General features: G+C 47.7%; 4 protein-coding genes across 25 annotated transcripts; all 4 read left to right on the top strand.

The window, feature by feature from the left end:
• The first annotated feature begins 21,681 nt into the window (after positions 1-21,681).
• Positions 21,682-32,053, top strand: PORCN (porcupine O-acyltransferase). Of its 19 annotated transcripts, none has more exons than XM_044763827.2 (16): positions 21,717-21,853; positions 22,166-22,278; positions 22,622-22,685; positions 23,909-24,101; positions 24,415-24,458; positions 24,854-25,035; positions 25,116-25,246; positions 25,362-25,379; positions 26,651-26,665; positions 26,766-26,891; positions 27,047-27,147; positions 28,157-28,242; positions 28,331-28,394; positions 28,501-28,586; positions 29,620-29,730; positions 31,617-32,053. In XM_044763827.2, the coding sequence occupies exons 4-16, from the start codon at positions 23,986-23,988 to the stop codon at positions 31,716-31,718; spliced, it is 1,182 nt and encodes a 393-aa protein (XP_044619762.1). In that variant the 5' UTR covers positions 21,717-21,853; positions 22,166-22,278; positions 22,622-22,685; positions 23,909-23,985; the 3' UTR covers positions 31,719-32,053. The 19 variants fall into 19 exon arrangements, with proteins under 19 accessions (XP_070358342.1, XP_044619758.1, XP_070358332.1 ...); XM_070502229.1 differs by having other exon boundaries at positions 22,513-22,685; XM_044763823.2 differs by lacking the exon at positions 22,166-22,278 and having other exon boundaries at positions 21,688-21,853.
• Positions 32,054-32,332: 279 nt separating this feature from the next.
• EBP (EBP cholestenol delta-isomerase) lies at positions 32,333-38,117 on the top strand. Of its 4 annotated transcripts, none has more exons than XM_014835285.3 (5): positions 32,333-32,762; positions 33,976-34,294; positions 36,733-36,769; positions 36,899-37,029; positions 37,638-38,117. In XM_014835285.3, exons 2-5 carry the CDS (start codon positions 33,994-33,996, stop codon positions 37,859-37,861), a joined length of 693 nt encoding a protein of 230 aa, XP_014690771.1. In that variant the 5' UTR covers positions 32,333-32,762; positions 33,976-33,993; the 3' UTR covers positions 37,862-38,117. The 4 variants fall into 4 exon arrangements, with proteins under 4 accessions (XP_014690771.1, XP_070358343.1, XP_044619763.1 ...); XM_070502242.1 differs by having other exon boundaries at positions 32,364-32,762; positions 33,935-34,294; XM_044763828.2 differs by lacking the exon at positions 32,333-32,762 and adding an exon at positions 32,925-33,065.
• Positions 38,118-40,915: 2,798 nt separating this feature from the next.
• Positions 40,916-53,524, top strand: TBC1D25 (TBC1 domain family member 25). The gene is made up of 6 exons (XM_014835291.3): positions 40,916-41,255; positions 42,821-42,930; positions 43,884-44,038; positions 51,183-51,310; positions 51,451-51,639; positions 51,912-53,524. The coding sequence occupies exons 1-6, from the start codon at positions 41,130-41,132 to the stop codon at positions 53,268-53,270; spliced, it is 2,067 nt and encodes a 688-aa protein (XP_014690777.1). The 5' UTR covers positions 40,916-41,129; the 3' UTR covers positions 53,271-53,524.
• Positions 53,525-62,013: 8,489 nt separating this feature from the next.
• On the top strand, positions 62,014-65,794 carry RBM3 (RNA binding motif protein 3). Its single transcript, XM_014835277.3, has 7 exons — positions 62,014-62,286; positions 62,889-63,008; positions 63,270-63,376; positions 64,020-64,125; positions 64,227-64,320; positions 64,778-64,864; positions 65,204-65,794. Exons 2-6 carry the CDS (start codon positions 62,906-62,908, stop codon positions 64,836-64,838), a joined length of 471 nt encoding a protein of 156 aa, XP_014690763.1. The 5' UTR covers positions 62,014-62,286; positions 62,889-62,905; the 3' UTR covers positions 64,839-64,864; positions 65,204-65,794.
• The last annotated feature ends 3,795 nt before the right edge of the window (positions 65,795-69,589 follow it).

The following is a 69,589-nucleotide window of genomic DNA, read 5'->3' as shown; positions in this document are numbered from 1 at the left end:
CCTGCAGGCTTTGTGTTTCTTCATAGCAGGGGAAACAAGGCACACACAGCTGGAATTTTGAAGAGACCTAAATGAAGGAACAATTCACAGAGGTGTGGGGAGGGTTCAATAAACCAGTAGGGTCACTGAGCTACCCAGGGACTGGCATCGGAGGGGCGCTGTGACTATTCCCAGGCCTGAAAGGGCAGGGAAGGAAACTGTTCTGAAACCCAGGGGAAACTGGAGCCCAGCCCCGGCCAGTGAACACCTGGCTTTCTCTGTCCTTGCAGTGTGCGGTCACCTACAAGGGTCTCTCATTGGCCAACCCAGCTGGAAGCCAGATGGGGCAGAGTCTAGCTAATGAAGTCCACACGGTCAACCTCCTGGGACACAGAGCAGGAGAGGGAAGGAGAGAGAACGGACTGGGGGACAAATAGAATATTCAACAGGTTAATTTAGTGTTTTCCCTTGTCTATAGAATAATATCGAGCGTGGGAGGTCCACGAAGACAGGGATTTGTGTCTGTTGTGTTCCCTTCTGTGTTTTTAGTACCTAGAGCAGTGCCTGGCATACAGCAGGTTCTTAATAAATATTCGTTGAAAGAATAAATGAACAAAAAAATAGATATAAAAGTATAATGCAAAAGTGAAAGGATAAGCCACAGACTGCGAAAAAATATTTTCAAAATGCATTATCTGGCAAAGGACCAGTATCCAGAATATAGAAAGAATTCCCACAACTCAATAACAAGAAAACCAACAACCTAATTTTTAAAATGGCAAAATATTTGAACAGACACTGCATCAAAGAGGAACTACGGATGGCAGATAAACATGTGAAAAGATACTCCACGTCATCAGTCATTTGGGAACTGCAAATGAAAACCACAGGGGGATATGTACCATCATACGCTCATGAGAGCAGTGAAGCTCGCCCAGGCTGACCGGACGAAGTGCTGGCAACGATGAAACTCTCCTACAGTGCTGGTGGGAACGCGAAACGGTACGGTCGCTTTGCAAAACAATTTGGCAGTTTCTCATAAAGTGAAACATACACTGACCATGCAACCCAGAAATCCCACTCCTAGGTATTTATCCAAGAGAATTGGAACTGATGTTTACACAGAAACCTGTATGCAAATATATATAGCAGCTTTATTCACAATCACCCCAAACTGGAAATAACTCAAATGTCTTTCAAATGGCAAATAAATAAACAAACTGAGACGTCCTTATTTATTCCTCAGTAATGGAAGACAAACCACTGATGCATACGACAGAGAGGAATCTCAAGCACACAATGCTGAACGAAAGAAGCCTGAATAATAAGGCTACACACTGTATGATTCCTCTTATAGAGCATTCTAGAAAAAGCAAAACTATGGGGCTAGCACACAGATCAGTGGTTGCCAGAGGTTAGGGATGGAGGGAGTGGCTGACTTCAAAGTGGCCGCAAAAAGAATTGTTTTGAAGTGAGAGGACTGCTCTGTGTCCTACTTGTGGTGGCAGTTAACAGACTATTTTTGTTTGTCATGCCTCAGAGAACTGAACACTACAAAGGGGAAATTGGGGGCTGGTCCTGTGGCCGAGTGGTTAAGTTCGTGTGCTCTGCTCCAGCGGCCCAGGGTTTTGCTGGTCCAGATCCTGGGCACGGACATGGGACTGCTCATCAGGCCATGCTGAGGCGACGTCCCACATGCCACAGCTAGAAGGACCTGCAACTAGAATATACAACTATGTACTGGGGGGCTTTGGGGAGAAGAAGAAGAAAAAAAAGAAAAAGATTGGCAACAGACGCTAGCTCAGGGCCAATCTTTAAAAAAAAAATGAAGTGTATATTTCAAAGAAGGGTTATGGTTGTGCCTGTTGTTATGCCTCCTCTCCATGTGGTTTCTGCACAGACATGGCTCAGGAATGCCCCTAAAGTGAAGGAGGAGCCATGACCATCCCGCAGCTGCTCAAGGTAGAGCTTTGTTTGTTGACTGTTAGCACCCCAAAAGTCATACGCTTGTGTCCCCCAAAAATTCATATGCTGGGGCCCTAACCCCCAGTGTGACTATATTTGGAGATGAGGCCTTTAAGGAGGTAATAAAGGTTAAATGAGGCCATAAGGGTGAGGACCTAATCCGATAGGACTGGTGACCTTATAAAAAAAAAGGAAGAGACACCAGCACGCTCTTTCTGAGTGCATGCGCCCAGAGGAAAGACCTTGTGAGGAAACAGCTAGGAGGCGGCTGTCTACAAGCCAGGAAGAGAGGTCTCATCAGAAACCAACCCTGCTGGCACCTTGATCTCGGACTCCCAGCCCCCAGAACTGTGAGGAAATAAATGTCTGTTGTTTAGGCCACCCATCTGTGGTGTTTTGTTATGGCGGCCTGAGCAAACGAATTCATTGCCCTTCAGTTTCAGATCTGGTTTCAGGAGACTCATCTTGACCGTGTGTGAGGGCAGCAGGCGCTCAAATGGCAGAAGGGAACTTCAGCACATCCTCCTTGTCTGGTTGAAGGGGGCTCTGAAGCTCAGAGAAGGCGTGTGTGGCCCAGGGAAACCGCGGGATGAAACCACAGCACTCCCACGGATTGGATCCTGGGGGCTTTGTCCACAGAGCATCCTCAGCCACACTGTAGGAAGAGTTAGAATCGTTTTGGGAGCTTTCAAAACTGCTCTGAGTCTCCTTTTAAAGCCCCACTCCAACCTGGTTCATGCCAGGTTGTTCTCCCATGGAACACGTTGGCAGTTTCAGAGCCACTGATGCCTTATGTCAGGAGAGTAGCTGTGATGGTATAATCTCAGGCCTGGTGGCAGCCCAAGGGAAGGGGTAAATGTTTGCATCTCTCTAGATGACAGAGACTGGGGAAAGCTGGGGTGAATCAGGGGTCACAGCCTACATCTCACAAGATGCCAAATGCAGGAGCTGGGAGCAATGACCAGCCAGGCAGGATCGGTGACTGAGAGCCTCAAAGGGTAACGGGGTGTGCGTGCCTGTGTGGACGTGTGTATGCACACCAGCATGTGTGAAGTTATGTGTATCTCTGCATGGTGTGCCTATGCCCGCGTGTGTGCATTTACAATGCATTCATACATGCACACATATGTGGTCCATGTGTGTGCATTCAGGCTTTGCTGGTTTGAATGCAGGTGTGTATGTGCGCTACACAAGTCTAAGTGTGCGTTTTCGTGGAAATGCTAAGGTGCAGATGAGCTCAGCAGGTGCGTAGGAGCTTGTACCCTGACGAGGGTATTTGTGAAAAGCAATTGTGCACATGCATGAGGATTGCTTCTGCATGAGATTCTGTGTTCAAACCCTTATGGCCACGGATGCAAGCTTGAGTGTCTGTGTCTGTGTGTGCACATGTATACCCCAGAATGCACATACATGGCTGTGTGTGAGTGCACAGGTGCAGGGGAGCCCACTGGCCCAGGCTCGTGTGTCTAGTGTCTGTGCACATATACCCCGGGTGCCACACATGTGAAAGTGTGAGTGAGCAGGTGCACACATGGGGCTGGGCCTGGATGTTGGTACATGTGTACCCCTGGGAGCCTGTGCACGAGCATGTGTGTGTGCATAGCTGCAGGTATTTCCATTGGCCTGGGCCACGATGTCTGTGCTCATGTCCCCCAGGGGGCTCATGAATGCACACGTGTGTGTGCATGGATACACAAGTGCTCAGGAGCCCGGACCGTGGTGTCTGTGCACATGTACCCCTGGGCACCCATGAATGTGTGTGTGCATGAGTGCAGGTGTGTCCACGGGCTCAGGTCTAGGCATCCATGTACATGTACTGCTGCGTGCTCATAAACATGTGTGTGTGCACAGGTGCATATTTGTCCATGGGCCCAAGTCTGGGTGTGTGTGCACATGGACCCTGTATGAACATGCATGTGTATGTGGATGGTGAGGAGTGCCCATGGACCCAGGTCTTGGTATCTGTGCATGTGTAACTCTGGGGGCCCATGCGTGTGTGTGTGCATGGTTTCAGGCATAGCCATGGCCTGGGTCAGGGCACATTTGTACATATATCCCTAGGGCCTATGCATGAGTGTGCTCATGTGTTCTTGGATCTGGGTGTCTGTGCACGTGTCTCCTTAGGGGCCCACATATGGCATCTGTGCATGCATATGTGGCCGTGTGGGGGGGACGGGTGTACAGCTTCACTTCCACCTACACCTGGCTGAGGATGGAAAGGGAAACCAAGAAATGCACTTCCTCTAGGAATCCAGGTTTTGGCAAAGCCAGGGGCATGAAATTCACGACCCTCTTGCTTTTCTAAAACCTTGTTATTTGGGACAAAGCTGGAGCTTGGAAAATGCCCCTTCCTTCATTCAGCCCTGTGCTCCTGCGTTGAGCACTGTGCCAGGCTCAGTGGTAACCCAGAGACAGTGTGGCCAGATTCCAGGCTCCAGACTCCAGGCAAGATGAGCGATGCTTATAAGCCACCATATAAAGCAGAAGTGCCAGGAAGCCGCTCAGAGCAGGGAGAAGAGACTCTGGTAAAGCTTCCTAGAGGGTGGGACAGAAAGGTACAGGGAAGGGAGCCCACGGCAATGGGGATGGGGGTGCGCCTGGGCACGCGGGAATGGGAGTAGGGAGACAGAAGCCAAGGCAAAGGAAACTCAGAAGGCAAAGCCTGGAAGTGGGACAGCAGTGTTTCTTTGGTCAGGAAATTGCATCTGGCTGTCTGACCACTTGGAGACCAAGTGTCCAGGTCTGGGAGGGGCCCAGAGATGAATGAGGGTTGGTGGGTTGGAGCATTGTCTGTCTGTCCCCAGAACAGGCAGTTTATACTTAGGAAGCTGTTTAGGGTTCCATGGGCCACTAGGGTCTAGGGTAAGCCATCTGCTCTTTCTGGGCCTCAGTATTCTTTGCTGTCAAATGGCTTGCTGGTCTGCATCCCAGACCCAGGAAGCATTTAGCCTGAAAGAGCAGCCCATGGGCAATGAGCAGGCAGGGTGGCTGCTCCCCAAGATTGGGCCACCCTCTCACTCCTTGCCACCTCTGAGTCCTCACACCCTGCCCCCAGGGGCAAGGTTTGGAAATGGGCTTGAGGGAGCCATGCCTACTGGCTTGTCAGCAGCGAGGAGGCCAGGCCCAGCAGGGCTGCAACCCTGGGCTAGAAGGCAGCACCTCCACTGCTAGCCCTGATCCCCCACCAACCTACCAGGGCATGGCAGGGGAGGCACGGGGACCCCCAACCCTTTGCCTGGCTCTGATTGGACATGGGATGACTGCTGCTCCTGAATTCCAAGTCTGGGCCAGGTGTAGAGCAGGTTTGGAGAGGGCAGAGGGGTCTCCCCTTCCAGTCTCAGCACCCAAGCCCTGTCCAGCTTCACCCCTAAAAAGCCCCTCAGGTGCAGGGGTAAGGCCTTTGCTGTGCCTCACCTCAACCCCAAGCCTCCAGGGGGTCACCACCAGTGAGTGTGGGATGTCAGGCAGCAGTGGGCCACCGTGCACAGCTGTGCAGGCTGTGCCCTGGCAAAGGACGCCCAGCCACAGAGGGAAGCAGGGACAGAAATGCAGCCTGGGCTCCTCTTGCAACCCTGGGGCCTGGCTTGGGGCCGTAGTATCAGTAATATGGAACCTGAAGTGAGTTTGCTCACCCGTTGCACAGCAAGCCAATCTCTGACACCAGGTATAGTGGAAGAAAGTAGAAATTTTATTATTGCACAGCACTGGGCAAGGAGAGAGGGCAGCTAATGCTGAAATCCCAAACTCCCTGAAAAGCTACAAGAAAGGGTTTTTATTTGGGGTTTTAGGTAGGGGAGGCAGGAGCATACGGCCTTGCTGGTCAGAGCTTTCCCACCAGCCTGTGTTTGGCCTTGAGACTACTTACAGAGAGGAGGGACCCCATGACCTTGCTGGTCAGCAGCTTTCCCACCAGCCTGTATCTCTTTGCAAGGATGAGATAATGAATCAAGATACTTGTCCTTGGCAGTGTCTTTCTCCATGGACGATAGTGGATTCTGGAGCCAGGAAGCCAGGGAGTAAGCAGGAAATGAGCGTTTTGGTTTTAACCCCATATATGCTGGGTTTAATGTAGGAAAACTGATATCAGGGTTGGTATCAATCCCCCCCTATTTTATGTCCATCCCTCAATCTTGAGGGATTTGGTGCGGCAACCAATCTAGCTACTTCCTGCCGAAATGGGGCATAGGTTGTTTCATCTCATTGAATCAGTCTTTTAATAAGGCGGTGATGCTAGTGGGCTCCCGAAGTTAGGCCTGTATCATGTAAGTAAGTAACCAGGTATTTAATAAGAAGTTTTTCTAGAGAAACAAAGAGAGAAAAACAAGGTTAATTGTTGGAGCAAATTATAAACAAGTTTCTGAGCCCAGGGGGCAGCCAATCAAGATTCCTAGAAGTCAGGGCCAAAGCATCTTTTGCAGTTTGAAATGTCTCTGATGGTGTCATCGAGCACTCTGGTAGCTTTTTGAGTGGCTTACACAGCAGTAGACATAAATCTCTCTTAAGTTTATGTTAGGTTCTCCAGCTTCAGTTTGCAAGGCTCTAGGAAAAATGGCAGATTTAGTTTTTAATGACTCCAAATGAAAATGATAGGGGAAAAAAACCCCTGAAAATGTTAGTTTGGAGGTTTGTAGCCAGATATTTCAGGAGACTAGAAGGATTCAAGATCCAGTCCAGTTAACAGATGTAAAACAAAAATTTCAAAGACAATTGAAAGAACTAAAATCCACTATCTATAAACTATAAGATGTTTTATATAAACATCTATAAAATGTATTATAGTTTCCATTGAAACATAATCTTTCTCTTTAAAATCACCCTCAATTTCACTAGACATAGCCAAATTAAGACTAACTGGTTTTCAAAATAAGTCTAGTTTTAATAAATTTGGCATAATTATTTACATAAGTACAGCAAGAATAGTAACTGATTATACAGGCTCTTTTAAATCTGCTTTGCTGGAACCTCATAAGGAATTGATACCAACCCTATTATCAGTTTCTCTACGTTGAACCCAGCATATATGGGGTTAAAACCAAAACACTCATTTCCTGCTTACTCCCTGGCTTCCTGGCTCCAGAATCCACTATCGTCCATGGAGAGAGACACCGCCAAGGACAAGCATCTTGATTCATTATCTCATCCTTGCAAAGAGATACAGGCTGGTGGGAAAGCTGCTGACCAGCAAGGTCATGGGGTCCCTTCTCTCTGTAAGTAGTCTCAAGGCCAAACACAGGCTGGTGGGAAAGCTCCGACCAGCAAGGCCATATGCTCCTGCCTCCCCTACCTAAAACCTCAAATAAAAACCCTTTCTTGTAGCTTTTCAGGGAGTTTGGGATTTCAGCATTAGCTGCCCTCTCTTCCTGCCCAGTGCTGTGCAATAATAAAATTCCTACTTTCTTCCACTATACCTGGTGTCAGAGATTGGCTTGCTGCGCAACGGGTGAGTGAACTCACTTCAGGTTCGATATCATCAGGAGAAAGGGGTGTCCTTTTCTGAAGTTCACAAAGGCATTACGTGTGCTAGTGGCGCCCCTTAGCGTCCAGGTCTTTAAAAGCAAAGAAATCAGGAGATGAGTCGGAAAGTGGACACAGCCCCAAGGGCTGGGCACGCCTCAGCCAGAGAGGCCTCTGTGCTGGAAAGTCTCAGCCATTGTTTAGTCCAGCTCTATATATTGTCAGGAAAAACTGTGAAGGCTTTTAAATGGACAGAACTATTCCCAGATGTCCTTTCAATGGACACTGGTGTCACCTAGTGGACATTTATGGCTTATCTGATCTACAGGGGGTAGCACCTTCATCTCTGGCTGGGCCATTTTGAAACTCCACAGAGACACAAGTTAACATGTGCAGGGCTGATGATTCCCATTCATAAACACGCAAATGAATTTTGTGTTGTCAAGATACAACTGATTTCTGCCCTGTAGAAAAGATGATTCCAAATATTCTAATGTGTCTATTGGCAAATTCATTTCAGTGTCCCTGTAGCCTATCTATGTCTGTTCTGCAGATTCTCCTTTGAGCTAATTGAAACATCTTACCAGTTCTCTCAGTAATAAAAGACCTAAGTGTAACCTTTGACACATCTTCACTTTATAGCTGTATGAGTCGTGAAAGCACCATTTTGGAAATTATCCTTCAACTCCATCTGCCAGCTCGTAGTACAGATGAGGTCACCAAGGCGGGAGGGGAGGGACTCACTTGAGGTGACACTCAGGGGCTGGGGCTGGGAGACAGAGCTGAATCCAGGCCATTCTGGGCTCTGCCCTGCTCCTGGAGGGAGGGTGCTGTGCTTTGCCCGGGGCGTGGATTGGGGGTCTGTGACACATCCTCCACCCTGGGGATGTGGAATGACCCTCTGGGGTGAGGGCCTCCCCTGTGGTTCCCACCCTCTGTGCTGTGCCCTCATTCAGATCCAAGACAGCCAGCTCCCCACCCCCAAGCCATCCTGGCCGTGGCAGTTTGGGTGGATTTTTTCGGGCCATGCAGGTGCTGAAATGCCCCATTGCAATCCTGGGCTGCTGCGCAGATGACACTTGTGGGAAGGACTTTATTCTCGGGCGGGTTGTTTCAACTGCTGGGCCTCAACTTCCTGATTGATAAAATGTGGATACCTATGGTTCCCCCCGTACAGTAGTGTGGAGAAGACTAAATGAGATAGTGGACGTGAAGCTCTTCAAATAGTCTGGTACAGAGTAGATGCTCAATAAATATCAGCTGTCAGTCATTAGGTCTGTTTGCTTTGCAGAACTTCCAGTGGCAGACATTTCGGAAAGGATGCTTGATGCTGGCCTAGCAGGACCAGCTGTTCCATCCCCAGCTAAGACAGCCAGCAAGTGCTCCCTGGGTGATGGATCAGCGAGTCAGAGCCCTGGCCAGTGAGGAAACGCTTGGCTTGCTCTCTCTGGCACCCCATGCTGTCCCCCAGGGGATCCTGGGGCCCAGAGGCCAAAGGGAGAGGAGCACAAGGAAAGGCGAGTTCCCAACACGTAGCTGTGGGGTTCCCTGGAGCAAGTCACCTCTTAGGGTCTTGGTTTCTCCATCTGCAAAATGGGCACTTTGGAGCTGAGAATTGCTGAGGACCTTTGCAGCCACCTTTTAGGGAAGAACAGATGGTCTCCAAGAGCATAACGGCTGCAAGTTGAAGCTCCCTCAGGCCAGGCCCTGCTTTCGGAGACCAAGCACAGCAAACAAGGGGAGAGGCACTCTCCTTTACATACAGGAAGTGGCCCATCAGGGTGAGAGGCAGAGTTGACCGAGAGCCCAGGTGCCCAAGTTTCTGGGCTCGTGTGGAGGAGATTTTGGTCAAGGTCACTCCTGAGGCCTTCCTGGGGAACTTGTAGGGGCTGGGTGATGAACTCAGTGGCCTGAGGGGTCCCCTCCCGCCCTTGGACCTGACTCCTGGCTGTGACATTGGCACGCTCTGACCTGAGAAGACCAACCTTCAAAATGGGCAGAGAACTCCACCAGCGCATGAGAAGGCAGGAAGGTAGATGTACTCTTCAGGGATCTTGGGGTTGTAAGTGAGAGAAACACAAGTCAAATCAACTGAAGGAAAAGGGACTTAGGGAACTGAAGAGGCCTGGACAGAGCGAGTGGGGTGTGTACCCCATTTCTTGCTGGGAGGGGGCTCTGCTTTTTCTTTGACAGCTTCACCCTCAGCAGGCTCTCCTCATTTGGTGGCTGCCTCACCTCCCCCTGAACAGCTAGGAACCCCAAGGGGCAGAAAAGCCCCTTTCCCTACAGTCCCAGCTTTAGGTCATGCAGCCTGGGTTGGGTCACATGCCCATTCCTGACCCCGTGGTCAGGATAACAGATTGCTCTGATCAACCAGGCTGGTCAGAGGTCATGGGTCCTGGAGCTTTGGGCCAGGTTTGGGGGAGTTAGCCCCATCAGACTACAGGCACTGGGATGGGGTGAGGTGTGTTGTGAAAAGAAAATGGAAGGTGGTGTTTAAAAAAAGGGAAGACCTGCTGAGTTGACAAGAGGAAGGCCTGCCTACCACAATAGGCTACCACTGACTCCTTAAATAAAATCACTGGCAGCCTTCATCCCTCTCTGCCTGCCATTTGGAGGTCCTCAGGTTTATGCCATAAAGTAACCCCATCTCTCTCAGCCACCAGAAATTCCGCCTCCTGTGACAATTAAAAATTTTTACTAAGATGTTAATGTCTTCCAGAAGCAGTTAAACATGTTTGCAGCAGAGGCTGTCTAAAGAAAGCAAAGCCTCGCTGGAAATAATTTAATCTACTGGTGGGATTTAGGGCAGCAGGGCAAAAGGACGGAGGATCTCTGGGGAGACTTCCAAGAACACAGTGGACCTAGTGGCACAAAGGCAGCCCAGGAGGAAAGAGGAAACTCCTGCCCATCTTAGGTCTCCATTCAAGGCGGATGGCTCTTTTGCTCCCTTCCTCTGCGGGATCTGTCTGTCCAGCTGTCAGCCTGTCACTTCAGCTCTGCTTCAAAGCTGTTGTGTAGGTGTGTATTCATCATCAATTTCTAACACTGAGAAAGGATCTTTCTAAAGAGGGAGGTCTGTTCTTCTGCATGATTACAGATAAGTTCTGTGTGGGAGGGTCAAAGGGGAGGCTCCAGGAAGCAGATAGGACAGCTTAGAACATTAGAATAGTCATCACCACTCTTCCATCCACCCACCCACTCACCCATCACCCAACCACTCACCTAGCCTTGCACCGATTCATCCACCCATCAGTCACCCACCTGCCCACCTATCCATTCATCTATTCATCCATCCACCCATCCATCCATCTGCATACCTACCCAACCATCCGCCCACCCACCCACTCATCTGTCCAACCATCCATCCACTCCCACGCACACCCATCCACCCACTCACTCATCCATCCACACACATAACTGGTGACTGCTGTGGATCCAGCCTGTGCCATGCATTGGGAGCACAGAGATGAGTCACGTCTACCCCCTGCCTTTTAAGCCCTCCCAGTCTAGCTGGAGAGACATCCTCAGGCATATCTCACTGCATGATTCTGTGATCAATGCTGTGGGATCCCCAAGGAGCATTTGATTATGACAGTGACATTTTAGCTGCATGTTTTCAGATCTGTTGGTGTTTACCGAGAGAGAGGAGGAGGGAAGCCATTCCTGGAAGTGGGAACAGCATGAGTGAATTCTGGGAAGTGTAAGAGAGACGAGTGTAGTTGAAGCACAGGGTGGATGGAGGGCCAAGGCAGAAGTTGACACTGGAAAGCTGGGCAAGGACCTTTAATTCCTAGCCTTGGGGAGCCAGGAGTGACATTTGAGCAAAAGAGCCAGCACTCAGAGAGTGTGGCTAGAGACCTGGGGGTGGCCAGCCACTCTTGCTACAGGCTCCAAGAAGACATGCATGCCAAATCCAGCCTGCAATTCAAAGAAACAAAAAGACTCCAAATCTCAGGAAGGATGCCTTTATGGGAACTGTCCCTGAGATGGACAGATGGATGTGTAGACAGCTGGTTTGTGTGCAGATGTAATCATGAACGCTGGTCCATGCTACACACTCTGGGGACATGTGCCAGGGACCCAACGTGGTCAGAGGCATTAGGCATGTGCATCCCAATATACCTGGCTCTGCAGGGCTGGGAGGCTTATGGGATGCACGGCCACATTGCCAAGGGAAGAAGAGGGAGGGGAGTGCTGATGGCCGTGGCTGGAGCAGCCATGTTGCTGGATGTCTCTAACCAGAAGGTGGAGGCTGCTCCTAGCTGGGGATCTCAGAATTTCCTTGAGGGAAGTGGCTTCTGAATTTTCCTGAGTGTAGCCAAATTCTTATCTAATAAACCATCGTAGGCCTCTTGTCAGCAGCACTGGGCACCATTGGCTCTGTCGGACAGCACGTCTTTCACAGAAAGCAAGAGCCAGGAGGACAGTCGAGAATGTGCCCTAGGGATGACATCTGGCAGGGGATGGGGCTCAGTGGCTGGACAAACCTCCGTGCTGTAGCCTTCCAGGTATCAGGCCCAGTTATTAAAAGCCCACTGCTTTAACAGCTCAACATAAGGTGGGTGCAGTCAGATCTTGGGGCGCCAGACAGATCTGGAGCAGGAGACAGTGTACCAGGGGATCCTGGGGTGCTAGGAGCTGTGGAAAGGCCCAAGCTGGCTCTAGAAAGAAGGGGAGCAGCAGCCTCCAGGGTAAGGAGAGGCCTCAGTGCCTTCTCAAATCCGGAGTGTCCCCTTGGCGGCCCCATGCCAAGCACTCTCCAGGCAGGCAGAGGCCAGCAGCACCCATCCCTCGCTCCCCTGTGCTATTCAGTTGGATGATAGAGTCCTGTAGTCAACACTTGCTGGACATCACCTAGAAGCCCAGCCCAGCCCAGCGCAGGCACTGGGGGCCCCAGACAGGACAGAGGTGCAGGCCCTGCTTAGTGGGGGGATGGGCACTCCTATGTGATAAGGTTTATGAAGAGTGTCAGTCCACGGTGTGGGAATCCCGGAGGCAGGAGGTGGGAAAGGCTTTTCCCACCTCACAGGTGATACTGAGCTGGATCTCGAAGGGAAATTACCAGAGCTCAAGGATGAGAAGCCGAGGAAGGGTGTTCCAGGCAGAAGGCACGGCATGGGCAAAGGCAGGGAGCTATGCAAAGGGAAACTGAGAGATGGGAATGAGGCATGCTCCTGGGGACAAGGTCTGTGAGGGACCAGACTCTGGGACACAGAGCAGCTGGACCAGGAAAGATGAAGCCCCTTTGGGCTGAATCCTCACTGCCTGAGCCTCCTTGAGGGCAGCCCAGGTGTGGGGTTCCTTATCCCTCACCTCAACCTGGGATCTTACTGCTCCATTCTACAGAGAAAGCTAAGGCTGGGAGGGAAAGAAGCCATCCTCCAGAGATGAGCACGTGTGTGTCCTGCTGGGGAGCTCTGTGGCCCATTCAGGGAGGATGCCGTCACCCTCCTGTTGGGGCTTGGCTGGGCTGGGATGGGCTTGGGGACAAGTCTTGTGTCTGCTGGACATAGCTCACCTTGGGGTTAGCTGCTACAGTTTCCAGTTCCCACCCACCTGTCAGCTCACGGTGGGACTTTAAGGAAATCACTTTATCTGTCTAGACCTCAGTTTCTCCATTTGTTTAATGGCATTCTTGATGCTGTAGGCTCAAGGGCCACTTAATTAGGATTCTGTGAAGTAGAGGTTCCAAAGAGCCCTTGAACTTGCAGCAAACTCTGTAAGTGCTATCAAAGCCCTCCAGCCAAAGCCCCCCAGGAATACACCTGGAATCAAAGAAGTTGGGTTGATCTCTCGTTGCAACAAGAGACAGTGCACACCGTGGGGAACCGTGGGGTGTCTCAGTAAGAGGGTGTTAGAGAGGACTTCTTCTTGGATGTGGGGTGGTGTTGGGCGATTTGAGGGTGGGTTTAAGGAAGTGGGACTTTGCTCTGGATCAGAAGTGGGGTGATTCTATGATTGGGTATCTTAATAAATCAAATCTAGAAAGAGGAAAGACTAGAGTGAGGCTGAAGTCGTAATTGGTAAAGAAGCAGCATATCAGCCAGGTTGGGGGACTACCTGGTCATTTTCCTGGCTTGGACAATGTTCATGTTCTGTCCGTGTTCAGACATGGTTATGGAGTGGTCTTGTTTTTGTCTTGAGAGTTTGTTTGGAGGTTCTAGGGGGGAGCACACCTACTCATATACCCTTGACCAAGGAACGGTCCTCCTCTATCAGGGAAGGTCATCCTCTTTGTCCGAGCACACAGCTTTGGGAAGGACACACATGGAGCGGTGAGGGAGGAAGCGGATACCCGCCTAGCCAGCCAGATCAACCCTGGCGATCAGTGGAGTGACAGATGTTGCAGCCAGATTGCCCTCATATCCTGTTTTGTCTTGATCTATCACAGTCACAGAGCGGCCTTGTCTGAGGCCGTTGTTCTACAAAATCGCTCACGTTCAACAGAAGGACACCAAGGTCTGGCTGTGAGTATGAGACCAGCTCCTGGATGTGGGGGCTGCTTTTCTCTTTCTCAGGGTGTTCCTAAGGAGAAGGCTTTAATCAGATTTTCTGGGAGATCTGGGATCCCACAAAGAAACAAATGCTTAATCTCTAAAATTACCTGTGGCCCAGTCAGGCTTTGAATCACAGATACCTTTTGATAGATGGCCCCTCCTGTGGTTTATCACATGTGACTTCAGTAGCTGCTTCCGTGAAATGGGCAGCTCCTATGGCAGCATCAGGTCATGTGGGGGAGAGTGGAGCCACCTGCAGAGGCTCCGACAATGTTGGTGAAATTAAATCACCCTATACAAACCAGTCTTTGTGAAATTCAATCCCTCAGTCTTAAAACCAACATGGACTGTTGTATGGCAGCCAGAAAGACTGCTTGGCTTCTCCTGTGAATAGTAACTTTTCCTCTTCTGTGTGCTTTTTTTAAACGTCCTTTTTACAACCCCAATGGAGGGCAATATGGCATCTAACAAAAGTGCATACGTTTTTTTCCTTTGCCCCAGCAACCTCACTTCCAGTAATTTGCCCTAAAGATACATTTCAACAATGTGAAAATACATATGCACAAGGTAATTCATTACAGCACGGTTGACAATGGCAAAATATTGGCAACAATGTCAGTTTCTATACATAGGCAGTGGTTGAATAAACTGTGGTACATTCACACAATGGAGGCCTACACAGCTGTAGAAAGATCGAGGAAGAAAAAGAAAAAAAGAACAAAGCTGGAGGTATCACACTCTCTGGTTTCAAAATATACTACAAAACTATAGTAATTAAAACAGCACAGCACTGACAGAAAAACAGAAAGATAGACCAGTGGAAGAGAACTGAGAACCCAGAAACAAACCCACATATCTTTGGACAGTTAATTTTCAACAAAGAAGCCAACAACACACAACGGGGAAAGAAAAGTCTCTTCAACAAATGGTGTTGGGAAAACCAAACAGCTACATGCAAAAAAATGAACGTAGACCACTATCTTACACCACACACAAAAATTCACTCAAAATGGATTAAAAGCTTGAATGTAAGACCTGAAACCATAGAACTCCTAGAAGAAAACATAGGCAGTACACTCTTTGACATCAATATCTTTTTGAATATTATGTCTTCTCACGCAAGGGAAACGAAAGAAAAAATTAACAAATGGGACTACATCAGACTAAAAAGCTTCTGCACAGCAGAGGAAACCATCCACAAAACAAAAAGACATCAATTGGGACATGATACTTGCAAGTCATATATCTGCTAAGGGGTTAATATCCAAAATATATAAAGAATTCATACAACTCAACTACAAAAAACCAAACAACCCAGGCAAAAAATGGGCAGAGGATCTGAACAGACATTTTTCCAAAGAAGATACACAGATGGCCAATAGACACATGAAAAGATGTTCGATATCACTAATCATCAGGAAAATGCAAATCAAAACCACGAGATATCATCTCATGTCCGTTAGAAAAGCTGTAATTAACAAGACAAGAAATAATAAGTGTTGGAGAGGTTATGGAGAAAAGGGAACCCTCATACACGCTGGTGGGAATGTAAACTGGTGCAGTGACTGTGGAAAACAGTATGAAGATTCCTCAAAAAATTAAAAATAGAACTACCATATGATCCAGCTATTCCACTTCTGGGTATTTATCTAAAGAACACGAAAACACTAATTCGAAAATATATATGCACCCCTATGTTCATTGCAGCATTATTCACAATAGCCAAGATTTGGAAACAACCTAAGTGCCCATCAACAGATGAAAGGATAAAGAAGATGTGGTACAAATATGCAATGGAATACTACTCAGCCATAAGAAAAAATGAAATCTTGCCATTTGTGACAATATGGATGGGACTTGAGGGTATTATGCTAAGTGAAATAAGTCAGACAAAGAAAGACAATTATAGTGTGATTTCACTCACATATGGAAGATAAAAAACAACAACAAACACATAGACACAGAGAACAGATTGGTGGTTACCAGAGGGGAAGGGTAAGTGGGGAAGACAAAAGGGCACACGTGTATGGTGATGGATGGAAACTAGACTTCATGTGGTGAACACGATGTAGTCTCCACAGATGTTGAAATATGATGTACACTTGAAATTTATATAATGTTATCAATTAAAACAATTGTTATAAATTATAACAATTTATATAGTGTTACAAACGATAACAATGTTACCTCAATTAAAAATTAATTAAAAAAGAAGATCAAGGAAGAAAACTATGAACTAATAAGGTTGATTTCTAGGACATACAGTTAAAGTGAAAAAAACAAAATGCACAAAAGTATCTACAGTTTGCAACACTTCATGTAAGAAGCAAGATGATATAAGAAAACATACATATATTTGCTTATCTTTATAAAAAGAAACATAGAAAGGATAAACCAGCAATGAGTGAGAATGGTTGCCTTAGAGGGGCTGGGTGGAAGCAGGCTAGAAGGAATGGGACGAAGAAGCGATCCTCCTCTGAGTATACTTGTGGGTATAGTTCTGACTTTTGAAACCAAGTTAATGTTCCACATCCATAAAAAATAAATAAAATTAACAAGGATGGGGGGGAATCCTGAAACAGAATACAATCAGAAACAAAGGAACCTTAATCGTATTTCAAACACAGCTTCACTGAAGGGGAGCAGGAAGAAGAACTAATCCTCATAACTTGAACACAGTATCCATCAGGCTAACAACAAAAAGGACTGTAACAAATATTGACCTCTAGTCAGTAAACCTGTCTTCTAACGGTTAGTGTTAATGGTTAGTGAAACTGAAACTACTGAACGTGCATCCTAGGACTGAGCAAATAAGTAAAATTCTTGTGGATAATGAGAATCAGCTTTCTCACTGTTGAAGAAAGGAGTTACAAAATAGCAAAGGAAAAGGCTAGAATGAATGCTCTCACATTGGATTGGTATTGCAGATGTCAGTAGGCACTCATGGATTTCAATATCTAAGTAGAAAGATAAATGTGTGTATGTACTTACACACATATGTGCATATGGATTCACTACATATACACATCTATATTCACATCCTAACTCTGTCCACTGAGAAGGCTTAGAATCAGCAACACTACAGAAACAATGAGCACTTCTGGCATTCAGATCTTGGTTTCCTAAATGCCATTCTCTACTAAAAGGAAACAAGTCTTCTTGGGGGAAATGGCTGACTCCAGGGCCAGGACTGGGAAAGTACAAGATGAGCCTGAAACATTCTGATGTGATCTTAAGGAAAGATGCGCTCAAAAAATGATGGAGATATGTCAAAAGGACAAAGGAGCCAGCTTGAGGAGACTCCCACTGGCCAAATTTAGAACAATTTGAGCATAAAAATAAATAACAATAGTTCTTTTCAACAAATGATGGGAAAACTGGACATCCACATGCAAAAGAATGAAGTTGGTCCCTTACCTCACATCATATACAAAAATTAACTCAAAATGGATCAAACACCTAAATGTAAGGTCTAAAACTATAAACATCTTAGAAGAAAACATAGGGGAAAGCTTCATGACATTGGATTTGGTAATGATTTCTTGGATATGACACCAAAAGAACAGGCAACGAAAGAAAAAATAGATAAGTTGGCTATCTCAAAATTTAAAACTTCTGTGCATCAAAGGACACAATCAACAGAGTGAAAAGGAAACCCACGGAATGGGAGAGAATACTTACAAATCATATATCTGATAAGGGGCTAATATCTAGAATACATAAAAAAAACCTACAACTCAGCAACAACAAAAAAACAAACAACCCCATTTAAAAATGGGCAAAGGACTTGAGTAGACATTTCTCCAAAGCAAATATGTAAATAGAGCCAATAACCACATGAAAAAATGCTAAACACCATTAATTATTAGGGAAATACAAGTCAAAACCACAATGAGATACCACCTCACACCCATTAGGATGGCTACTGTAAAAAATAAAGTGACAAAAAATAACAAATGTTGGCGAGATACCCTTGTTGGGACCCTCGTGCACTGTTAGTGGGAATGTAAAATGGTACAGCCACTGTGGAAAACAGTATGGCGGCTCCTCAAAAAACTAAAAATAGAATTACCATATGATCCAGCAATTCCATTTCTGGATATAGACCCAAAAGAACTGAAAGCAGGGACTCGAAGAGATATCTGTACACCCACATTCATAGCAGCATTATTCACAATAGCCAAAAGGTGGATGCATCCCAAGTGTCCAACGACGGATGAGTGGATAAGCAAAGTGTGGCACACACATACAATGGAATATTATTCAGCCTTAAAAAGGAAGGAAATCCTGTCACATGCTACAACATGGATGAACCTTGAGGACATTATGCTAAGTGAAAAAAGGCAGTCACAAAACAGCAAATACTGTATGATTCCATTTATATGTGGTACTTAGAGTAGTCAAATTCATAGAAACAGAAAGTAGACCGTTGGTTGCCAGGAGGTGGGCAAGGAGGGAACGGGGAGTTGGTGTTTAGTGGGTATGCGTGGGGTTGGGAAGATGAAAAAAGTTCTGGAGATGGATGGTGGTGTTTATTGCACAACAGTGTGCATATACTTAATGCTACTGAACTATACACTTAAAAATGGTTAAGATGGTAAACTTGATGTTTTGTGTATTTTATCACAATTTTAAAAACATGCTCGGTGAAAGAAACAAGACACAAAAGATGACATGTTGTATGACTTCATTTATATAGAATGTCCAAAAGAAGCAAATCTTTAGAGACAGAAAGAGATCCGTGGTTGCCTAGGGCTGTCAGGGGCAGATGGGACTCACTGCTCATGGGCACAAGGTTTCTTTTTGGGGTGATTAAAATGTCCTAAAATTAGACTGTGGCGATTTTTACACAAGTCTATAAATATACTGACATTGCATTGCACAACCAACACGGGTGAATTTTATGGCATGTAAATTAGATCTCAGTTAGCTACTTTTATAAATAAATAAAGATGGTAACTGATTTTAACCTGTAAAGTAAAAGAAGAATCCAGGTGTCCCATACTGCTACAAATAAACAAATGAATAAATAAATACACAAGGAAGGAGGGAAAGCTCTTCCTGAGAGTAAAATCCCAGCTATACATGTAAAAGAAAATCATTATTTGCTCACCATCCTAGTGGTAATTGCTTCAGGCAAGAATTGCCAATGGATGCTAAACTAGTGAGTGGAAGTTTGAGGAAAAATAGAGCTACATAATCTCAAAGTATGTCCCTACAAGATACCTGTTAATTACAAAGAGAAAGAGTACATTTACAGTGGAGAAACCCGGGAAACACCCTAATCAAATGATCGAAACTAATACCAACAATTTTGAAATTAACCAATACTTTGTGCCTTCAGATACACTGAGATGAACACAGTGTCACTCCTATGGAATTCATGCCAAAAATGCAGAAGCCAAATCTAATCCTGAGGAAACTTCAGATAAATCCAAATTGAAGGACATTCTTCAAAAAAACTGGCCTGTGCTCTTCCAAAACATCAAGATCATGAAAGTTAAGGGAAGACTGACACATCGTTCCAGATTGAAGGAGACTGAAAAGACCTGATAGCAGAATGCATCTCATGACCTAGGATTTCCTTTTCCTATAAAAGGACGTTATTGGCACACCTGCTAGGATGACTAAAATCAAAAAGTCAGACAACAAGAAGTATTAGTGAACACGTGGAGAAATTGGAACCCTCATACTCTGCTGGTAGGAACGTAAGAAAATGTTTTTGTTCTTAGGAAATTCATATTGAAGTATTTCGCTGAAAGGGCATTACATCAATAACTACTATCAAATAGTTTAGAAAAAATTAGATAGATAGATAGATAGACAGACAGATAGATAGAGCGAGCGAACTATACAGAGAGAGACAGAGAGCTAGAGAGAGAGTAAATATGTCATTATTATGAGGCTTGGCTTTTTTTTTTTTTTTGGCCAATCTAGTAAGTGAAAAATGGGATATCATTTTTATGAGATCTCATCTCTTTAATTATGGGGAGACCATTTAAAATGCCCCGGAAACCATAACCCAGAATGACCATGAAGGCTATAAAATTTGACAGATATTTATTGAGTGCCCATTCTACTAAGCTCCAGTGATAAAAATATGAAACACCACATCTAGTAGATGTGAAATGGTATCAAACCATCGTTTTAAGTTTGCATTTCCCTGATAACGAAAGAGATGGAATTATCTTTTCATATAGTATACATACTGGCCATTTCAGAGTCTTCTGCTGTGAATGACCTAGTCATGTCCCCTGTCCATTCTTTAGTGTACTGTTTGTCCTTTTCTCATTGATTTGTAGGTGTCCTTTATATGTTCTAGAATCTAGACACTAGTTCTTTGTCACACACATCAAAAGACTAGATGGAAACAATCAAGTCTGTGAAGCTCAGGGTCACGCATAGTGAAGATCTTCCCATTTTAAATGCCATGTCTTGCAACTAAGGGAAATATTTCCCGCACGTGCTGTGGGTCATCGTTGACTCTACTTGGGTGTGTTTGAAAAGTGAGGAAAAAAATTAGAATGAAGTCTAAATCATAAAATTCATGACCTGTGTCCTGTTGTTAAGGAAAGGAATTAGTATTCGTGCATCTGGCCTATGTAATTTATTCACTATATATATTCTCACTGTTAAATATTTTTCATTTGTAACACATGAATATTAATTTATGAGTTAAAACTCCATTTAACTTCATGTTAATTTAAAAAAAAAAAAGAGAGGACACAAACATTCCTCTTCAATTGCCATTGGTATTTCAAAGCAAAGAACTGCTAATCCCACTCTTTTGTTCAACAGAAAGGGACACTGAAGCCCGGTGAGCGGGCATGACTTGCCCAGCTCCCAACAGGCGGGCTTGAATCTGATCAGAACCTGTTTTCCTTAGCTCCTCAGGTCACAGTGGGGTCCAGCTTGACCTGGGCTTCCTTCTCCCTTCCACCTCATACGTAGCTAAGCACGCAGTACGTGCCCAGTAAATGTTGGTTTGGAAAAACAGGCCCTTCATCAGCCTAGGGACAGAACGGAGTGCCCAGACACTGCACACTGCAGGGCAGGGGAGGCAGAGAGCAGGTGCTGCATAAATCCTCAGTGTTGGTGCAGGTAGAGCCCAATTCAAACCATTGTTGAGGACGCTGTAAATGCTTTATAAACGCTCCCAATCGGTGCTCCGTACTAGCCTCCTGGTTCACAGGGAACACACCAGCTGCTGGAGTTACCCTCAGTGCGGCGGTGAGTCCGGTGGGGAATTTCGCAGGTAAATCAGTTCTCAACGACAAGCCAAGTGCTCACAAGGAGTCCCTAGGGGAAGCACAGGCGCCTAATTCGTGCTCCTAGGTGACCCAATTAGTACTTATTGAATGTTTCTGGCCCGTCCCTGGGGGGTGGGGAGAGTGAGAATTCCTTTAGTTCCCTCAAAGGATGGGGAAGGAGAGATCTCCGTTTATTTTCCCATCCGTGAAACGGGGTCACGACAGCGTGGAGAGCACGCGCGCGGGGTAGCATCAAGGGGGAACAGGCTTTCCCTCCTCCCTCCCCCATCTTTCCCATCCCAGCTTCCGAGGATTAGGAATTGCATGAGTCGAAAGTTTGTTCCTGGACGGCCAGGAGACCTCCAGACGCGAACGTTCCGGGGCTGGAACACCAAGAGGCCGGAAAGGTGCGGGCGCGAAAGCTCGGCGCGCGGACGTCCTCTGGCGCCCCGCTCCTCTCGCTCTCCCGCTCCTCCTTCCCTAGGTCCCCCTCCTCACTGTCCCCGCCCCGCTCCCGTCCTCTCATTGGCCGAGCCGGCCGGCCGGGCCTCCCCGGGATTTAAAGGGCCCGCTCTCCGCGCCGCTCTGGGAACCGCAGCTCGTCCCGGCCTTGCGGCCTGCGGGGGAGGCTGCCCGGAGGAGGCGGCGACGGTGGCGGCGGTGGTGCGTCCCCGGCCCCCAGGACCGCGGCTTCCTTCCTGCCAGGTAGGTCTTCAGTAGTGCGCGCGCGGTTCCACTGCTCCCATCCTGAGCCGGCCTCTCCGTGCGGGTCTGCAGCTCGTGTCCTGGGTCCCCCCTCCATCACCTTTCCCACTCCCCCTCCTGCTCTGCCCCCTACCACCACCTCCACCTCCCTGCAGCCTCCAGGCCTGGGCAGGGCTTTGTTGGCGGCTGCAGGAGGTCGGGTGGGGGTGAGATGAAGCGTGCGGAGGATACAGGACACCCCCACATCCTTAAAAGGAGAGATGCACACGGCCCCCAAGTGTCACAGGATCTCCCTGTCTGCCCTCCACACAGAGTGAATCTACCTTGGAAACCAGGGGGTCCCTGCCATTTGATATACGGGCCTGGAATGTACACCATTCAATCACCATTGGACCCGGACTGTTCACAGCATACAAGAGACACAGGTCCTTCATCCACCGCAGGTCATGGGCTGTGTGTGTGCACCCAGGACACCCACATATGCACAGTTGGCAGCTCAGGCTAATGTACCTGACACTCATACCCTCTCCCAGGCCCCCAGGGCCATGTCTCTACATGGGTTGGACAGCCCCAAACTGAAATCTGAGTGCTCAAGTCCATCCCTTGAGCATGGTCTGCCCCGTGGACATCTGGGCTCCCTCTGTGTACCCCTTTGGCAGGTCTGTCCATCTGTCCATCCATCCATAGGGGTCCGCAATGGCCACCTTCAGCCGCCAGGAATTTTTCCAGCAGCTGCTGCAGGGCTGTCTCCTTCCTACTGCCCAGCAGGGCCTTGACCAGATCTGGCTGCTCCTCGCCATCTGCCTCGCCTGCCGCCTCCTCTGGAGGCTCGGTAAGTGCTTGCCACACCATGTGCCACACACTTGCCACGTTCATCCATACCAAGCCACACCTTGTCCTGCCATGTCTTGCCAAGCCAAGCCAGGCTCCGACATGTCCAGCCCACCACATCCTACCAGGCCAAGTGCCATTTAGCCACACCACATCCTACTACACCCAGCCACGCCATGCCACACCACACGAAGCCACATCCTGCCATGCCCAGCCATGCCTTTCAGTATTCCTGGGTTATGGGATTCTGGAAAGCTGAGGTTCTTGGATCTTGGGATCCTGAAATGTCTACATCCCAAGGTTATAAGATTCTGGAATACTGATGTCTCAGGGTCATGGAATCCCAAAGTACCCTGTTACAGGGTTTGGGGATTCTGACAAGTTGAAATTCTCACATTCTAAGCTTCCAAAATGCTGGCATTCTGGATTTCAAGGCATGATGACATTTCTAGATTCTAGGATTCTGGAATGTTTCCACAATCACAGCAAGCCTATATCCAAATGATAAGATTCCAAGTCCCCAAGGTTCCTATAGGATGCTGAGAATTTGGGAAATCTGAGATTCAAAGGTTCTACACTTTCCTTTTTGTTTCCTTTTATTTTAAGTGGATGCTTTATTTTTCCCAAGTTTATCATTTGGAAATATTTCAAAGTTACCAAAAAGTTAAATTGAAAGAACCGTACAATGAACACCCATATATGCATTACCAGATTCTCCAACTGTCAACATCTTGCCACATTAGTTCTATCTACCTACCTACCTATCTATCTATCTATCTATCTATCTATCTATCTAATCTATCTATCTATCTATCTATCTATCTATCTATCTATCTATCACCTTCCTGAATCAAACTGCTGACACTTCACCTCAAATCCTTCAGTGTGTGCCCCCCAAGAACAAGGACATCTCCCCCTAATAACCACAGCCTCAAACATCACCCCTCAAGAAATGTACTCTGCGTGCAATAATATTGTCCAATTTAAGTTGATATTCAGATTTCCTCCAGGGTTCCCAAAATGCCCTTTATAGATGTTTCTTTTCTTTAAACCCCGGCCCGGCCACCTCTCCAGCTCCCCAGCACCTGCTTTGGGCCCCCTGCAATCCCACCACATTGCAACCTCTAGGCCTTTGCCCAGGCTGTGCCCTCTGCCCAGGTTGCCCCCCAATTCCTACCAGCCACCCGACTTGCCTTTCTTGCTCTCTCTGTCTCTCACCCGAAGGGTTGCCATCCTACCTGAAGCACGCAAGCACCGTGGCAGGCGGGTTCTTCAGCCTCTACCACTTCTTCCAGCTGCACATGGTTTGGGTCGTGCTGCTCAGCCTCCTGTGCTACCTCGTGCTGTTCCTCTGCCGACACTCCTCCCATCGCGGAGTCTTCCTCTCCGTCACCATCCTTATCTACCTACTCATGGGGTATGGGTGTGAGTCCTCATCCCCACACTGTCACAGTGTGGGCCCCCAGGCTGCTTCTCGTGAGGCTGTCCAGGACAGGGCAGGTGTGGGGGGTTCCTGGAGGAGGGAATCTGGGAGACTTGTTCTTTCTAAAGGCTGTACAGGACAGGCTGGACTTGGGCTTCCCCTGGAGTAGGGAGTCCTGAAGAATTACTCCTCTGTGAGGTTGTGCAGAACAGGGCATGGTATAACCCACCCTGCACCTTGGTTCCCCCTTTGTGGTCTCTGAGGCCATAGGGGTCACGGGGCCAAGACCACCACCTTTGTTCCTCAGTGAGATGCACATGGTGGACACTGTGACGTGGCACAAGATGCGAGGTAGGCAGCCCTGGCCCTCTCTCCTGCCCCAGCCCTCCTGCCCCACTCCCCAGCTCCTAACTCCCCCAGCCCTGTCTTCCCTTCCCCACTCTTCTCCCTCATTTGCCCACTCCACTGGACACGCAGGCCTCAGATCCCCTTATGTCTGTGTCTCTCCCTACCATGCCTCCCCGCCCCCCGGCCCCATCTGTCTGTCCCATCTCATGCATGTGCCTGACTCTCTTGAGTAAGAGCATCTGCCGGTCCTGGGCCTACTTGCTTACCTGCTTGTCTGATCCCATGCCAACCTGTTCACCCTTGTCCTCCTCTTTTCCTACCACCTCTCACCTGGTGCTCCCATTCCCCATGCTGACCCGTACTATACCTGTCCACTTGACTGTGGGTGCCACACACAGGGGCCCAGATGATCGTGGCCATGAAGGCGGTGTCTTTGGGCTTCGACCTGGACCGAGGCGAGGTCGGTGCGGTGCCCTCACCCGTGGAGTTCATGGGCTACCTCTACTTTGTGGGCACCATCGTCTTTGGGCCCTGGATATCCTTCCACAGCTACCTACAGGCTGTCCAAGGCCGCCCGCTGGTGAGGTCCTGGGTGGACAGGTGGGCAGGGACTGTGGGAGCCACCACGGGGCAGTGTTCATGGAGCCTTGATCCCCACAGAGCCGCCAATGGCTGCAGAAGGTGGCCCGGAGCCTGGCGCTGGCCCTGCTGTGCCTTGTGCTGTCCACCTGTGTGGGCCCCTACCTCTTCCCATACTTCATCCCCCTCGATGGTGACCGCCTCCTTCGCAAGTGAGCACAGCCTTTGAGGCCTCTGCCCTGCAGTGAGGGGGTTGGGTAGGGACCTGGGGTCTCCCTAGCTCTGAGCCTGTCTCTTAATGCTTCTGTCTATCTTCTGTTACTACAGCAAGAAACGCAAAGCCAGGTAAATGAGGGCAGGTGCTGAGGGCGAGTGGGGCTGATGGAGGGTGGGGGCACAGTCTGTGACCGTGGGTTCTGGAAGTCTGAGACTGTCTGACCATCTACCCTGTGACTAGACAGAGACTGAGTGTCTGTCTGTGGCTGTTCTTGGACCAAGATTGGCTCTGTGACTCCATATATGACTGACACTCTGACACATACCATGTCTGGCTATCCATCTGTTCTGCTGTTTCACCATTAGAAACAAGTTACTTAGCTGCAATGGGGAGTGACAAGTATGTGTTGGCTGGTGACGCTGATCTGTCTGTGACTCTGGTTAGGGGTGTGTATGGGTTGTTTGGCTATCAGCCACTGACTCCCTGTGTGGGACTGGAGTTCTGGCTGGCTGGCTGGCTGTGCCATTGTCAAGGATGGGGTGCGTAGCTGTCATTGCATGTCTGGCTTATCTGCAACTCTGGCTGGGAATGGGTCTGGCTGTCGCGTGTTGTGTGCCTATCTGTGCTGGATTCTGCCTGTGGGTCTGCCTTCTGTGGCTGCTTGGTGGAGTCGTGACCAACTGTGTGCCTGTACCTGTCTGCAGGACCAACCATCTGCCTTTGGTGTGACTGTAGGATTCCATCCGGCTGTTTGATTGTATGACTCCCTCCCCCACTCACTGGCCGCTGACTGTGTCTGATGCTGAATGAGGCTCTGAAAGGTGGAGTGACTTGCCCAGTGTCACCCAGCTAAGCAGCCAGGCATTAATCCTAGGCCTGGTTCCAGAACCTCCGCTTTTTCCAGTGCAGGACGCTGCCTGTTTTTGACTGTGTCTGACTGTATGACTGACAGGGTGGTTATCCTGAGTGCAGAATCATGTGTGTGTGCATAGCGGGTGCTTGATGGTCTCTGTGCCTAACTAAAGGACTTTTGTGTGTCTTATGGTCACCGAGTCAGGTTAGAGAGCTGCGAGGCTGGGGGTCCGATAGTGTCTGCCTCTGGCCACGTGGCTGTGTCAGGGGGTGGGGCAGTGAGGTCAGGCCTGTGACGGTGGCTGGGGCTGGATGTCTGGCCAGGGGAGGCTGTGGGACTGTGTCATGTTCCGGGGCAGCTCCTGGGTCTGTTTGAGCCAAATGAACCTAACTGACAGTGTTGTATGCGTATGACTGTCACAGTGCACCTCTTTTGCTACCACGGTTCTGTCTGTCTTGTCTACGAGTAACTCAGGCCAGCCTCCAGGGCCTCTCTGACTCTCTTTTCTTTCTTCTCTGCTGCCTTCCTGACCCCTGGGGGCCCTAGGGGCACCATGGTAAGGTGAGTCTACAGAGTGGGGCTGGGGATGCTGACATAAGGGGGGGGGTGTCATGCCGGGGCCTGGGCATCATGCCTCTCTGCCCTGCTCATTTCTCCCCAGGTGGCTGCGAGCCTACGAGAGTGCTGTCTCCTTCCACTTCAGCAACTATTTTGTGGGCTTTCTGTCCGAGGCCACGGCCACGTTGGCGGGGGCTGGCTTCACCGAGGAGAAGGATCACCTGGAATGGTGGGGAGGGCCGGGGGGCCCCTCTCCCACAGGGTGCTGCCTAGAGGAGCTGCAGGGGGGGGGGGGTTCCCGGGAAAAGGAACAGCCAAGACAAAAGTGTGGCAGTCAGATGGGTTGAGCTCCCAAATGAATTTGTGTGTCTCTTTTGCCCATAGGGACTTGACAGTGTCCAAGCCACTGAACGTGGAACTGCCCCGGTCCATGGTCGAAGTTGTCACGAGCTGGAACCTGCCCATGTCTTATTGGCTAAATAACTGTGAGTCACCAAGACGCCACTCTAAGAGAGTTGGGAGTCCTCAGCTCAGGCCCTTTCACACATTCATACAACAAACATTTACTGAGCACCTACTGTGTGCTAGGCCCTTGTGGATCTGGCATTTTTATGGGGGGAGCAGATAATAAAAGAAAAAAAATACACAATAGTTCAGGTGGTAATAAGTGCTATGGTAAAAAAAAACAAAGCAGGTAAAGATCTGGGAGTGTTAGCAGGAGTATGGGCAGGGGGGTTGCAATTTTAAATAAGTTAGCCCCAGCAAGTCCGACTGAGGAGGTGACATCAAATATGTAGGGGAGGAGTGCAACAGATGGAGGGAACAGCCAGTGCAAAGGCCCTGAGGTAGAAGCATACCTAGCACATCTGAGGAACCAGTGTGGAAGAGACCAGTGTGGCAGGAGCAAAATGAGGGGGCCAGTGGCAGGAAGTGAGGTCAAAAAGGGGACATCCTGGTCCTGGAGGGCATTGCTGACCATGAGGAGGGAGCCATGGCAGAGGTCTGAGCAGAGGAGGGCCATGGGCTGACTTGGGTTATAACAGGACTCTCTGGCTGCTGTGAGGACAGACAGGGATGGGGCGAGGGCAGAAGCAGTGAGGAGGCCACTGCAGTGGTCCAGGCCTGTGATGGCAGTGGCGGCAGTGGACACGGACAGGAGAAGTCAGATTCCGGATAAATTCTGAAGGTGGAACTGACAGGATTCGCTGAGAGTTTGGTTGTGGGAGTGGAGAGAGGACAGATCAAGGGTGATTCTGGAGTTTTTGCCCCGAGGAGCTGGAAGGGTGGAGTTGACGTTGGCTGAACTTGGGGAGACTCTGGGAGGAGTAGGTTGGGAGGGAAGATCAGGTTTCGGACATGTGAAGTTTGAGGCCATTAGAAAGACTTTATCCTGGGGGCTCCAACAGGTTGCGGGTCGCCTCACCCTGCCCTATGGCACCCAGGAAGGGCAGGGGGGATCTCAGGAGACTCTTGGCCTGTATCTCGCCCCTCCAGATGTTTTCAAGAATGCTCTCCGCCTGGGGACCTTCTCAGCCGTGCTGGTCACCTATGCAGCTAGCGCCCTCCTGCACGTGAGCAGGGTAGAGGGGGATTAGGGGGTAAGCTGGGCGGGGCGGCAGAGCCTCCTCCTCACGTACCTCATCCCCCCAACCCACCTGGTTCCCCCAGGGCTTCAGCTTCCATCTGGCTGCGGTGCTGCTGTCCCTGGCCTTTATCACTTACGTGGAGCACGGTGAGTGCAGAGCCCAGCCCAGCAGACGGGATGGAAGGTTGGTGGGGGACTGCAACCACCATCCCCCAAGCCTAACCTGACCCCTCACCTCCCCCATCTGTCCCAGTCCTCCGGAAGCGCCTGGCTCGGATCCTCAGTGCCTGCGTCTTGTCCAAACGGTGCCCACCAGACTGTTCACACCAGCATCGCTTGGTGAGGGTTCAGCCTGGGCAACCTCGTGCCCAGCACTCCTCCTCAAAAATATTACTTCTGTCTCCATCTTATATCTGTCTCAGGGTGCCCAGCTTACTCTTCTGGTGCCTGAGCCATCCCCATAACCTCACCTCTATTCACTGGCATTCATTTCTCTAACACATTTATCAAGCACTTCCTGTTTACACACCTGGCATTTATTTCCCCCCAATTAACATTTATTGAGCACCTGCTGGTACCAGGCATGGTTCTAGGGGCTGGAGACACAGCGGTGAACAAAACAGACCAAAGTCCCAGCCCTCTGGGACAAACGTTTTAACAGGGAAGACAGTAAATAATAAATCAGTAAAATATAATCATTTGTTAGATTGGGATTAGTGCCAAGGAAAAAAATACATAAGGGAAAGGGGCATGGAAGTATCAGGGGGTGAGTGGTTTCAATTTTAAAGAGGGAGGGGACTTTTGAGTTCCTTACTGAAGGAGGTGACAGAGGGAAGCATTCCAGGCAGAGGGAACAGTGGGCGTAAAGGCCTTGAGACGGGAGAGGGCCTGGAATCTGAGGAACAGTGTGGAGGCCAGTGTGGCTTGAGCAGAGTGAGCGAGGGGGAGAGTCGGGGGAGAGTGGTGGGCCCAGTAGGTCATGGTGGGCATTTGCTTTTGTTTGGTTTTTTTTTTCATTCTGTTTGCAATAAGAAGTGTGGACAATCTCAAATTTGTCTCCCACCTGACAACCAATGTTTATCACCATAAACCCCCAAACTCAAAGCCCCACCATTTTTCCTCCTCTGCCTGAACACTCACATCTTCCTCAACCTGGATGCCCTCATGCTAACAGTACCCTCATCCCTGGATACCCCTTGAGCCCCCACCGGAAGATCTGAATCATCTCTTTCCTAGTCCAGGGAGTACCCTAGACATCCTCATTTCTGGGACCCACTGCACCCTGTGCGTCTCCCTGGGCTCCCCTGACCAGGTGGGGCTCAGGGACAGTGAGCAGGTTCAGCTGCCAACCATATCCATCTGTCCTCCACAGGGCCTGGGGGTGCGAGCCTTAAACCTGCTCTTTGGGGCCCTGGCCATCTTCCACCTGGCCTACCTGGGCTCCCTGTTTGATGTCGATGTGGACGATACCACAGAGGAGCAGGTGAGTGGGGCCCTGGGCTGGGGGTTCCCCAGGGATTTGCTGCCTGTTCATAGGAGCCTGGAGCTCCTGTGGGAGCTCCAGGGGTGTCCTCGCGAGGACAAAGGTGGGGAGGCTGAGGCATGAGGACCTCGTGTCATGTATCTGTAGCTCCTGCAGCCAGTGCTCCTCGGTCCTTCTTCCCCATTGTCCCTCTGGTTGATTCACACCGTGGGGTCTTTTATTTGGGTGAAGTGTGCAAAATATGTTTATTTTACTTATAAAATTTGTCTTATAGAGATGTAGTACAAAACCCAGGTTTTACTTTTTTAAAAATTATTTCATATTTTTGTTTAGATGGAATTTTTAAGGTTTCTTATTTAATTTTTAAAAACATTTTGGCTCAGATCGAGTGTGCAAACTCGATTCTACTTTAAAAATGTCTATTAAAATGTATATACTATTTTTATTCATGTGGAGTATGCACATTCCAGATTTTACTCCTTTTTAAATGGAAAACAATTTAAAAACTAATGTTTATTCATGTGGCTCATATAGGATCCAGGTTTTGCTTCTCTTTTAGTTAAATTTTTTATTTTTAATTGAAAATAAAACTATATTATTTTTGTCATTAAAAACAGTTTTTAATTTTTATTCAGGTTCAGTGTGCAAAATCTGAGTTTGGCTTCTTTTTAAAGTTTTTGTTTTATCTTATTAAAACATTTATAGGGGGCCAGCCCCATGGCCAAGTGGTTAAGTTCAGGCGTTCTGCTTCGGTGGCCCAGGGTTTCGTCAGTTTGGATCCCAGGCGTGGACATGGCACGGCTTGTTAGGCCACGTTGAGGTGGTATCCCACATGCCACAACTAGAAGGATCCACAAGTCAAATATACAACTACGTACTGGGGGGATTCGGGGAGAAAGAGCAGGAAAAAAAAATTTTTTAATAGTTAATGCTATCACATGGTTCAAAAACCAAACAGTATTCAAGATATTCAGGGGAAAGTCTTGCTCCTACCGTCTACCCCCTGTCCTCTTACAGGTGACTACTTTTATTCATTTTATTAAAATATCCTTCTAAAATTGAAGCATAATAAACAAATATAAAAATGTATTTTAATTCCCTCTTGCTGGCTTTTACTCTAAAGGTAAGACATGAATGACACTGTTCTGCATATTGCTTTTTTCACATAATAATAACTTGAAAATCTTCTGCTTTAGTACATAGAGTGTCCTCATTCATTTTTTCCATTGTGAAGACATGACACAGTGTAGTTTGTTGCTTATCGGTGGACACCCAGGTGATTTCCAGTCCTTTCCTTTTGCAAATGATGCTCCAGCAAGTAACACCCTTGTACCCATGTGGATTCACACAGGTGCAGACAGAATTGTAGGATCTGTTCTTGATGGTTGCAATGGAGGAGTTACCTTTTTGCCCTCCCACCAACAGTGTGTGAATGTGCCTGTGGCCCCATTAATAGAGTGCCTCTCACACATCCTGGATATGTTTGCCAGTTTGAGAGGAGGAAGATTATGAGTGAGGCTGAGTATCTTTTCATATGTTTAAGAGCCATTTGTTTTTTTCCTTTACTGAGAATGGGCTACTCACCTCCTTTGCTAATTTTTGTCTTTTCAAAACATTGATTTCCAGGAGCTCTTTATATATAAGGGAGAGTGCTGGTCAGAGAATGGAATTGCCTTGTCTTGTTTTTAAAATGATTTTTAAAGAAGAAGAAAACACAAAAGAAAAAAATTAAATCTGCTTACCTTTCATATGTACCCAGTCTCCTCTCTCGAGCCTCACCTAGGGTGACCATGGAGTCACAGAAATGTCCTTAAGCAAAGGATGGGTTTTCTTGAGACCTTCTTTGTTCTTGCTGAGTGGAACCATCACCTCTTTCTCTCCCACAGGGCTACGGCATGGCATACACTGTCCACAAGTGGTCAGAGCTCAGCTGGGCCAGTCACTGGGTCACTTTTGGATGCTGGATCTTCTACCGTCTCATAGGCTGAGGCACATCTGTGGACCCTCACAGCTCCCTCAAGACCCCTCCTCAGAGTGCCAGCTCTGATGGGGGATGAGGGAAGGCCCTCTCTCTAATTCTTGACCCCTCTCCATCCTTGCCCCCCCAACACGCCTACACATACACACACACAAACACACATACACCATTTCCATGCCTGTTGATCCCCACCCCACCACAAGGCGGGAAGGGGGTGGTCCCTGCTGGGGCATAGGGGTGGGGGATGCTTGGGGAAGCAGAGAGGGGGAGATCCGGGGTCTCCCCACCTTCCTTCTCCCTTTTTATATACAGTTTGTTATTGTCAAATAAAAGTAGGAAATATACAAAAGGCTCTTTCTTCACTGCTCAGTGGGGAATAGGTGTGAGTGAGGAAGGGGGCACAGCATAGATATAGCTTGGAAGCTGGAAACCATGAAAAGGGAGCAGGTTGTGATTGGTTCCAGATTAATTTACTACTGTTCATGAGTGGATGATAAACCTGAGGATGGCACTGCTTGATTTGAGTGAGGCCAGGACAGATTGGATAGTGGGATGTGCGGGAAGCCTGATACTAATTGGCTGGAAAACTGAAGGAGTCCCATTCCGATTGGTTGCTCTGACTGGGACAGAGAGGAGGGAAAGCAAGAGAGATGAAGAGTTGCTGCTTATTGATCCCTAGGACTGAGAGTTGTGCGTTCTCATTGGATGGGAGATCTGGGATGGGTCTGGATTCTGATTGATGGCGCCCTCTGGCTGCCCACTGGCTTAGAGTTAGGGAGCTCTGAATGGCTCTTTAGAGTTGGCACAAGGATGACCGCTGAGGAGTTCTGAGCTCTGAGGGAGAGGGCGGAGGCACGATGTACAGGATGTGATCTGCCTGTCGTATTAACAGTTTCCTTGCCCATTTGGACATTAGGATTGAAGGTTGGTCCGGGAACTAATTGGTTGCTCTGCCTAGAAAATGAGGGCAAAGGTGAGAGGAAGCAACGCAACGCTGGTTCAACAGCAGACGAGGAGGACGAACACTTGATTTCCGATGTGATTGACTGATAAGGTAGGTAATTGATTCCAACACTCGCTGCAGATTGGCCTCGGCTGCAAACGCCCACCCAACTCCTGACTCGGGCTCAGCCAACAGCGAAAATGGCACCACGCGTGAGGGCGGGGCAGGGGGCACATAGAGAGCTCCTATTGGTTGGGAGCGGCACGGGCCGCCTTCCCAGCCCCTCCATTGGTCAGCCCGGTAAGGCGAGGAACCTGACCAGAGGTTGGGGAAGAACTAGGGCTGTTACGGAGCCCGCGAGCTAGGCTAGAGACAGCCAGGAGCCCGGAGAGGCCATTGCGACCCCGCCGCTGGGTGAGTGCCCTCCACCCGCCGCGCCACTCCATCCCCTAGCTCCCAACTGCTAAACGGCCGGCCCTCGGCGCGCCTAGGCGAGACCCTTGCCCCTCCCGCCCTCCCACGCGCTTGCGCGAGAGCGTCCCCCCCGCCGGTCCCCCCCCCGCCGCCCCCCCAGTTACTGCGCGGTAGTCCGCACGACGGGAGATCCGCCTTCTCGTTGGGCAGCTGGACTAGAGGGTTCTAGTTCTGATTGGTGGTCTCTGCATTTGACCCTCCTTTTTCTTTTTAGCGCCGCGCGCCAGACCTCTGTCTTCCACTTTTCTCTCATTTGCAGGTTGGCTGCGTCGTGCGCTGTTGGGGGAAGTGTCTGGTTTTCACACACTGAACCTGAGGGTCGTAGTTCTGGTTAGCCTTCTCGCGTCTGTCCTGCAGTTACCGTGACTACGGGGAGGGAATAGCTTTCCGTTGAACGATGCGAGACACTGACCCCTGCAATGGGACCCAACCTATTGCTGTGTCCCCCACCAGAGCGTGACTAATCAGGGCTGGGACTAACCTAGTCTGGTTCTTGTGTCTGCCTACCAGACTGTGACCAATGAGGACGGGAACCAGACTTGGATCCTGTGTCTTCCCCAGCAGACTGACACCTGAAGGCTGGCACCTGGTCTGGTTCCCGTGTCTACCATATCATACGAAGGGCTGGAACAAGCTTTCAGTCTTTCTGTGGGCTTATAGTTGTTTTTTAAACAGCATATAATTAGATTATTTTTAATCCAGTCTTACAGTCTGTCTATTAGCTGAATAATTTAGTCTATTTACATTTCTTGTGATGGTAAACTATTTGGGTTTGATTTTATGATCTCATGTGTTTACTGTTTGATCAGGTTTCTCTTCCTTTTTTCTGCTTTCTACCATCCACACACAGCCGTCAGCTTACAACGACATGACCACCAGCGCCAGCCCCTTGCACCCATACTGGCCTCGGCACCTAAGGCTGGACAAATTTGTGCCTAATGACTGCCCCGCCTGGCATCTCCTGGCCGGCCTCTTCTCTGTCTCTGGGGTCTTAGTTGTCACCACGTGGCTGTTGTCAGGTCGTGCTGCAGTCGTCCCACTGGGGATTTGGCGGCGACTGTCCCTGTGCTGGTTTGCAGTCTGTGGGTTCATTCACCTGGTGATTGAGGGCTGGTTCAGCCTCTACCACGAGGACCTTCTTGGAGACCAAGCCTTCTTGTCCCAACTCTGTGAGTCCTGAGTTCTTTGAGGTGCTGTGGGAGGGAAATTTCTGGGCAGGGATTGGTTTAGATGTTTACCCACCCACCAACTCTTCTTCCATTAATTAATTAACTAATTAATTAATTAATTTTCTTTTTTGGGGGGAAGATTAGCCCTGAGCTAACTGCTGCCAATCCTCCTCTTTTTGCTGAGGAAGGCTGGCCCTGAGCTAACATCCGTGCCCATCTTCCTCTACTTCATATGTGGGACGCTACCACAGCATGGCTTGCTAAGCAGTGCCATGTCCACACCCGGGATCCAAACCAGCGAACCCCAGGCCGCCAAAAAGCAGAATGTGCACACTTAACTGCTGCACCACTGGGCTGGCCCCTAGTTAATTAATTTTCAAGATTGGCCCTGAGCTAACATCTGTTGCCAATCTTTTTTTTTTTCTTCTTCTTCTTCTCCCCAAAGCCCCCCAGTATGTATTTGTATATTCTAGTTGTAGGTCCTTCTAGTTGCGCTATGTGGGACACTGCCTCAGCATGGCCTGATGAGCGGTGGCATGTCCGCGCCCAGGATCTGAACCGGTGAAACCCTGGGCCACCAAAGTGGAGTGTGCAAACTTAACCACTCAGCCATGGGGCCCACCCCCATTAATTTATTTTTAAAAATTATTTAACTTTATTGTTGCATGTATATTCACATGGGTCAAAAAACAAACCATTTGGAGAGGTATGCATTGAAAATCTACCTTCTATCCACCAAGTTTCCCCAACTATTAACCACTGTTAATAATTGCTTGTTTCCTTCCAGGGTTTATTTATATATAGATTACACAAGCCTCAATTTGCTCAATTGTAAAAGAGGGATAATAGTAATACCCAAATATATGTAGGACACTTACAACAGTATTTGGCAGACAGTGGATGCCATATAACTTTATTATTATTATTATCATCATTATTGTTTTAATTTTTCCCTTTTGTGTAAATAAATAGTAACATGCTATATACACTTTTGAACTTTGCTTTTTTTTTTGCTGAGGAAGATTATCCTTGAGCTAACATCTGTTGCCATCCTCCTCTTTTATAAATTTTTTTAAAGATTTGCCCTGAGCTAACATCTGTTGTCAATCTTTTTTTACTTTTTGCCTCTTCGCCCGAAAGCCCCCCAGTACATAGTTGTATATTCTAGTTGTGGGTCCTTCTAGTTGAACTGTGTGGGTCGCCTCCTCAGCATGGCTTGATGAGCGGTGCTAGGTCTGCCTCCAGGATCCAAACCAGTGAAACCCTGGGCCGCCAAAGTGGAGCACATGAACTTAACCACTTGGCCCTGGGGCCGGGCCCCCCAGTCCTCCTCTTTTTTTGCTTGAGGAAGATTAGCCCTGAGCTAACATCTGTGTCAATCTTCCACTACTTTTTATATGTGGGTCACACCTCAGTGTGGCTGATGAGTGGTGTAGGTCCACTCCTGGGATCCAAACCCATGAACCCAGGCCACTGAAGCAGAGCGCACTGAATTTAACCTCTACACCATGGGGCCAGCCCCTGACCTTTGCTTTTTTTAATGACGTAACTCCTTATTAATTCATAAAGAGCTTTCAAAGCACAGATGTGACAGAATTATTTGACTTGTCCAGTATTGATGGGCATTTCCCCCCAATTTTTTGCTCTTATAAACAATACATCTTTTTGGCTTCATGATAAAGCTGCTATGAACATTCTTATAGAAGTCTTTGTGTGTAGAGATCTTTCATTTCACTTGGATAAATATGGAGGAGTGGAATGGCAGGGTCGGATGGTAGATGTGCATATAACTTTGAAAAACTGCCAAACTGTTTTCAAAAATGGCTGCACCATTTTATATTCCCACCAGCAGTATATGAAACGTCTAGTTTCTCCACATCCTCAATGACACTTAGTATGGTCAGGTGTTTCTTAAATTTTAGTCCTAGTGGATCCGAGTGATATGTCATTACGGTCTTAATTTGCTTTTCCTTAATGACTAATGAAAGTTTGAGCACCTCGCATGTGTTTATTGACCATTTGGAAATCCTCTTTTGTGAAGAACCTATTTCAGTCTCCTGCCTATTTTTGTATTGGGTGATCTTTTTCTTATTGAGTCTCTCCTCACTCTTTCATTCTCTTATCTGTTCACCCGTGTGCTCTCTCTCTCACTTATTGGCTTCTTCACTCACTCCGTCATCTACACCTGCTTCCCTTTTTCCACATTTATTGAATACCAGACAATCACAGCCACACTTACTGTTCTGTGTCAGACTTGCATACATTATCTTGTATACACATGTTAACTCTAGGGTCCAAACAATTACCCCATTTCAGATGAGGAAACTGAGGCATAGAGCGGTTATAAAGCCTGCTGTCTTACAGGGGCCCTGAGCTCTCACAAGTCTGAGTTCCTTTTCCTGCCTTTATTCTTCATGTATGTCTTTTGTCTTCTTCAGGGAAAGAGTATGCCAAGGGGGACAGCCGATACATCCTGTAAGTCTTGGCCTCTGTCGAGGGAAACCTGCATTGGTTTGGGGTGGTTGTTAGTCAGGGAGCACTAATGGGGTGCCCTGAGGGTAGAGCACAATGATGCCAATGTCTCTCCATCCTTTCTCCCCACAGGAATGACAACTTCACGGTATGCATGGAGACCATCACAGCTTGCCTTTGGGGACCCCTCAGCCTATGGGTGGTAATTGCCTTTCTCCGCCAGCAGCCCCTCCGCTTTGTCCTACAGCTCGTGGTCTCTGTGGGTGAGGAGAGGGCCCACACTGGGTGCTGGAGGGGTTGATGGGGGTTCACAGACATAGGGGCATACCTGCAGGTGGGATCTCTCAGTTGTGCCCATCCAGGGCCGAGTCAGACTGAATGACAAACTCTGAGGTGCTGGAACAGCCATGCCCCTTTTGGCCTGCATTCTTAAGCAGAGAGAGTCCATTTCTCCTCCTCCTCCATCACAAAGTCTCCTGTGAAGGTTAGATGAGGTGGCCTGTGATGGCGGGCAGCCCCTGGATCCTCCAGGGTCAGGATTCTGAGCTCCCTTCGTCTGAGATTCAGTCCTCTTGTGTTCTTACATTGTTAGCTTTCTTTAGTTCCGTAAATGTGAGTTCTCTTTAGTCCTGGAGTCCTGAGCTGTCTTAAAGGGTATTGAGCTTCCTTAAATTCCAGAGATAAGAACTCTCCTGAGTTCAGAAATTCTCAGCTTCTGATTCCTCAAATTTTCAGCTGTGTGATTTCAGAATTCTTAGCTCCCTGAATTTGGGAGGCTTGAGCTCTGAGACCTTGAATGATGACTTGGAAAATGCCCTGGAATGGTTCTTCCTCCTCACAGGGTTCCCCCTTCCCCTTCTCCCTCCCACAGGTCAAATCTACGGGGATGTGCTCTATTTCCTGACAGAGCAACGTGATGGATTCCAGCATGGAGAGCTGGGCCACCCGCTCTATTTCTGGTTTTACTTTGTTTTCATGAACAGCCTGTGGCTGGTGCTGCCTGGAATCCTTGTGCTTGACTCCATGAAGCAGCTCTCTCTTGCCCAGAGCACACTGGACACCAAAGCCACAAAAGCCAAGAGCAAACAGAACTAATGAGTGATGGACTTGGCTTCAACGCTGGCTCATGAGCAACTCTCTACCTGCCAGAAGAGTCCAATCCTTGCTCTCACGGGTTGGAGGGACAAAGTGAATTGATCTGTCAAACTCAAGCTGATTGGGTGGGCGCCAAAAGGGACAGAGACAGGAGGAAGAAAGGAGCTGTATGGAGCTACTGCCAGGAGCTGTTGGAACAAAGGTACAAGAGAACACAGGAGGTTTAAAATCAGGAAATAAAAGATCTTGACCCTAACACTGAGAGATCTTTAATTACTAACCCCAGAGATGCCCCATGACTGACCCTACAGACTTCTCCATCACCCATTCATTCCACAGACCCCCATCATCATCACTTAGACCTCTAATCTATGACCTCACTGACCCCACAGATTCCTGTGATGGCTGGTTAGATCCATGAGAAACCCATAATCTCTTTTAAGGAGTGATTGTCCAACTATACCCTTGGCGTTCTCTCCAGAACACACTTTCTCATTTTTTGCAATATGGACAGGCTGAGTGAGAATTTTCCAAATCTTCAAGTTCTTCAATTTACTCAGCCTCTTCTCTCCTGATCAGGCACCTCACAGACTTACCCATCACTAGCCTAAAGACCCCCATCACTCACCCCACAGACCAAACAAAACTCACCCCACAGATCCCATCATTATCCCCTAAAACACCCATCACTGTCCCCACAACAGCCTTTCGTTCACTCATAGACGTCCATCACTCACACCACAGACCCCATCATTGCCCCAGCAGACCTCCCATCATGTACCCTACAACCGCATGAGTCACCCCATAAACCCCCCCATCATGTATCACACAGACCCTGTCACTCTTCCCACACACCCCCTATCATTTACCTCATAGGCCTCTCATCACTCACCCTACAGATGCCCCATCACTCACCCTGTAAACTCCCCGTAACTCAAGTTGCAGAATCCATCCCTTACTTCATATTCCCCTATGACTCACCCCACAGATCCCCAATTACCCCCACAGACCACCTATCATGGACCCACAGAGTCCCATGATCCACCCCACAGATACCCCCATCCTACAGACCCCTCCCCCACTCATCCCACAGTCTCTGTCATTCACCTCATAGACCATCAGTCATAAAACAAATGGGTATTTGAGGAATTTTGGAGAGATGACAAAGAATGAATAATAAAACTGCAGGGGCCGGCCCGGTGGCACAGCGGTTAAGTGCACATGTTCCGCTTCGGCCCGGGGTTTGCCGGTTCGGATCCCAGGTGCGGACATGGCACTGCACATGGAGCCATGCTGTGGCGGGCATCCCACATATGGGGTGGAGGAGGATGGCCATGGATGTTGGCTCGGGGCCAGTCTTCCTTGGCCAAAAGAGGAGGATTAGCAGCAGATGTTAGCTCAAGGCTAATCTTCAAAAAACAAAAACAAAAACAAAACTGCAGATACCTGTAGGCTGGCTCTAAGTGACCTGTGCAGGGCAGGACTTCAGTTCAAATCCTGGTTCTGCTTGAGCCTACAGTACAGCTTTTGAGAAATGCCTCACTGTTAAGGCCAAAACCATGCATTACTTTCTCACCTCAGATCCACCACTTACCTCATCACTTACTTAAGGCATGCTGCCTCCTTGCTCTTCCTCACACATGCCCGGCACAGCCCCACTTTCTGTCCATTGCACTGTCTACTCTTTCTGTCACTATCCCTTTGACCTTCAGCATGTTTCTCCCTGACTTTGAGTACACTCATCTGTAAAATGCTAATAGTAATAGTACCTACCTCATAGAGCTTTTATGCAGATTAAATGAATTAATATATGTAGGTAATCTGGCCTACACTTCGTATTTGTTGAATGGAAGAATAACCAAATGAAAGAGAAAGTTCTCCCAAGGATTATAGCAAGGACCTTCTTTTTGATCTTGCTTCCCTGATCTTTCTATCCAAGGCTTTCTCCACAACCAAGACAGAAGCGTCTGACCACATCATACCCCCATCTAAATCCTGTGCTCCAGTGCCCTCAGCATAAACCCCAAGCTCCAGGCTAATGTTTTGCTCACCCCATCCTATGATAATTTTAATGAGAAGCAGACTCTCAAACTACTTGTTTCCATCAGGAAATCCAGCAGTGCCATAAAAAGTGTTGACTCCAGCACATGGGACAAGAGACATGTGCTAATAACCCTCTTCTGGCTTTCAAGAAAAATTCCCAATTACTTATACCTTCCAGAAAATAGATGTTTATTTAATATTAATACCAAGGCAACAAGTTATTTAAAAAGATACTAAAATATAATTGCAAACCTCTAAAAAGTCAACATTACAGGTAGCACCCATACAACCCTGCAACAATAGCTGAAGTCCAGGCATCTTACAGGACTCCTTTGTTAGAAATTACATTGTGAGGGCAATCTATTTTGTCCAAACCATATGGATGCTGTGCAATAAAGCGAGGAAAATGCCTTTTTGCATTTTGCAGTGTAAGTTTCTCAGAGGAGTCTAAGAGGTGTTCAATCATTCAGCTGACATTTAGTGGACACACTGTTTAATAACAAGACCGACCTCAACGTGTTGTAAGGTTTAGATAAAATGAAGGCAAACTTTAAAAAGCTAGGACCTCCAGGGAGCATAAAAATGGCTTTTTTTGGTAAATTATTTATTGAAGTATAGCACGCAGAAACTGCAAAAAACATACACGTACAGCTGCATGCATTTTCACAATGTGTAAATTATTTTTTAAAAGATTCTGGAAAAAGGATTATTTTTCCCTCCAGTGCATTCATCCAAAGCGAGGGCCATAGGCATTTGAAATAGATGACGTCATCTGTAAGGAAAGATGCGAGGTGACTTTGGGCGGGGCGGGGGGGGGGGGTCTTGACGTCATCCCGCAGCAGCTTCCTTTCCCCGCCTACTTCTTTCGCTCGAATGGGTCGTCACTTTAACACACACCTAGGTGAATCCGGAAGTAAACTGCCTAAACAACCGAATCGCGGACGGGGGGAGGCGGAGCCTCAGCAGGCGCCTGCGCATTGGCTGAAGTGAGGCCAACGGCCCGGCCTTGGGGGACGGGGCTCCAGGCAACGGCACCATATGCGCATGCGCATAGGCGACCTCCACCCCGTGCCAGGTGGGAGGGGCGGGGGGGGAGTGGGTAGGGTCGCGTGGCGCCTTCTGCGCCTGCGCTCGGGCGCAAGGTGGGGCCGCCGGCGCCCGCACTCTGGGGTTCTCGCAGGGGTAGGGGGCAAGGGTCCACTGTCACGCTGAGACGGGTGGCGGGATGGCGATGGCCTCTGGGTCCTCGGACTTGGTCGGCTCCGGAGCGCCCCCGCCTGGCGGGGGAGCCCAGGCGGCGGCGGCGGCAGCTGAGGAGGAGGAGCGAGAGGTGGTACGGGTCCGAGTCAAGGTGAGGCTGGCGGCCCGGAGCTCCCAGGGGAGGGCAAGGTGGCTGCCCTAGGATGGAGGGCGGGACCTGATATTTGGGGTGTTACCTGAGGGGCGAGGCTTGAGGGCAGAGTGATGGTGGCGGGCGGGAGGCGGCTGGGGGGCTGGACCGGGAATGCAGGGGCAGGGCGTGAAGGCGTGGGGACTGAAAATGGAGGATAGGGACCTATGGAATGGATAGGTGGAGATTATGGGCCGAGAGGAGGAGCTGTAGGGTTGAAGGAGGGGCCTTAATCGTTGGGAAGTGGGGCCCTGAGGAATGAGGGGGGCTACTGCTGTCTGAAAAGGAGGCGCTGAAGTCAGTTCACGTATGTGTTGAGAGTGCACCCTGAAGGAGCTGACCTGCTCGTCGGGGAGACACACAGCTAAATCAATGAGATGCTTTGGACACTGGTGAATGTCATGAGGAAATAACGAAAAAGATTGTGAACTAGGGAGTTACTTTAGCCAAGGTTGTGTAGGGAACTCCCCAGAGAGGTATTGAAGGAGAAGAGACCCGAATAAAAAGGAGTCAGCCATACGCATGTCAGCGGGGAAGAGTGTTCTAGGCAGAGGGAACAGCAAGAGCAAAGGCTGAGAGGTGGGGATGAGCTTGGCATGTTCCCTTAAGTTCCCATGTTGGCTGGAAGCGAGAGAGTGAGGGGAAGAGTGGTAGGAGGTGAAAGAGAGGTAAGAGAGGGGCGGACTGGGAGGGCCTTTGGTGTGTACTCTGAGTAAGAAGGCTGTTGCAGTGGTTCCAGCAAGCAGTGACTGGGGCGGCTCGGACTAGGGCGGTGGTATTGGTAGTGATAAGAGGGTAGATTCTGGAGACGTAAACATCGCTTCAGTGTAGTAGAGGAAGCTCTAAGGTAGAGGTTTGGGAGTGCAGAAAATAGACGATGTCTGAGCTGTGGTGAGCCAGTTGAAGAAGGTGGGAAGGACTTTCCAGACAGGGGGATCAGCACAAGCAAAGGCTTGGAGCCAGGATGTGTTCAAAGTAACTTCCAGCAATTTGGTAGGATCAGAGTGTAATGTTTGAAAAAGCTCACTGGAGGGAGGCTGGCTGGAGAGAGGGGTCCCATAGGCCCACCTGCTGGGGACTCTGGGGCTGCCTTTGAAGAGATTAAGCAAGGGAGTGTTGTAGATAGATGTGCTAGATTGGTCGCAGCCTGGAGGACTGACTTAGTAGGGGCCAGACTGGACATGGTGATCCTGCAAAGCATTGTTGAGGAGATCTAGAAGGATTGGATGCCAGGACTATTGCAGGAGCCTCCTCCTGGCTGGACTGCTGCTTGCTCCCTTGCCCCCTCCCCCAGTCTGTTCTTTGCAGAGCAGCCAGAAGGATCCTGTTAAGTCCTAAGTCCGACCACATCCCTGCTCTGCTCAGAACCCTCCCAAAGCTCCCTCTTCACCAGAGTCCTCACCATGGCCCAGAATGCCTGCCTTGGCCTGGCCCCCGCCACTTCTCTGGCCTTGCCTCCTATGCGCACTCCACTTTAGCGTGGCGAGGTGGCCCCTGATGGCCTACCCCATGTCTTCTCTCCTCAGAAATGTGAGAGCTGCTTGCCACCTGAGTTCCGCTCTTTTGCTGTGGACCCCCAGATCACCTCCCTCGATGTCTTACAGCACATCCTCATCCGAGCCTTTGACTTGAACGGGTGAGTGATGGGGTGCTGGGGACCGGCTCACGGGCCCCCCACCTCAGCAGCAGTCGTTTGGCTTCTGCATTGTTGTTGTCTGGTAGGGTTTTTGTGTGTTGTTTGTTTTTTATAAATAATCCCACGGTGAACAGCCATATTTGCACATCTTGAACTGTTTGGGGAAATCTAGTCATAGGATGAATTCCTCGCAGTGGTATTGCTGGCTTAAGGGCTGTACGCTTTTTAAAATGCCAGTGGATGGTTCCAAAATGCTCTCCTGACAGGTTTCACCAATTTACCATCTCACCAGCAGCATGTAAAATGCCTGTTTCCCTCACAAACACTGGTTACTGGAAAACACTGGAAAATTTGCCAACCTGATAGTTGAAAAGTGGTGTCTCTTGGGGGCAGGTGTGATGGTTATTTTGTTGTGGTGGTTATTTTGGAGGAATATGCGCACATGGCAACAAACTCAAAGAGTGCAAACGTGATTGCTGTTGAGGATGTTTCCATGGTTACAGTAGTTATCACACAACATACTTCTTTGCACAGTTGTGCCAGTGTATCTGAGGAACAAATTCTTAGTTGTTATTTGACTTTTCTTGCATAAACATTTTTTGTTGTGAAAAATAACATACAGATTGCTTTATTTTTTATGCAGTAAGAAGGCTGCTTTCTTCCTACTTCTGTCCCTCAGCTACCCTGTTACCCTCCCTAGGGGGGACCAACATTTTACCAGTTTCCAATGTGCTCTCCAGATACAAGCAGGTGTGTATCTGTTTCTGTGTTTGTGTAACAAAGTGGAGATAAACGATCTGACCTCAGGATGCCCACAGTCCTTGGCACAGTACCCAGCACATAGTGGGAAGTTGTTTTCAGCACCTTCTGTCTTCCCCTGCTTCTTTTGGAAACTGTCCCTGGGGCCTCCAGGAAACTGGGGCACTGAGCGCTGCCACGCCTCTTCTGTCCAGGAAGAAGAACTTTGGCATCAACTACCTGGGCCGGGATCGGCTGGGGCAGGAAGCTTACCTCTCACTCCTGTCTGACTGGGACCTCAGCATGGCCTTTGCCACCGCCTCCAAACCTTACCTGCAGCTGCGTGTAGATATTCGGCCCACTGAGGACAGTGAGTACCTGGCATCCCAGAGGCACTGCTCTGGGACCCACCCTTTCCCGATAGGATGACTCCACCCCTTGCAATACCTTCCCTCACAGTGGGCTAGGGAGGAAGGTATCCTAGGTCCAAATCCTGGCTTGGCCACTGGGCCTCAATTTCTTCACCTGTAAGGTAGAGATAATGCTATCTTAAGGCCACCATGAGGATTAATCAGGGAAATTCATGTAAAATGCCTGAAACAGTGCATGGCTACATAATGAATGCTCAAAAAGTATTAGCTCTGATAACAATAATTATTGTACTATATTTACCATTATGGCATATAATCTAGTAATGTATATTACAATTATTTAATTCAATATAACAATAGAGCTGTAGTGTTGTATGTTTCAGTTATTATAATGTGTAACTAGAATAATGCTGATTATAATAAAAGTAGTTGTATTTATTCATTCACTTGTTCTGCACTCATATACATTTGTTTGCACTCTTGCTCACTCATTCATTTGTTCCCTGGAACTCTCAGGCACTTCTCATATTTGTTCCCCAACTCTGGCCTGTGCTGGTCCCTGGGAGCACACAGATCAAATAAGACATGCTCCCCAGGGGCCGGCCCGGTGGTGCAGCGGTTAAGTGCGCACGTTCCGCTTCTCGGCGGCCCGGGTTTCGCCAGTTTGGATCCCGGGTGCAGACATGGCACCGCTTGGCATGCCATGCTGTGGTAGGCATCCCACATATAAAGTAGAAGAAGATGAGCACAGATGTTAGCTCAGGGCCAGTCTTCCTCAGCAAAAAGAGGAGGATTGGCAGCAGATGTTAGCTCAGGGCTAATCTTCCTCAAAAAAAAAAAAGACATGCTCCCCAAATGTGATTATGGACCATACATTAGATATTAGTGTTATATTTCCTGGGTATGGTAATGTATCATGGTTATTGAAGGAAAATGTCCTTGTTCTCAGGAAAAACACAGTTAAGTATTAAGGGGTAAAGTGTCATAATGTCTGCAAATAATCCAGCAAAAAATAATATGTATATATACAGAGAGAGCGAGATGAGGCACATGTGGCAAAAATGTGAACAGTTAGGAGACCTAGATGAAGGATGTGTGAATGTTTGATGTATTCATCTTTCTAACTTTATTGTAGATTTGAACATTTTTTTTTTTTTAAGATTTTATTTTTTCCTTTTTCTCCCCAAAGCCCCCCAGTACATAGTTGTATATTCTTGGTTGTGGGTCCTTCTAGTTGTGGCATGTGGGATGCTGCCTCAGCGTGGTTTGATGAGCAGTGCCATGTCCGCGCCCAGGATTCGAACCAACGAAACACTGGGCTGCCTGCAGCAGAGCGCGCGAACTTAACCACTCGGCCACGGGGCCAGCCCCGATTTGAAAATTTTTTAAATAAAAAGTTGCGGATTGGAAGGCATGGTTCCCAGCCTCGGGGAACTCATGTGCCCATTTGGGATGACTGAGGCATTTTATTAATGTCATAGTAACATATAAATAGCTAACATGGGTTGAACACTTGGGGCCATTCTACACACATAATATTTATTCATTGGATTGTCAAAACAGTCCTACAGGCTAGGACTGATCATTATCCTCATCTTATAGATGGGGAAGCTGAGGCTCAGAGAGGGGACAGGATTTGTCCATGTCACAGAGACAGTGAGTGGAGGAGCAGGATTTGAACCCAGGTAGTGGCTGAACTGACTCCAGAGTCCTTGCTCTTAACCTTTTGACTCTACAAAATTTTGGGCTTGTTAAGATGGACATCCTTGAGAAAAAGAGACAAGAGAAAAAGGGAGATAGGCAGAGAGAGAGAGAAACAAGAGTCAGAGAGAAAGGTGATGGAGACAGGCAGAGAGACAAGTGGAAAAAAACAAGTAGCCAGAGACACAGGAACCTCTGCCACTGAGTAGCCCTATGTGCTTAGGTCAGTCGCTTAATTAATTCCCCAAGCCTCGTTTGCTCAGCTGTAAAGTAGACATAGTAGCAGTATTTCAGTAAAGAAATCAAATCTGCTCAGCTAATAAACATGTGAAGAAAACCCCAACTTTATAAGAACTGAGAGGAATGCAAATAAAGCAGAGAGATGCACACCCATCAGTTTGGCAAAAAGACATTTAAAAGTCTTTTTTTAAAAAAAGCATCAGCTTTCCGGTTATTGATGAGTCTGTTCTTTTCCTGCTGTTGTCTTATTTACCAAATTCCTGCGTATACATGGGTTTGTTTCTGAATTCCTGATCCTCTTATATTGATCTCTTGTTAAATCCTAACCCAGTTCCATCTTGTTTTAATCACATAGCTTTTGATATGTTTTAATGTTTTCCTTTTTAAAAATATTTCTTGAACATTCTTGTGCGCTTACTGTTCTTTTCATTTAATAGAATTAGCTTATCATTGCTTTAAGATCCTAATGGGAATTTGATTGGAGTTTCATTTTTTAAAGAAACTAATTTTTAATCCCCAGTAAATACATCCTCCTTATTAAAAATTATTAAAACATTTCAAATAATGCTGGTCTTTTGGAACCACTATGCCTAATCTTAACTCCCTGCCCTTTTGCCCTGCAGGAACCACTTTGATCAGTTTGATACGTAACCTTGCAGGTCCTTTATTTATTCACTCAGACAGGCACACACACAAATTTATCCACATACAGAGATACAAAGTAGATTCGTATTTGTATATATACACAGATGGTGTGTGTTTAACATAAATGGTATCATACTCTACATTCATAAGTATCCAATAGATGGAGCTGTTATGAATATTATTAAGGCATTCTTGTGATCATGTTCATGACTGTGAAAGCAACAGGAATGTTGTGACCACTTGGACGGCCCGGTCCCTCTTTCTAAGGAAAAGTCAGTTTCTGTCACCTCTACAATTAGGAGATTACTGCGCCTAGACCTTCAGCCAATGTGTGCATTGGTGATCTGAATCCTCCTTCTGTCATATGTATTGCAAATATTTTTTCTCAGCTTATATTTTGTTTTATGGCTTTGTGGTGTCTTTTTTTGTCCTCTCAAAAATTAAAATTTGTATGCAGCCTTATACCTATATTGATGTTTTCCCTTATGATTTCTGAGTTTTTCCTCTTACTTTGAAGCATCTTCTCCATCCGCAATCTTATATAAATATTCTCTTACATTTTATTTTAATATGCTTATTTTCTTTTTTACATATAAATCTCTACTCTGTCAACATTGTGATAAGTAGACCTAGCTTTTTAAAAAATTCCACATAGTCAGTTATGCCAGCATCATTTATTAAATAACCACCTTTTCTACACTGATTGGAAATGCCGCTTTTGTCATATACTGAGTTCCCCTATGAACTTGGATTTATTTCTGGGCTTTCTATTGCATTCCACTGGTTGGCTCCATTTGTCTATTGCTATGCTAACACCATATTTTTAGCACAGTGGTTTTGTGGTAAATTTTAATAAGGCAAGCATTACCATCCTCCCACTATTCTTTTTTTGGCTCATCTTTTTCTTAACTATTTTTAAATGTGAATTCTTTCATATGAACCTTAAAATAATTTTATCCAGTTCCAGGAAAAACCCCATTAGATTTCTAATTGGCATTGCACAGAATCTATATGTTAATTTAGAGTTTGGGAAGTCTGAAAATTTTATGATGGGGAGATGTAGTGCGTATAGCATGTATTATGGAATACCACAAGCGGGGTCTGGGGCAGCACCCCATCATGAAACACTGGAATGTTTCTTCAGGGACGTGTGTATATGCACACTTAGTGGGTTACATGAAGACCATATATAGTCTCATGTCAGTTCAGATCAGCTTTGGCCACTAGATGAGTTTGTGCTTGTGGAAATCCTTTGCCCATTTTACTAATGGGTTCTTTTTTCCTTTCTTTAATCGATAAAGAATGGCTCTCTTTCCCTGGAACATTTCTGGCCTTGAGCGATGCTTTTTCTGACATTCACGTTGCTGCTCTTGCTTTCTGTTTGTTTGTGTTTGCCAGGTATGTCTTTAGGTTTCTTCAGTTTGCAACCTTTCTTTGTCACCTAGTTCAAGGTATGTCTCATAAAAACTTCACCGCTGGATTTATGCTTTTTTTTTTTTTGACACAAATGGCAGTGAAATCTTTAGGCCATTTTTTCCCTCCAGTGTCTCCCACCCTACCTGGCCCTTGAAATGGAAGCTTTAGAACACTTCAAATTCTTCTTCTTCTTCTGATCCCTAACCCTTAACTTCTGGGTTTTACTTAGATAGTAATTATTTTTCTTTTTAAATTCCAGCCTCTCATTATCTTTTCTTTATAGTAGGTTACTTATGTTTCAGGAATCCTAATGTACCACTTAATATTACAAACTCCCCATCACAGTATCTGTGTCATTTTCTGTTTAACTGTATATATGAAGCACCTGGAGGGACTGGCCCGTGGCCAAGTGCTTAAGTTCGCGGCCCAGGGTTTCGCCAGTTCGGATCCTGGGCATGGTCATGACACCGCTCATCAAGCCACGCTGAGGCGGCATCCCACATGCCACAGCTAGAAGGACCCACAACTAAAAATATACAGCTATGTACCGGGGGGCTTTGGGGAGAAAAAGGAAAAATAAAATCTTTAAAAAGAAAAGCACCTGGGGCCCATCACTGTTTACCCTCCCTTTTGCCTCCCCCACCTTGAGCCCTTGTAGTCTCATTCAGTAGTCATTTGCTTAGAGCACTTCTTTGTTCTCCTCCAATAAGGGGCATGGGGTAGCTGGACTCTCACGATCAGAATGTCTTTCTCTGGTTGCAATAGAGACATGCTCTCTTGGCTAAGTGCAGGGCCCTTGGATCTCAGGCATTTCTTCTCTGCTCCATGGGTGCCGTGAACCACTTGCTTCTTGCTCCCAGAGTTGTGGAACAGAAGCCCATTGCGAGTCTGACCTTTCTGTTGTAAGCGGCCTGCTTTTTGTCTTTGGAAGCTGGCAAGAGTTTTGCTTCATTCTTAGAATTGGGGCACTTTACCAGCATGTGAATAGTGAGCAGAGGCCTGTTGTATATACTGTTTCTTGATTAATCCTATCTGAGACTTGATGACCCATTTCTTCATCTCTGTGACATTTTCCTTCATACCTGTGTGATTATAATCCCAACCTGATCCCTTTTCTCCCCCTGCATTTTCTAGTATTTGCATATTGGGTCTCCTGGAGTTGCCCTCCAGGTATGTCTACTTTTTCCGCTCAAATCATCAACCTTCAGCCCTGTGCCTTGAAGGAGTTCTTATCTTTGGTCTTTCACACTGTTGACCTTCGTTTTGCCTGTTCAGTAGTGTGACCATCTTCATTTTACCTGTGAAGTGTTTTAATGCCCTGATTAACATTTTAACAATTTTTTTCAGGCTTTTTTTTTTTTTTTGGTGAGGAAGATTGGCCCTGAGCTAATATCTGTTGCCAATCTTCCTCTTTTTTCTTCCTCCCCAAAGCCCCAGTACACAGTTGTATATCCTAGTTGTAGGTCGTTCTAGTTCTTCTATGTGGGATGCCGCCACAGCATGGCTTGATGAGCGGTGTGTCGGTCTGCGCCCAGGATCCGAACCAATGAACCCCAGGCCACCGAAGCGGAGCACATGAACTTAACCACTCAGCCACAGGGCCAGCTCCTGATTAATGTTTTAGAAAGACCATTCTGGCGGCTGTTGGGAGAAGGTGGAGAAGGGCAAAGAGGAAGCAAGAGCTGGTTAGGAGGCAGATGCAAGAGAGAGATGTGGTGGCTGAGACAGGCCACCACATTGTGGAGATGAGAGAAGAAGTGGAATTGAAGTATGTTCTGCATGCAGAAGCCACGGGGCTTAGTGACAGTTTGGCCCTGGGAGTTGAGAGAGTGGGAGGCAGCAAGGATGTCCCTCAGGTTCCTGGCTTAAGCAACTGGAACAGATAGGGGTGCTGTTCCCTCACATGAGGAGCAGAGGAGGAGGTCGTGTCTGGAGTGGGTCTTGGGCTCCCGTTTTGAACCTCTTAGGTCTGCAGCGTGCTGTGAGACATCCAAGGAGAGGCAGTGACATCCAAATGTGGCCTGGGGTTTGCTTCCCCCTCAGCTCTGTGGGAGAGTACAGTGGACTCCATGGAAATGCTGCTTAGGGATGGTGTTTGCCTGCAAATGACAATGGCTGAAACAAATCAAAGTTGATTTGTTTCATATAATAGAGTTTGAAAGCCACTGGACGTTGCTTTTGTCAGCTAAGCAGCTCTGTGGCCCCAGGGCTGACATCTCTTCAGTCTCTCGAATTTACATTGAGGTGGCCAGTGCTGCTTCAGCCACTGCTTCACATTTGAGGCGAGAAGAAAGGACGTGAGGGGGAGTAAAGAAGACAGAGAAGGGGCGAACTTCTGCAATGTTCCATGGGCCAGAACTGGATAAAGTCAAGCATAGCATTACCTCCCCTGCCTAACATACGTGACATACGTGTTCCACAAATGCCTGTTCTAAAATCTGTCTGGGCGCTGGAGCAAGGTGAACGAGGTTCAGATCCCAGCCCCACCATTTCCTGGCTGTAGAATCTTGGCCACTTACTGGTTGTTCCACCCGTTTTTGTCATCGTCTGTAAAATGAGAATGGTAATGGTAGTGCATACCGATTTGGGAGGAGGACTAGCGTGAATGTGAGATTAAGAGTTTGGGTTCTCAAGCTTTGGGCCTGGGCTTCAAATTTTGGTTCTTTCACTCACTAGCTGTGGGGCCTTGGGCAACTGTCTTATCCTGACTGTGCCTGTTTCCTCATAGAAAGAGGGGCGATGATAATGGTGCCTAACTTACAGATGGATGTGAATATTAAATGAGTTAATATTTGCAAAGAGCTCAGAACACTTCCTGGCACTTAGCACTATGGAAGTGTTGTCTCATGTTCTTAGTATTTACATTCAAGTTAAGCCCCTGTCAGGGTACCTGGCTCATTGTAAGTGCTAATAAATATTACTTTATATTATTAAAATATTACTATCAGAGTCTGCCCAGCCATTTTGTGAGACAGTTACCCAAAACAGTTTTAATTTTTGTGTGACTTGGATGACATGGGAAGAGAGAGTGGGAGCCGTCTGTTGCCCTGTGGGTGGCCCGGCTTTGGTAGGAGAGGAACCTGGCCCTGAGGTCTGGGTTTCTCATTCCCATTCTCACATCACATCATTCTGTGTGCCCAGGCCCGCTGCTGGAGGACTGGGACATTATCAGCCCCAAGGATGTCATTGGCTCCGACGTGCTGCTGGCTGAGAAACGGTCATCGCTGACGACAGCTGCCCTGCCCTTCACACAGTCAATACTCTCTCAGGTGGTTTCTGGGACCCCTGGGGCCCAGCTAGGGTTGGAGGGCAGGGCCTACCTGGCACTCCTGATCCTGAGCATTCTGGTTGGCACCTGCCCCTGTCCTGCCCAGCTGACTGGTGGCCTCTCGCCCCCTTTCCTTCACAGGTGGGCCGCACCTTGTCTAAGGTCCAGCAGGTGCTAAGCTGGTCATATGGGGAAGATGTCAAGCCCTTCAAGCCACCCCTGAGCGATGCTGAGTTTCACACATACCTGAACCACGAGGGCCAGCTCTCCCGCCCCGAGGAGTTGCGCCTGCGGATCTATCATGGTGGTGTTGAGCCCTCCCTGCGGAAGGTGAGCCTCCTCGGTCACACATTGGCTCCATCACTCCTGCAGTCGTGAAGAGCTCATGAGACACATGCAAGGACCACACTGTTGTGGGATGGCCGTGGAGATATTCCAGGGCAGCAAGCTCTCCTTCCGGGGGGGGCAGGAGTCAGAGGTGGGAAGGCAGACTTTTCTGAAGGAGGACAAAGGCCCAGGGAGGGTGAGTGATGACAGATAGACACTGGGGTGTGGCAGCTCATCTGGAGAACTTCAGCCTCATCCCTTTTGTCCCTGGCCAGGTGGTGTGGCGGTACCTGCTGAATGTGTATCCAGACGGGTTGACAGGCCGTGAGCGGATGGACTACATGAAACGCAAGAGTCGCGAGTATGAGCAGCTCAAGAGCGAGTGGGCACAGCGAGCAAGCCCCGAGGACCTGGAATTCATCCGAAGTACAGTCCTCAAGGATGTCCTGCGTACTGACCGGGCCCACCCCTACTATGCAGGGCCTGAGGATGGCCCACACCTGCGAGCACTACACGACCTGCTCACCACCTATGCTGTTACCCACCCACAGGTGTCCTACTGCCAGGGCATGAGCGACCTTGCCTCGCCCATCCTTGCTGTCATGGACCACGAAGGCCATGCCTTTGTCTGCTTTTGTGGCATCATGAAGCGCCTGTCTGCGAACTTCCATCCTGATGGCCGTGCCATGGCCACCAAGTTCGCCCATCTCAAGCTGCTGCTGCGACATGCTGACCCTGACTTCTACCAGTACTTGCAAGAAGCTGGTGCTGATGACCTCTTCTTCTGTTACCGCTGGCTACTACTCGAGCTCAAGCGTGAGTTCGCCTTTGACGATGCCCTCCGCATGCTTGAGGTCACCTGGAGTTCACTGCCCCCTGATCCTCCTGAACACGAGGTAGAGCTTGTCGGACCCCCCAGCCAAGTGGCAGACGCTGGTTTTGGTGGCCACAGGGGGCGGCCTGTGAGACAGAGGCACATGCTAAGGCCTGCCGGTGGAGGCCGTGCCTTCGAAGATGCTGTGGACCACTTGGCCATGACCAGCCAGGGGCCTAGTGGTGGGGGGCGTCTCCTGAGACAAGCCAGCCTGGATGACCTTCAGCAACTCAGGGATAACACAGGCCCCAGGAGGGACCCTCTGGTCCAGCTGCCCCGCCCAGCTGCCCTTATCAGCTGCAAGTCTCTCTCTGAGCCCTTGCTGAATTCCCCAGACCCATTGCTCTCTTCCTCTTCCCGCCCTGATTCCCCATCCTCCTCATCTCCGCCATCCACCCAGGAGGCCTCTCCCGCTGGCGACATGGCTGCAGGATCCCCCTCCATGCCAGAGTTGGGATCCCCACAAGACCCTGGGAAGTCCCTGCCACCCTCACCCCCACTGGGCCTGCCTCCGCCCCAGGAGTTTGGCCGGGGAAACCCATTCATGCTCTTCCTCTGCCTTGCCATCCTGCTGGAGCACCGTGACCACATCATGCGCAATGGGCTGGATTACAACGAGCTGGCCATGCATTTTGACCGTCTCGTGCGAAAACACCACCTGGGGCGTGTCCTGCGCCGGGCCAAGGCTCTCTTCGCTGATTACCTGCAGTCAGAGGTGTGGGACTCAGAGGAGGGAGCCGAGGCCACGGCCCCATCTTGATTGGGCTCCCTCCACCCCACCATCAGCCCTACCATATTTTCGTTCTCTGCCATAAGGGCCTACACGTGAGACCCCACCTCCCTGCCTGCCAGCCCTAGACCTGTCGGAGCATGGGGCCCTCTCTCCCCAGGTCTGAGAGTATGGGGCTCTGCTTTGGCACTGCCCCATGGAGGCCATGGCCTCTTTTTTCTGTTTTTGTCGTTTTGTTTTTAACAACTGTACTTTGCACACATGAAGGTCTTCGTGGTCTGTGTATTTCTCTGCCCCCTCCCTGGTTTTTGTTGTAGTGGAGTCCTCGGGGGCTCTTTACCTCATGGAGCGGAAATACTTCACTTGGTGGAAAGTGGCTTCTGCTTCCCCAGTGGCGGGAGAGTGGTGGGGGAGTGCTGAGAATCAGTTCTAGAAGGCGAGCCCAGGTCGAGGACTGCTTGAGGAAGGCCTAAGGCTGTTTTGTGGTACATCTGTCTGCCTCTAAGGGTCTGGATTATGGGTGTGAATGCATATTCTCAGGACAAGCCCCTGAATGAGGAATGAGAAAGAGAGTTCCTGACTCAAAAAGAGCAAGGTTCATTACAAAGACTGGGAAGTATGAGCTACTGAGAGAGAAACGTTGGGCCAGCCACCTCTGGCATTCCACATGTCACCATTTCTAGGATCCAGACCCTTCCCTGTGAGTCTTAGGCACTAGTGCTGGCAGTCCTGGGCACGAGTCTAAGGCTCCTATTTTTGTCACTTGCTTTGGGGCCAGCTTGAGGGACTGTGGCCTTGCCATGCCTAGGGCTCTAAGCCCTAAACTGGGTTTCCAGCTCGTGGGTACCTGTCTAACTGTTTCAGCAATAGAAACCATTTATTTGCCTTCTCCATCCTACTGATGTAGACAAACAAATCAAGCACTGATAAAGCTCAGGCCCTAAAAGAAGTCACCTACTTATTTGGAGGATAGTGATCAAAAGAAGGTCCTTTTTCCCACTTAACTTCTCAGAAGGTGGATTATCTCACAGGCTGGGTACTGTCCTCCACAAAGGACATGGCAGACGAGGTAACTGGGGTCCTTCAGGTCATGACCTTGCTGTGCCAGGTTCCGGCCAGAAGTTGCTCCACTAGGCAATGCTAACAGAGGTGAGGGGCATCAGGGCAGCCATCTTCTCATCTGTCTCCCCCAGTAATGCTGTATAAAGCTGGAGATGACCCTTAAAAGGCTCCCATCACCCCCCAGTTACCAAATTCCTCAGATGAGGGCTCAGTCACTGGAAGAGCACGACAAGACCATTCTGTGTCTAGGATGCTCCAAGACTGAGGGTCCAACAAGTACATTTGTGGATAAGGGGCTCAGACCCCCACCCAGGGCCATCCAAGATATGGCGATATCTGGCCCTCTGAGAATCTGAAATGTCCCCTTTGTCAGTAACCAGCTGACACCCTCTGGGTGCATTCTGTGATTAACGAGCGCACATATTTGACGGGCCAGACAAGTCAGTTGTGTGTATGGCGGCTTGGAGCCCCTGAGGGCCAGAGGAGTCCTGACTGTGAATAGGAAGCTCAGATACCCTGAAGGGCAGAGACCTCTATTAGTCCTTGAGGATTCTTGAGGCTTCTGGTTCCTGCCAAGATGGCAAATAGCATAAGCCACTGATTCCCTTGCCTGAAAGTAGCCCCGGAGAAACTACGGAGGGAAACATGAGTTCCAGAAACTGCAGCACAGCTGTGAAGGCCTGTGGGGACATGGAAGTGTGTCTTTAACTGGCCTGTGTTTTGAGTGGTGGATGGCTGGAGGCAGCAAATACAGGACAGGTTAGAGATGTAGAGTCTGGCTCTTACCTCTCCCCCATGTTGACTTGGGAAGGTCCTTGTCTGCCCCCTCACTGCAGAAATCATCCAGATCACTGGTATAGGTGTCTGAGGAGGGGCTAGTATCAGGGAAGCAAGGACCATGCTGAGGGGAGGAAGTGAGCAGCCCGAGGCCATCACTCCACCTCTCCCCCTCCAGACACCAGGGCCGGTGGGGACACCTAGGGAGATGGCCTCTTCTTAGGGTTTAAATGTGGAAAGCCTACCAGAGGAATTGTCAGGTAGTGTGATAGCAGATGGGAGTGACAGGTCTGCTTTCGTGGTGCCTGGGACTGTCCACCCTCTGGCTCATCTCCCCACACATCCCTTTACCCCCTGAACTCCAGGCAATTGAGCAGAGTCAAGTCTGGCCTTCAGCCTCCCCTCAGTACATTTTACCAGCCACAACAGCTGCTGAATTCAGGGGAATATGAGCTCACCACCAAATAACTAGACACTGGGCCAGTATAACTACCTCCAGAGAAAAATAAACTGGATGTATTAGTTATCCACTGCTGTATAACCAATTACCACCCCTCGCCTCCCCCGACTTAGCAGCTTAGAACGCTAGATATTTACTGTCTCAGTTTCTGAAGGTCAGGAATCTGGGAGCAGCTTAGCCGGGTGGTTTTGACTCAGGGTCTCTTTTGAGGGTTCAGTCAAGCTGTCATCCAGGATTGCAGTTAGCTCAAGGCGTGACTCGACCGAAGGACCCACTTCCAACATGGCCGACTCACCGGGCTGCTGGCAGGAGGCTTCGGTTTCTCACCACCTGAGCCGCTCCATGGAGCTCCACACAACACATGGTCTCAGCGAGCGGGGAAGAGACCGTGACCAAGACAGAATCGAAGTGCCTACTATACTTAACTTCAGAAATGACATACCATCACTTCTGCTGTATTTTCTTGGACCAACTCTAGTACAACACGGGAGGGAACTACACAGAAGGTGGGGATCACTGGGGACTATATTGGAGGCTAGCTACCACACTGGGTGACATAATATGTGAAGCAGAAGTATTGGGATAGACAGATGAAGAATTTTAAATAAGTATAATAAATAAGAGAATATTAGAATAGAAAACAGAAACAAGAGATATAAAAAGGACCTAAAGAAAATATTAGATATGAATATGATAGGAGAAGAAAAGGAACAGAAAAATACTGTAAATGAACATGAAATGAGATGTCAGAAGTTTTAATATAGTTATTACAAAAATATTTAGAACACAGATCCTCACTGAATTTAAAAAAGGTCCAACAGTATGCACACACATACAAAGATTTAGAAATGTTGGAAGTGAAAGGATGGAGAAAAGATAGCAGACTAATGAAAGCCCAAAGAAAGTTGGGATACCCATTCTCATAGATAACAAAATAAAATTTAAGATCACAAAAGACAAAGGACATATTGACAAAGAAGATACGTCTGCCGTAAACACACACACTCCTAAGAAGCCCTGAACATTTTCAAGCTTGACATATGATTTTATATATATATATACATATATATAAAAAACATGTATGGCATATATAATATATGTATCTCCCTCACTTAGCAAATGGAGAAGCCTCCTGTTATGCTTACTCTTAGCAATTGCAAAAATAGACCTTGTTAGGGCACAAAGAAAGCCTCAGTGAATTCAAAAGTGTCAGTATTAAGCATGTTCTCTGACCATAATGCAATAAAATTAGCAATAATAAAAAGTTTTTTTAAAGCCCCGTTTTTGGAAAGTAATTACTAAATAACCCTTGGGTGAAAGAAAAAATCGTAAAGGAACTTTAGCAATATTTAGAACTAAATATTAAGAACACTATGTGCAAAATTTTGGGGACCCAGCAAAATTAGTCAATAGAAGAAAATGTATAGCTTTACATTTATCAGGAAAGAAGAAAGATTGAAAAATAAATGATCGGCATTCAACTCAAGAACTTGGGAAAAAAGAGAAACAAACCCATGACTCCGTGAGTCACAGGAAATAATGTAAGGAAGGAAATGACTGCAATAGAGAATTTAAAAAGTAATGATAAAGAATAACAAAATAAAAAGCTGGTTCTTTGCAAATATTAATGATAGGCCTCTGCCAAGACTGCTTTAAAAGAATGCAAAATACACAACAAAAAGAGGGAAAATTACAGACACAAAAAGAGGCTAAATATTGTAAGCTAATACATTTGAAAACCTAGACGAAAGGCCTAAGTTTCTGGAAAAATTAAAGTGTGCTCAAATATCAAGTTTTAAGAAAAACTGAAGTGATAGTCAAAGACACTCCATCTCATTGTAACAAAACCTTCAGGCCCAGACCCAAATGGTTTTGCAGATATAGTTATATCAAACTTTCAAGGAACTGTTAATTCCCAAATATACAAATTGTCCCAGAAAATAGGAAAAGAGCAAATGCTGCCCATCTCATTTTTTGAGGCTAGTATACTCTTGATTCTAAAACCAGATGAGAAAGATACAAGACAATAAAATTATAGACCCATTTCACTTAATATAAATGCTGAAATTCTAATAAAATATTAGCTACCTGAATTCAACAGTGTATTTTTTTAAAATCACAAGTAAGATTTATCCCAGGAATGCAAGCATGATCCAAATTCGAAAATGAATGAGTGACCACATTAATAAAGTAAAGGGGGAAATCATGATAATCTCAAAGCAGAAAAAAAATATAAAGTTCAGTACCTGTTTATGATATTTTAAAAAAAGAACTCCTAGCAAACAAAGTAAGAGTAGAAGAGAACTTCCTTAACTTGATAAAGGTTTTGTGCCAAAACTTACAGCAAAAATGCCTAATAGAGAAATTTTAAATGCATTTTCCTTTTAAGCTTAGGAACAAGGCAAGGATGTTCGCTCTCAATACTACTAGTTAGTATACAACTGCTATTGCTGTAAGGAAAGAAAAAGAAATGAGGTATCAGTTTTGGAAGGAATTGATAAAGCCCATTTGCAAATGATAAGACTGACTACCTGAAAGAACCAACAGAATGATCAGAAAAGCTGTTAGGACTAGTAAGGGAGTTCAGCAAGGTTTCCAGATCAACCTATAAAAATCAAAAGCATTTCTCTATAGCAGCAATAACCAACAAGAAAATAAAGTATCTTGGAAAGAATTTAATCAATACAAAAGACCTCTGTTAGAAAAAAAATTTAATAACAAATAGATCAGCTGAATAGAGGAGAGACATTTCCTGCTCTTTGCTGGGAAGATCGGGTTAAAACAATAAACAGTTATTATCTCACACAGTTTCAGAGGGTCAGAATACCAGGAGTGGCTTAGCTGGGTGGTTCTGGCTTAGGGTCTGCCATGAAGTTGCAGTCAGGATGCGGATGGTCTGCAGTTATTTGAAGGCTTGACTCCACTTTCAAGAAGGCCTACTCACATAGCTGTTGGCAGGAGGCCTCAGGTCCTCCATAGGGCTGCTCATGACATACCAGCTACCAAACCACAGAAAGAGCAATCTAGGGGCTGGCCCTGTGGCCGAGTGGTTAAGTTCATGCATTCTGCTTCAGTGGCCCAGGGTTTCACCGGTTCGGATCCTGGGCACAGACATGGCACAGCTCATCAGGCCGTGCTGAGGCAGTGTCCCACATGCCACAAACTAGAAGGACCCACAACTAAAATATACAACATGTACTGGGGATATTTGGGGAGAAACAGCAATTAAAAAAAAAAGATTGGCAATAGTTGTTAGCTCAGGTGCCAATCTTTAAAAAAAAAAGAAAGAAAGAGCAATCTGTGTGAGAGAGAGTGGGAAGCCAAAGTGCCTTTTATGACCTAGTCTTGGAAGTGACATGCTCATTCTGTGCACTACAAGTGAGTCAATAAGTCCAGCCTACACGTGAGAGCAAGGGAATTAGGCTCCAACTCTTGAAGCCAGCAGTATCAAGGAGTTTCAGACATATCTTAAAACCTCCACAGGTAATGTTATTAAAATGTTATTTCTCCCCAAATCTGTTAATTCAATGCTATTTCTCCCCAAATCTATTAATTCAATGCAACCCCAGCAAAACTTCCATTACTGTTTCTAGAATTGCAATAAACTTACATTATGATTTGGAATAATGAAGGACTAGGGACAGCTAAGGTAACTTTCAAGGGGCTGGCCCCGTGGTGGAGTGGTTAAGTTTACACACTCTGCTTTGGTGGCCCAGGGTTTTGCCAGTTCAAATCCTGGGTATGGACATGGCTCTGCTCATCAGGCCACTCTGAGGCGGTGTCCCACATGCCACAACTAGAAGGACCCACAACTAAAAAATACACAACTATGTACCGGGGGACTTTGGGGAGAAAAAGGAAAAAATAAAATCTTTAAAAAAATAACCTTCAAAAAGAAGTTATGACGGGAACTTGCCCCACTAGATATTAAGACATACTAAAGGCGTTAGTAATTAAAGAAAAAAAAAACTGATATTGGCCTAAGTAGACCAAGGGAACAGAAAAAAGGGCTCAGAGACACAGCCGTGTCTCTATGGAACTTATTGTATGATATAAGTGGTACCACATACACAAAAGGGTGAGACAGACTGTTTAGCAGTTGGTGATGGGACATCTGGCTCATGATATGGAGAAAAATAAAACCAGATCCCTACCTCACACCACATACAAGGATGGACTCTAGATGGATTAAAAACCTAAATGTGAGAGCAAAACTATAAAGTTAATAGAAGAAAATATAGAACATCTTTGTGACCTGGGGGAAGAGAGGGATTTCTTTAAAAGCACAGATCATAAGGAGGAAAAATTGATAACATGGAAATTTTTTTTAAAGATTTTATTTTTCCTTTTTCTCCCCAAAGCTGCCAGGTACATAGCTGTATATTTTTAGTTGTGGGTCCTTTCAGCTATGGCATGCAGGACGCCTCCATAGTTTCGCCCCACGAACGGCGCCATGTCCTCGCCCAGGATCCGAGCGAGCAAAACCCTGGGCGGTGGGAGCCAAGCGCAGGAACTCAACCCCTTGGCCCTGCCCGGCCCTGATAATATGGAAATTAAGGATCTTTATTCAATTAGGATACTACTTACAGTTAATTACACAAATGTCAGAGTGGGAGAGGCTATCTGCAATTTCCAACACCCAAGGGATTTGTAATTACACTATGTGAGGGACCCCTGAAAATCAACAAGAAGAGGAATATGGGAATTTGTCCAATAGAATATGAATATGAACAAGCAACTTACATGAGAAAACCCAAAATCAAACAAGCACATGAAGAGTACCCAAAATTATCATTAATCATTTAAAATACAAATTGAAAAACTAATGAAATACGACGACTACTGTTAGACTGGAAAATTTTTGAAAGTTGGATAATGCTAAATCTTGCAGAGACGGGAATGTGGGTATCTTCATACATTGCTCCACCCATTCCAGACAACAATCTGGCACTGCTTACAGAAATTAAGTGCGTACATCCCCTATGACCCAGCAATTCTTCTCTAAGTATACATCCTAGAGGATTTTCACACCGTCCCATAAGGGAGCGTTTACAAGGCATTACTTATTGAAAATAATATAGGTGTTGGAGGCAACCCAAGTGTCCTTGTTGGGAGTGCCTAGGGGTAAGATGATGCAGTGTATGCACACACTGGAGTTTACGGCAACCATCAGAAGCAACAGACAGATTAGATGTGCCCATAACAACACAGATGGGTCTGAAAAACAATGCTAGATAAAAAAAAAAGTAAAAAACCGAATGACACCACCATTTACTTTAAAAGCATAGACGAAAATGCAGATTTTATATGAAATCACGCAAAAAGATCACATTAAACCAAATAAAATGGTTAACCATGGGAGAAAAAGAATGATAGCTAAGTGCAGGAATAAAAAAGAATAAATAAAATGAGGGGCTTTGCATGGAACAGCAATGACAATATGTCATGAACTGTGAAATATGATCAGAGCTCAGACTCTTTGAGAGGCAAACAAGTACCTCTCTTTTGCATGAGGGCTCAGATTCCACGAGGGCTACCTAAGGCCAGTATGTATGTGGACAGTATGAAATCTATTCACGTCCATCCTGGGCATAGGAGGTCTGCATATGGCAAAAGCCAGACAAGTCCATTTTGTGGATGGTAGCATACTGTACTCCAAAAGTTAACAAATTTGGTCTGTGTCGGGGAGGGGGGGCTGACCGTTAGAAGGCTAAACAAGTCCTTTCTACGGATAAGAAATTTAGAGTCTCTGAGGGCAAACTAACCCATTCTTCCTTGATGGGGAGCTTAGAAATGAAAAGTCTGTCAAATTCATTCGCTGTAAAAGTAGCTCAGACACTCTGAAGGCTGGAGAAAACCAAATTGTACAGTGGGTTCAGACACTTCTTGATTTGGATAAGTCCATCGTGTGTTGAAAACTCTTTCTGTGGATCCAGAGCTAAGCAACACTGAGTGACAGCAAAACTTGTTCTGTGGATTGGGATTTACTCCCTCTGAAGATCGGAGCATCCTGTTTTGTAAAAGACACCTCAGGCAGTCTAGTGGCGGGGAAATCAAAAGACTGGCTTCAGGAGGCTGTCAGATAAGGATGAGAGAGGAAGTCAGAAATGAGAAGTAGTGACACCAGGGAAAAGGGTCCATTACTAGATATTGGGTAGAGAAGAAAAGGCAGGGGTCAGGATCAGATACTAAGAAAACGTAGGGTCTGATGTTAAAGACTGTGAAGGGTGACGACATCAAGGACAGAGGGGGATCAAACATGAGGTTAGAGGACTAGAAGAGGAGGAGGTTATTAGAGGACTGTAATTATATCGTCCGGGACCTAAAACAAGATAACTGAGATGGCGAGGAAGATCTCAGAACCAATGGGAGAAATGATGTTAAGAACCGTGAGGGTGATGTCAGAGACAGAAAGAAGTGAGAGCCAAAAGGGTTGCGCGGAAGGGATGAAGACGGCTGGGACCGTGGAGGGGTGATGACGTCACGGTGCACCAATCGCACGAAACGCGCCTCCATTCCCGGAAGCCTACCGAGCGCTTCGCTCCCTTCGCTTTGCTGTCCTTTCCTCCCACCCCGCCCCTCGCTGGCCCCAGCCAATGAGCGCGCACGCCCCCGCGCGCTGGGGAACGTCCTGTGACGTGTCCGCTACGTGCGCTTTATCAAGCGTCTTCCCGCGCGGCAACCTCCCCAGTCTGTCTGCTCCTCGGTGGCGGCTGCTGTCTTGGTCTCTTACGCCTTAAAGCCCAGGTAAGCAGAGGCTTGCTTGCGGCGCGGCCGCTGCTCGCCTCACTGATGTGTGCTGCGCCGGCCGAGAGCGGGGTGCGCGAGGGGGGAGAGTAGCGGCTTCTGACACGTAGGCTTGGGCTTCTCCGGGGCGGGCGGGTGTCGTGCTAGGAGGTGACACTTTGCTTTGGGGGGCAGCCTGGCGCGCTGTATCCGAGAGCAAGGGATGCCAGGAGCGGCTGGCGGCGTGGGTGGCAGCGGTGACCACGCGACGGCCAACACCTGCGGGCCCCGCTTTTGCCCACGTGACCGCCGCCATCTTGTTCTGCGGGCGCAGGAGGAACGCAAGGGTGTTCCGGGCCTGCGCGGCGGCACAAAATGACGGGCGTGGCGGCAGGGGATGTTGTGTGCATGCGCGAAGGCGGCCCCCAAATGGCTGCCAGTCTGAGCCGGCCCCCAGCATTCCCGCCTTTTCGACCTGCCTTCTCGGGCTGTCCTTAGTTACCCCGTATTTTGTTTCTCGGGGCTATTTTCTGTTCTCTCCATTCTTTTTCACTTCTCCAATCCCTGTCTCCTTCCTCCCGCCTCCACTGTGGCCCCCGCCCTTCTCCGTGCTCTCACCCCAGCATTCGAATTCACTGCCATGTCCTCTGAAGAGGGGAAGCTCTTCGTGGGAGGGCTCAACTTCAACACCGATGAGCAGGCTCTGGAAGACCACTTCAGCAGCTTCGGGCCTATTTCTGAGGGTGAGAAGTGGGCCAGACCCGTGGTTGGGGGGTGGTGAGAGGAAGTCTGGGACCCTTGCATCTCAAGAAACATGGAGAGAAAAGATCAGGACCCCAGGCCTTCACATACTTAATTCGTTTTTTGGTTCTAGGCTTAAAATGTAGTCTGGGGCTCAGGAGAAACCCGATAACTTGGAGTTGAGGCTTGGTGGAAGGGGCCCATTCCCCCTATCTGACATCTCTTGCTACTTTTCCTCTTAGCCATCTCTCTTCTTTCCCCAGTGGTCGTTGTCAAGGACCGGGAGACTCAGCGATCCCGGGGTTTTGGCTTCATTACCTTCACCAATCCAGAGCACGCCTCAGATGCCATGAGAGCCATGAATGGAGAGGTGAGGCCTCCTACCTGCATAGGGGCCCTGCCCCGATCTGTCGCTTCGACCATTCTTTCTGTTTTTCCCTCTGTGTCTGCTAGGGGCAGCGCGGCCACCAAGCCCCGCAGTGCCCACTCACAGGAGCGTGACTGCCTTCTGTTCTAGGGGGTGGAGGGCAGCGGCAGACAGAGCCGGGCTGCCTGGGAGGCGACGACTGGTCCTGCATGAGGCCGAGAAGCCACCTGTGGATGGTTGACCTGCCCTGGGCTTAGGTAGTAGAGTCTGCAGACCTGCGGGCCTGGCCCGGAGAGGACCTCGTGAGTCTTCTGGGATGGACTCGGAAGCCTCAAACCAAGAGAGGTGTCTATCTAGCCCTAATAGTCGGGCAGCTTAGAGGAGTGGGGAGGAGAACTCAGCCTGAGTTCAGTCAAGATGTAAGTAGTAGCAGGGGGAACACGGTGGATTCAGGTCGTTTTGTGGGATTCTCTAGCTCCCAATAAAGCCATTCTGGTCAAAGGAGCTTGTTCTGGAACGCGGCACCCAGAACCTGGTGCCCAGCAGGAGTTTCTGGGCTGTTTTGCCCACCTGCCCTGCCCACTCTCCCCTCACTACTGCCCTGTCTGACCGCCAACCCATCCTCCTTGTGTCTCCCTACACCTAGTCTCTGGATGGTCGCCAGATCCGTGTGGACCACGCAGGCAAGTCGGCCCGGGGAACCAGAGGGGGTGCCTTTGGGGCCCATGGGCGTGGTCGCGGCTACTCCAGAGGTAAGTGCAGTGGTAAGTTTGATCATGGGGTATGGGGAGAGCCACCTGTTAGTGGTCTGTGTCTGGACAACAGCCATTTAAATCTTTCTTATCTGCTGCAGGTGGTGGGGACCAGGGCTATGGGAGTGGCAGGTATGACAGTCGACCTGGAGGATATGGATATGGATATGGAAGGTCCAGAGACTATGGTGGCAGGTGGGTAGCCAAGAGGTTGAGGTACTTTGGTGGTGCTACTTCCCTCTCCCTAAAAGCTTGGGCGCCTGAGTGCTTGTACATGTCTTACCTTGGTGTTACTAGCGTTTGCTTTTACAAACTGTGATGAAACTGTAAAAACAAGTTATGTATAGTGCATTAATAAATTGTGAGGGTATGATTGCACTATATGGTAGATCTGTTTTTTGCATCGTGTTGGTTAATTGTGAGTCTACATTGCATTTAATGTTTAATATGACTTAATGTTATGTGTAAGTTATATATCACATAGTTATGTGATTTGTATACCACGTTCATGTGCTTGATATATTTCATGTGTTAAAGTTTATATTATAGTGCATATAAAATATGACAGGATATGTAAACGTATATGGTTTTTCATATTTTCAGGGAGTGTGTGATACATTCCTGTAACACTAGCGTGTATGTTTTTTCCCAGAAACCAGGGTGGTTATGACCGCTACTCAGGAGGAAATTACAGAGACAATTACGACAACTGAGATGAGGCATGCACACCTAATTGTAGGTGAGACTTGTATGGGACAGCTGATCAGACCTTTGTCCACCAGCCCTGTCATGTTCCTCTCGTTTCCTCTTGCCTGCACACACTTCACCTGGCCCACCTGACATCATTCCTAGGCCTCCCTTACTCTCAAGTGCCTGTCAGGACTAGTATGTTGGCAGGTTTGGGGGCGGGGATCTGAAAACCTGTCTCCCCTGTAATCTTTTTCTCCTGCTAGGCATGGAGGAGATGAAGGGGTATTCCTGTTGTCCAGCCCTCAGTATCTTTATCAGCCCTGGGAGGTGAACATGTTAGCCTATTCCTTCCCAATATCACAAGTCTCCCCCTTCTTACTGTTCTCAGATACACAAGGAATAAAACTTCTTCTGATCCAGGATCATCCCTCCAAATGGCTGTATTTATAAAGATTTTTGGAGCTGCACTGAAACAGCTGTTTTAGTATGTCAACTTCTGTTTTTGAATTGAGCTCCCAAGGTAGCTTGTTAAAGACCTTTTAGAAAGCTCCATGTGTTTTTTACAGTTTTTCTCCCATTTAAAAACAAATTCTGGAACGTTTGTAGAGTGTGGGTATTTTTCCTTTTACCAGTTTTTTAGTTTGGGCTCTCAGGATTGTTGGTCTGACAAAAAATGTTTGGCCAGACTTATGTTTTAAAAAATCATGTGCGTCTAGGAACATTGTAAAAACGTGTGCACAATGTTTATCATGGTTTGGAAGCAATTTCTGAATGTAACTATAAGAATCAAGAACATGATTACTTGGAGATGTTTTTTACTCAAGATCACTGCCCTGGTTATATAGAAGTTTCTTAAAAATATTTGTGAATGTCATTTTTTTTTTCTAATACTGGAAGAAAAAAAATATTCTGTTGTGTCTCATGTAGTGTTTAGGATGTCCTTCACGGAGATGATTAAAAAGTTGAAACCTGAAAACAAGTTGACGTCGATAGTGCTTTTTCCTTACTCGACCCAGTTTACAAATTAAAAATACAGGGAGATGAGGCGGAGGGAGGCGTTGAGGGGGGTGGACAGGAATTGCCAAAAGGGTAGAGGCCTTGAATTCACAGTTCGGTTGAGTTTGGGATTGGTTTGGGTATAGGTGACATCCCCTTATGGCTGGAATTGGGTTTCCTGAGATGGTCTTCTGATCCCATTGTCCTGATCAGTGTCAGCTTGGGAATCAGACTGCTTGGGTTTGACTCTTCCCTAGCTTCTCTGAGCATCAGGTGGATACCCTTCTCACAGGATTGTTTATCTGGCAGGAGCTAAACCCTACGTTAAACAGTTGTTCCAGTTCCTTCCCCTGAAATCATGGTGGAGGAGGTCCGTCACCTTGGTGTGAGGGACATGAGAGAATCCTGGTTAGAAAACAGTTCTGAGGGCTCAGACTCTATTCAGATTCCAGGATTCAAATCCAAGCTGTGTTGCTTCCCAGCTGTTTGACCTTGGGTGAGTCTAACGTCTGTGCCTCCGCTTCATGGGCATTTTATTTTACATTTTCTCTTGAGGGTTAGTGCATTTAACAGGCATATACAGCCATTGAGAAAGTTGGCAAAGCCCTCAGTCACCGGGATTCTGTCTTCAGTGGGAAAGTGAGGGAGCCTTCGCAGGTGGTGTGGGGTGGCGGTGGCCCAGTCTGGTTTGGAACCTCCCGCTGGTCTTAGTTCACTCAGTTCTTTTCCCTCTAGTTGTGGTTCTGATGGCTATATTGGAGGCCCATGGGCTTTTATTCTTCCACTTGGAGTTTCTGATCACTTATGTCCCTGGCTTCACCTGGCTGATGTCGACCAAGTACCACCAGATTGCAAGTTCTAGGACTTCCTCAACTGTCTTATTCCTGTCATTCATGGGCATGTGTCAGTGGGCTGAATGTGTCCCCTCAATTCATATATTGAAACCCTCCCCGCCCCAATATGATGGTATTAGGAAGTGAGACCTTTGGGGAGCGATTAGGATTAGATGAGGTCATGAGGGTGCGGCCCTCATGATGTGCTTAATGTTCTTATAAGAGTCATGAGGAGACTTCCCTCCTCTTCTGCACTCCACCGTGTGAGGATACAATGAGAAGTTGGCGGTGTGCAACCTGAAAGAGGCCCCCACGGAACCTCAACTGTGCTGGCAGCCTGATTGCAGACTTCCAGCCTCCAAAACTGAGCGTTTTCTATTTCTAAGGCACCCGGTCTACAGTACTGTTCCAGCAACCCGAACTGACAGACTGCATGGGTCCTTGTATTGTGAGAGTCCCAGTTTTGGCAGCCTGCCTCCTGGGTCTCCTAGTTAGTTGGGACAGGTCCCAAGCATCCTTCCTCCCACGCAAACAGTCAGGAATTTGCTTTGGCAGGTGGATGGAGACTCGGACTTCTTAGACCTGCCTGGCCCACTGAGCCAGGCGCAGGCAAAGGGGTATTGTGGCTACTCCCACCAGTGAAGGACTTGGTCTAGGGAGGCGTTGTGTGCTGGGCCTTGAGGGAGCTAAGATAGTGGGGGCCGGCAGGAACACCATTACTGCTTTGTAGGTGGGTAAAGGGGGGGGCATCTCTATTCCTTGCCCCTCTGGAAGTAAAGTGTCCCTTTCACCAGTAGTGTGGCAGGAGACAGGATCCCATAATCCAACACAGAGTTCCTGCAACAAAATGTTACCCTAAGTGATGTCAATGAAGACCATAAATAGTCTCCTAGACTGAATAAACTTGATCAACCTGCTCTGCCTTCAATTTCCAAAGGTGCGTTATAATCCAGCCCAGGGAGGCCCAGTCTCTTGCTGTTTATTTGCTCTAAGGAAAGGGGCCCAGAGGATTCAGTGTTGGTGTTTCTCTTGCGCTACAATGGTTGAGTGAGAAAATTTCCAGACACGAGATTCGCTTTGACCTGAATCTCACCAATGTGCATTTCCCAGGAACCCACTGAGACCAGACACTCCTCGATGTTCAAAGGTGCCTTCAGAGCCTATAAAGACCGGCCAGGGGGCCTACAAATACTTGTGATATCTCCATACCCCATCCATTTCAAGGTCCAGAAGAAATCCCAAGCCCCGCCCCTCCTACGCCCAGTGGGCCAGAATCACTGTTTTCAGACCCTGCTTCCTACCTTAATTCTGCCTCAGGTTCAACATGTGTAAAATGGGAGTAATAGTGCCCACTTCGTGGGGGGGTTAAGGATATTAAATGTGATGTGTTTTGAATAAGGTAGGTCTGCAATACTACCCCCACACCCTTGTCCTACATTCTGGATTTGGGGGTGCAGAAAACTTTGAAGAAGCTTTTAAAGGGGCCAGCCCTGTGGCCGAGTGGTTAAGTTCGTGTGCTCCACTTTGGAGGCCTGGGGCTCACAGGTTTGGATCCAGGTGCTGACCTACGCACTGCTCAAGCCATGCTGTGGCAGTGTCCCACATAAATAGAGGAAGGTTGGCACAGATGTTAGGTAAGGAACAATCCTCACCAAAAGAAAGTTGCTGTGAATATTTTAGATATGCAAAAAAGCGTGTTGGACAATGATCAGTAGCCAGTATTTCTTACCACTCCTCTGCTTATCAAGATAAAAGATGCCGCAGTCCCTGCCCAACTGTGTTCTGTTTCCAGCCCCCAAGCTTCCCTGGGCTAACAAGGGCCACGATCCTTTATCATTCAGAGTGCACAAAGATCTGAAAACCACAAGTGATTTTTCCAAAGTTTGTGACAAGATCTGACCTGAAGCCTTTCATGATCTTTATTTTTCCCACTTAGCGTGAATATGTCTGCAGTATATTAGAGGAAGTCTAGTGTTTGGTTATGGAGAGCTGCCCTAGATCCTATGGGGTTTGGGGTTTACAGTGGCAGCGGATGCACAAAGAAAGTTAAGGGTTCTAAATTGTTAAAAAACAATCCGTGGCATTGTTCTACATAAATATTTCTAATATGCTGTCAAGTCAAACTTCAATTTTAAGCTTTAAGTAAAACTAAGCTCTGGAAGTTTCCTCTTCTAGTTCTTAATAGTTGTCTGAGCACAGAATTTGCAGTCCCTATTTTAAACTTTATTGCTACAATCCGTAGTAAGACGTACACTTTTCTTTGGGGTCCAGTCCATTATTTGTCTATGTAAGTGAAAGAAAGGTTTAATGAATGAAATGTGCAAAAGTCGTTTATTTGAACAAGACAGCTGGCCGTAAACCACTCAGATGCTCATGGAGCCTGCAGTTTGAAAAATGCTGTGTGTTTAATAAGTTAAAAAGGAAACTGTTAGGGGTGTGGGTGGTTGGATCCCCACGTTGCTGTGGGAGGTGGGCAGTGTCAGCTGGCTTTTGCTGGCCTTCCCTGTGCCCAGAGCCCTCCATAGTCGCAGGCATTTCTACTCCAGGGGCTTCAAGAAACCCTGTTCTGTAAGTGCCAGCTTCTATTTCTTGACATCTGACATTCCTTAACTAAGCTGGTACTTTGCAGATACTGGCCCTGGAACCCTGTCTTGTTTCCCCTCCCCAGTCACAGCCCTCAGGACCCCTCTGACTTCAGGCAGAAGGACCATCCCTTTTCCCAGCACCAGAGGTCCTGCCTTCCCTCCTCCATACGCAGAACCTCTAAAAACCCATCTCCTCATCTGTAAAATGGACAGAGGTAGCCCATTCACTGAGTTGAGACATGGGAAACACCTAGAACAGTGTCTGGTAGTTCGACGTGGTCAGTAACGTAGCATTTGTTATGTGTGCCATAGGGACATAGCGATGGATATGCTGCTTTCCCTCAGGAATCATACTGGTGG

This window comes from Equus asinus, chromosome X, assembly GCF_041296235.1.
Source record: "Equus asinus isolate D_3611 breed Donkey chromosome X, EquAss-T2T_v2, whole genome shotgun sequence".
NCBI lineage: Eukaryota > Metazoa > Chordata > Mammalia > Perissodactyla > Equidae > Equus > Equus asinus.
The sequence above is the reverse complement of the archived record's forward strand: the minus strand, read 5'-3'. Positions and strand labels throughout refer to the sequence as shown.

Coding starts and splice junctions, on each gene's coding strand:
- PORCN (XM_044763826.2), top strand. CDS start 22,550: ATGGCCACCTTCAGCCGCCAGGAATTTTTCCAGCAGCTGCTGCAGGGC. Junction 25,036..25,115: donor CTGTCCAAGGCCGCCCGCTG/GTGAGGTCCTGG, acceptor TGATCCCCACAG/AGCCGCCAATGGCTGCAGAA. Junction 27,148..28,156: donor GTCTTATTGGCTAAATAACT/GTGAGTCACCAA, acceptor TCGCCCCTCCAG/ATGTTTTCAAGAATGCTCTC.
- EBP (XM_014835285.3), top strand. CDS start 33,994: ATGACCACCAGCGCCAGCCCCTTGCACCCATACTGGCCTCGGCACCTA. Junction 34,295..36,732: donor AGCCTTCTTGTCCCAACTCT/GTGAGTCCTGAG, acceptor TGTCTTCTTCAG/GGAAAGAGTATGCCAAGGGG. Junction 36,770..36,898: donor GGGGACAGCCGATACATCCT/GTAAGTCTTGGC, acceptor TTCTCCCCACAG/GAATGACAACTTCACGGTAT.
- TBC1D25 (XM_014835291.3), top strand. CDS start 41,130: ATGGCGATGGCCTCTGGGTCCTCGGACTTGGTCGGCTCCGGAGCGCCC. Junction 41,256..42,820: donor TGGTACGGGTCCGAGTCAAG/GTGAGGCTGGCG, acceptor TTCTCTCCTCAG/AAATGTGAGAGCTGCTTGCC. Junction 44,039..51,182: donor TATTCGGCCCACTGAGGACA/GTGAGTACCTGG, acceptor CTGTGTGCCCAG/GCCCGCTGCTGGAGGACTGG.
- RBM3 (XM_014835277.3), top strand. CDS start 62,906: ATGTCCTCTGAAGAGGGGAAGCTCTTCGTGGGAGGGCTCAACTTCAAC. Junction 64,126..64,226: donor TGGTCGCGGCTACTCCAGAG/GTAAGTGCAGTG, acceptor TATCTGCTGCAG/GTGGTGGGGACCAGGGCTAT. Junction 64,321..64,777: donor TCCAGAGACTATGGTGGCAG/GTGGGTAGCCAA, acceptor GTTTTTTCCCAG/AAACCAGGGTGGTTATGACC.